At 38.2% G+C, this 72,089-nt stretch overlaps 8 protein-coding genes across 9 annotated transcripts; 5 read left to right on the plus strand and 3 right to left on the minus strand.

The window, feature by feature from the left end:
• The first annotated feature begins 6,803 nt into the window (after nt 1–6,803).
• LOC109151053 lies at nt 6,804–10,031 on the plus strand. 2 transcript variants are annotated; one of them, XM_019298959.1, is made up of 3 exons: nt 6,804–7,106; nt 8,116–8,302; nt 9,861–10,031. In XM_019298959.1, the coding sequence occupies exons 1-2, from the start codon at nt 6,906–6,908 to the stop codon at nt 8,296–8,298; spliced, it is 384 nt and encodes a 127-aa protein (XP_019154504.1). In that variant the 5' UTR covers nt 6,804–6,905; the 3' UTR covers nt 8,299–8,302; nt 9,861–10,031. The 2 variants fall into 2 exon arrangements, with proteins under 2 accessions (XP_019154504.1, XP_019154503.1); XM_019298958.1 differs by having other exon boundaries at nt 8,116–8,298.
• A 2,382-nt stretch (nt 10,032–12,413) lies between these two features.
• LOC109151188 lies at nt 12,414–13,088 on the minus strand. Its single transcript, XM_019299105.1, has one exon. The coding sequence runs from the start codon at nt 13,086–13,088 to the stop codon at nt 12,414–12,416; it is 675 nt and encodes a 224-aa protein (XP_019154650.1).
• Nucleotides 13,089–26,677: 13,589 nt separating this feature from the next.
• LOC109151189 (acanthoscurrin-2-like) lies at nt 26,678–27,163 on the plus strand. The gene has a single exon (XM_019299106.1). The coding sequence runs from the start codon at nt 26,678–26,680 to the stop codon at nt 27,161–27,163; it is 486 nt and encodes a 161-aa protein (XP_019154651.1).
• A 17-nt stretch (nt 27,164–27,180) lies between these two features.
• On the plus strand, nt 27,181–28,176 carry LOC109151190. The gene has a single exon (XM_019299108.1). It carries the CDS (start codon nt 27,181–27,183, stop codon nt 28,174–28,176), a length of 996 nt encoding a protein of 331 aa, XP_019154653.1.
• Nucleotides 28,177–28,274: 98 nt separating this feature from the next.
• LOC109151191 lies at nt 28,275–32,106 on the plus strand. The gene is made up of 6 exons (XM_019299109.1): nt 28,275–29,159; nt 29,319–29,981; nt 30,258–30,311; nt 30,780–30,873; nt 31,509–31,951; nt 32,098–32,106. Exons 1-6 carry the CDS (start codon nt 28,275–28,277, stop codon nt 32,104–32,106), a joined length of 2,148 nt encoding a protein of 715 aa, XP_019154654.1.
• Nucleotides 32,107–35,293: 3,187 nt separating this feature from the next.
• LOC109151192 lies at nt 35,294–36,136 on the minus strand. The gene has a single exon (XM_019299110.1). It carries the CDS (start codon nt 36,134–36,136, stop codon nt 35,294–35,296), a length of 843 nt encoding a protein of 280 aa, XP_019154655.1.
• Nucleotides 36,137–40,137: 4,001 nt separating this feature from the next.
• Nucleotides 40,138–41,199, plus strand: LOC109151193. The gene is made up of 2 exons (XM_019299111.1): nt 40,138–40,260; nt 40,363–41,199. The coding sequence occupies exons 1-2, from the start codon at nt 40,138–40,140 to the stop codon at nt 41,197–41,199; spliced, it is 960 nt and encodes a 319-aa protein (XP_019154656.1).
• Nucleotides 41,200–48,241: 7,042 nt separating this feature from the next.
• On the minus strand, nt 48,242–49,162 carry LOC109151194. Its single transcript, XM_019299112.1, has 3 exons — nt 48,956–49,162; nt 48,797–48,871; nt 48,242–48,673 (listed from the first exon to the last, which is right to left on the minus strand). Exons 1-3 carry the CDS (start codon nt 49,160–49,162, stop codon nt 48,242–48,244), a joined length of 714 nt encoding a protein of 237 aa, XP_019154657.1.
• Nucleotides 49,163–72,089: the final 22,927 nt, after the last annotated feature.

The following is a 72,089-nucleotide window of genomic DNA, read 5'->3' on the forward strand; positions in this document are numbered from 1 at the left end:
GAATCCTCGAGCCCGTACACGGCCTATCCTTTTCTACTGATAGAACCTTTTCAAATGAGTGACATTCCATATGCGATCTATGGGCTTGCCTTCCATAGTCTCCAACTTATAGGTTCCGGCTTGGACCACCGCTGCAATACGGTATGGCCCCTCCCACTTAGCCGCAAACTTGCCCCCTTCGGTGGGCTGACTGGCCTGTCGATCGCATAACACGAGGTCGCCAACCTGGAAGGTTCGCGGCCGAGTCCTCCGGTCACGATATCTTTTCACCGCCTGCTGGTACTCAACCATCCGTGCACTCGCGGCTTCTCTCCTTCCTTCTAGGAAATTTTTCTCGATCCGCAGATTCTCTTCGTTCGCTGCATCCGAGTAGGTGCGAACCCGGTGGGTGGGCTCGACTACTTCGACTGGAACCTTGGCCTCGAAGCCGTATGCGAGCGAGAACGGGCTCTCCCCCGTCGCTCGCCGCTGGGTAGTGCGATAAACCCATAGGACTCGGTCAAGCTCGTCCGCCCAACTTCCTCGGATGTCTTCGAGCTTCTTCCGGATCCCATCGACCAACGTTCGATTCACATTCTCGACCTGCCCATTGGCTTGTGGGTACGCCACCGATACCTTGGTATGCTTGATATCGTGTCGGCGGCAGAAGTCGGCGAAGGCCTGGCAGTCAAACTGTCGCCCGTTGTCGCTGACGATGTGCTCGGGCAGGCCGAAGCGACATATCACCCTTTTCCACAAAAAACGTCGACATTGGTACTCAGTGATGGTAGCCAATGGTTCTGCCTCGTCCCATTTGGTGAAATAGTCGATAGCCACAACGCAAAACTTCAGACCTCCCGGGGCGACGGGCAATGGCCCCAACAAGTCTATTCCCCACTTGGCGAAAGGGATGGCAGTGGTGACCGGTGTATAAAAGGTGGCCGGCCGGGTGTCTTTCCTGGCGAATGCTTGACAAACGCCGCACCTGGACATCCATTCGATGCAGTCTCGCATCATGGTCGGCCAATAATACCCTTGAACGACTAACTTCCGAGCGAGCGTGTGGGCGCCCTGGTGCGCGACACAAATGCCTCTATGAGCTTCGTCCATTATTTTCTCGGCCTCGGGTCTAAGCAGGCACTTTAGTAAGGGTCCTCCGAACGACTGTTTGTATAGCTGTCCGTCGATGATCTGGAAGGAAGGGGCTTTCCGCCGAACTCTCGCGGTGACTCCCGGGTCTTCCGGTAACTCGCCTTTTTCTATGAATCGCCGGATGTCCTCTATCCAGAACATTTCGGGATTTTTCCCTCGATCCCATTCCTCGATATCTACTCGCTGGACTTCCAGTGGTGCCTCTTCAACACTCGGTCGATTTAGCTCCTCCTTCTGGCAAATTTTTATCAGGTGGTCCGGTACCCCTTCCAGGGCAATTTTGGACAATAGGTCAGCTTCCATGTTGTCCGCTCGGGGTATGTACTCTATCTCGTAAGCCCCGAACCCTTTTAACATCTCGACCGCACGCTCTTTATATAGTACCATCCTTGCATTCTTAGTTTCACACGTACCCGAGATCTGTCCGACTACCAGTCTGGAGTCAGTCTTGATTCGCAGCCGCTCGACTCCTAGGGCCTTGGCGAGTCGGAGACCGTTTAATACCGCTTCGTATTCGGCCTCATTATTTGATGTCGAGAACAAGTATCTCAGAGCGTAATATAGTCGGAATCCTTCCGGAGTGACGAGCATGACACCGCCTCCACAGTGCTGTCGACTCGATGCTCCATCCGCGTGCATTTCCCACCACTCGCCTGGGCAGCTCTCCGAGGCGTGTTCCTTTTCTTCCTCACTTGCCGTGCATTCGACCAGGAACTCGGCCAAGGCTTGACCCTTAATGGAAGGCCGGGGTTGGTACTCAATCCCATACTGAGTTAACTCTACGGCCCATTTTACAAGTCGACCGGAGGACAAGGGGTTTCTTAGCACGCTTCCGAGCGGCTGGTCTGTCAAAACTCGAACGGTATGGGCTTGGAAATAGGGTGCCAGCTTGCGCACGGTGACTACCAACGCATACACAACCTTTTCCAGAACGGTGTACCGCGTCTCAGCGGCCTTCAACGAGCGACTTACGTAATAAACCGGGTGCTGGACTCGGTCCTCCTCTCGGACCAACACCGAACTCACTGCTTTGGCTGAGGCGGCGAGGTACAAGAATAAGGGCTCGCCCACCTGGGGGGTAGACAGCACTGGGGGCGTTGAGAGGTACTGTTTCAACTCCTCGAACGATTGTTGGCATTCGGCAGTCCAAGCGAATCCCTCCTTCTTCTTCATGGCTTCGAAGAAAGGCACGGTCTTATCCGCCGCTTTGCTCAAGAAGCGGCTAAGGGCGGCCAATCGGCCAGTCAACCGTTGTAGGTCCCTGACGGTTGTAGGAGGCTGCATGTCGATGATGGCCTGTACCTTCTCCGGATTAGGCTCGATGCCTCGTTTGGTGACCATGTAGCCCAATAATTTGCCACCTTGGACGGCGAACGCGCACTTTTTGGGGTTCAGCCGAAGGTTGTATTTCATCATTACCTTGAAGCAGTCGGCCAGGTCCTTCGCATGCTTGTCCTCTTCCCGGCTCTTGACGAGCATATCGTCGACATACGCAGCCATCGATTTCCCAAGCAGGTGTTGGAACAACCGGGCGACCATTCGGGTGTACGTAGCCCCGGCATTTTTAAGTCCGAAGGGCATGACTCGGTAACAGTAAACTCCGTCCGGTGTCAGGAAGGCGGTTTTTTCCTCATCCGCCGGGTGCATAAATATTTGGTGGTACCCTCTGAAGGCGTCCATGAAACTCAATAGCGCCGACCCGGCCGTTTCGTCGACTAACTGGTCGATCCGAGGTAGGGGAAACGGGTCTTTCGGACAAGCCTTATTAAGATCGGTGTAATCCACGCACATTCGCCACGTCGGGGGCTTGGGTACGAGGACCACATTTGCCAACCACTCCGGGTACTTAACCTCGCGGACGTGCCCGGCCGCTAGTAGCGTGCCGACTTCCTTCTTCACAAATTCCCTCCGGTCGTTGGCCAGGTATCGTTTCTTCTGTACGACCGGTCGGTGCTCCGGATCCACGGCGAGTCTGTGCGATATGATTGATCGGTCGACACCAGGCATGTCCTCGGGGCCCCAGGCGAAAACCGTCCGGTGCTCTCGGAGCACCTTTACAATTTCTTTTTTCAATGTCTCAGAGAGGCCGACTCCAATTCGGACCCGTCGGTCCGGTTGCGTAGAGTCGATCTCGACTTCCTCCAACTGGACAGCAGGCTCTGGGCGAGGTAGTATCGTCTTCTTCGGGGGCCTCTCAGTGATCTCATGGATCTGCATCTCGCGTTTGCCCATCCCTCTGCATGCCTGCAGATAGCAGTCGCGGGTGACCTTTCGGTCACAGCGCACCGTACCTACTCCATTTGGTGTGCGGAATTTCAGGCAGAGATGCTCAATTGAGATCAAAGCCCCTAAATCCTCAAGACCCGGTCGGCCGAGTATAGCGTTATGCGAGCAGGCCAGGTTTACCACAATAAATTTCATGCTGAGTCTCTGTACGTCCGGGTACGTGCCAATCTCAACTGGAAGTGTGATTGACCCCTCCGCCTCCACCGAGTCCCCTGTGAAGCCGGCGAGGGGAGTTTTGACGGGGTTCAGCTGTTCTCGAGTCAGCCCCATTTTGGTGAAGGTTTCTAGATATAGCACGTTGACGCTGCTCCCGGTGTCCACCAGGATTCGCCGAACGACGATGCCGTTGACGTCCATGGCTATAACCAACGCATCTCGATGCGGTATTTCTCCGGCTGGTAAGTCTCTGTCGGTGAACACGATGGGCTCTCGACACACCTTTTTAGAGTTCTCCTCACGCCCGTACACTGTCCCAACGTACAACTGCCGGGCCCAAGCTTTTCTGGTGTTCGCTGAATCACCACCTTCCGGCCCGCCGACTATCATGTTGATAACCGGTTTCTGGCGCCACTGAGCCTCCTCCTCTTCGGGAACCGGCTGCTTGCCTCGACTGCTTTCGGCAACGGCGACGGGTTCCTCATCCCTTCGACTGCCCGGCCTCCGCCTCTATTGGTTAGGAGGCGGGGTTCCTTGCTGGATGATACCCTCCATGATCTTCTTCAGGTAGAAGCACTCCTCCGTACTGTGAGTATAAGATTTATGATAACGACAATACTTAGAGTTCTTACCCACCTCTTCGTTTGTCGCGCGATCGTCGGTCGGCAGAGGCGGAGGCGGAGGCGGGGCAACCGCTTGTACCTCGTGGACCGGACGATCGGGAATCGGCCGATAAGCGTGGACCACTGATCGGTCGTACGGCCGTCTAACTTCGGGTCGCCGAGCCACGTCCGGGTGCCTTTCTTTGGCTTCCGCTCGCGTCCTCTTTCCGCTGGCGGATCCGCCGACTTCGCGCTGTCGCTTGTACTTCATAGCCTGCTCCGTATTGGCCCTCTTGTTGGCCATATGAATGGCTTCTGCGTAGGTGGCCGGACGATTGTCCCTCAAGTCTCGGTACAGCTGGCCGGACCGCAGCGACTCGATGAAGAAGGTGAGCGCTGTCTGGTCCTCGACCTCCTCTATGGACTGGATTTCTCTCTGCCAGCGGGCCAAATAGGTTTTCAAAGATTCGCCTTCGTCTTGACGGATGTCACCCAAGTGAGTTAGGTCATTTTGTGGCTTGATATTAGCGGCGTAATGGCTCATGAAGCGGTCTGCCAGCTCTTCAAAGTTGTGAATCGACCCTGAGGGCTGCGCCACCAGCCACCTTTGTGCTGACCCCTTCAACGTGGGTAAGAAAGCGCGACACATGACCGGATCTCGTACCCCCAAAACCTGCATCTTAGCCTGATAGCTCAGCAAATGCTCACGGGGATCGCCGATTCCATCGAACGTGGCTTGCTCCGGGAACTTGAAGTCACTCGGTATCTTAAAAGCCATAACCTCGTCCGAAAAGGGTAAGGCGGTCAGCAACGTACGTCCTGGGGACTTGGCTTTCCCCTCCATCCGTTCTTTCAGATTTCGCACCTCCTGTACTAAGTTTGCCACTTCGACTCTCTCCCGGGTGCGATTTCCCGTGGATTCCGTGCTCTCACCGACTTCAGACTCAGCCGGTACGACGGGGTTGCGGGGGGTTGCTCCACGCGACGAGTCTCAGTCCTGGCTCTTTTGGTTCGGCTCTTCTCTCGTGCAGCTTGTTGATCACGGGCGGCTAGTGGGGCACGACTGGGCTCCTTCCGGCCTAATCGTTCTCTTGCTGACCGACGCCCAACGCTGGGACCCAGCCGGGAATGAACGGATTGTACCGGTTGGCTTTCAGCCCGTCGGCTCAATTGCCGGTTGTCGGGCCTCTGAGGCGGTTGCAACTCGCGTTGCGGCTGGCGGGTGACGGACTGTTCTCTCACTCCTAGGCTTGCTTCGGCGCAGGCACGTCCGATTGCGCGTAACTGCTCCGGGGTGAGCAGCACCTGAGTCAATTGCCGGTTTATCTGCGGCGTCGGTGGCGGTGTCGTCTCGTTTTCCTGGCTCCGAGCGCTTCTCCGATTCAGCTGGCTTCTCAGGTCGGCCTCCCGTCCGTTGTCATGACGGCTCGACTGTTCCTCGCTTCCTGCCATGTCTGGAGTTTTCCTAATTCGACTGAGGTTCTAACTGTCGTTCCTCGGACTCGCCTCACTCAAGAGGCTACGTGACTCTTCGTTTCGATCCCCACGGACGGCGCCAGTGATGGTTTTAGGGTTTTCGGGCCCAAGGAGGTCCAACACAACCTTTGGTCGGTGGATACACCTCTCGATAAAATGTACGTCTAACTCAGAGGTAATGCTAGTGCTTCGGAATTTCTTTGTTATTTCCCCCCTCTCTCGGGTGTCCGAAAATGTCTACATTTTACAAGAATGGAGGAGCCTTTATATAGTGGCTCCTCCTCTGCCGACTTGAAGGCTCTTAATGGCCGACTTCAAGGCTAATCAAGATATGGAGTCGTTGGACGCCATTACTCGGTCGACCAACGACTCTCCTAGGCTTGTAACAGCCCGACCGGGTCCTGCCTTTAATGCTTCAACGGCTCTCTTTTAAAGGAACCCCTTTAATGCCCTCAACGGCTCCTCGAGCCGGGTCTTTTCCTGGGCTTGGGCCTCGGCCGACTCCTGGACTCGGCCCGATTGCTCTTTGGGCTCCTCCCGATGCTGACCCACTTCTATTTTCTTTGGGCCTCTATCTCTTGGGCCGGGGTCCTTACCCCATCAATGTTAATGTTAATAAATCTTTGACATGACTTCAAATAGGATTCAAATATAATTTAACTTTTGTAGTGTTTTTTTATGCAGGTAAAGTAAGAAAGGTAAAGAAAAGGGCTTTTTATTCAGCCATGCAAATGGGCATTCTTTTCATGCAGAAAGCGTAGTTATATATAATCTTTCTCCATACCTTTGTTGGAGATAAATCAACTATGTACATGAATCTTTACATAATTCTTTAATTATTTGTGTACATTTACAAATTTTCAAACCAAAATGTCCAAGTTGATAAGATCAAGTTATACTTCAACCACTACTTTGTAAATAAAATGTTAATTTGCAAAGTTCATATTCTTTTTTGGTTTGGTATTGTAATATTCAATAATAACCTGTTGTGATGTTATATGTGTAATTTATTATCATATATTCAATCGATCTGTTTATTACAATAACATATTAGATTATTAAAGTATGATGTTTAGACCGTGCATTACACGGGTACCATACTAGTATAATCACACGGGTACCATACTAGTATATTAAAAGAACATTCCACTCGCTAAACATGCGGTTATAGGCTTATAGCCTCTTCTTTATTCAGACCTGCCGTTTACTCCCATAGTCCTCCTATACAGCACTCTAGAACGGCAAAACACAGAGATGTCGATTCTATGGGAGAAGAGCCAGACATGGAGGTGGTTAGTTATGAAGACCAGGGATTCCAAGTCCTTCTTCTTCACATTCGCCACCGTGTGCGGCGTCATTCCGGGCCTTATTGGATACACCGTCATGCAGCTTACCAACTCCCGCAATCCTGATCTCGAAGCCCAGCTCCGCCGCGATGCTCGCCCCGAAAGCCTCGTACGTCTGCCTCTCTACCCGCTAAGACAAATCCCTTTTCCGTCATCCCCAATTTCTATACCTATAACTCTGATTAATCAAACGAATGAAACCCTAGGATATTGCTAGTAGTAATAAATCCCGTTTGATTCTTGAAGTTCCTTTCATTTCTCCGTATAACTGATCCGCTGCTTACTTGGAAAATTTTTAGGGATTTCGTTTGATGCCCTTCTGTAATTTGAGAAACACCGTAGTTTTCCAACTTTAGGATTTGATTAGTGTAGTGGGTTCGGGTCTAGTCTGGGAAGGTTCAACCAAAACATGTGTTTGAGAAGGAAATGTGAAATCAGTTTAAAACAATAGCTGCTGCTGTTCTAGGATGACTGGATGAGTGTCAGGTCTGCTGAAACTGTAAAGATGATATTTTTAATTCACAGAGAGGCATTATATCTGACTATTCTATGACTACTGGTTTACTCATTCGTGCTCTAGAACAATGTGTTTTCCTTTCGTTCGTATAACTTGTTTATAGAACACTTAATTTGCAAACCAGCAGAACTGCTGGTTCTTAGCTTAAATGACATAATTAGTTGGACTGTTGAACTTGTAGCAAATTTTATTTTTGTGTAATAATCAGACAGGATGAAGGACCAAGTCATGATTACACTTTCTGAACCAACCGATTGTGTTTGGTTTTAAAAACAACTTGTTTAGATGCTGTAGATTGTGCATTATAGTATATTTGTATATATCTGTATATGTGATGTGATATCATTGTCATGCTGAATGTGTTAGCTTGTATTTTTGTCTGGTGGAGTTAGTCACCAATTCATAAGTGCTTGTTTGGCCCATAACGTATTGGAGAAATGAGAAAAATGCTTTTAAAGTTGAGTAAGAGGCAAAAAACTTCTTTTCAATAAGCTTTAGAGAGTTGAGGCTTCTCAGAAAAGCTTCTTTTGCATTTGTATTTTTGTCAGCTAATTGCATTTTATTGTATACAATTTCTAATCAAATTTCTTTTCCTCTTTAGATGATGGGAAAAGTTAATAAAGAAAGGCTAGCAGAGTATCTTGGGGAGCTGCAAAGGAAGGAGAATACAAATGACAGATATGTTGCTGCTTTAAAAGGCGAGACATTGACCAGAAACCCCTATGTGAGAATTCAACCAGTTCCTACGGCTACCACTGAGGACAAAGTTAACAAGGGGAAGTAAGTAGGTTAGTATTTTCTGTTTAATTTGTACTCTCTCAATAGAGGAGTTCTTGCCTTGTTACTCTGGGGATGCCTACTTTATTCTGTACACTGTATAAAAAGGCTTTGTGAACTTGATAAAATGCCAAGTTATGCACAATTTGTTGAAATTTATTATTTTCCTGAGCTTTTGTAATGGGTCTGAAATGTTTACTGTCTTTCATGATGAATTTGTTGGATGTAGTGTTTTGAAGTTTTTAAAGCATCTTCTTGATTACATGCCCTTATTATATGCCAGAAGAGATCAATTGAAGTTAATTTAATATGAGGATACCATACACATTTAAAATAAACAAAACTGGAGACTAAGTTAAATAGTTTTACTTTTTAAGAAAATAAATAAGTTTGTTTACTTGTCATTTAACCATACATCCACTGAATCTGTGACCTCCATTGTTTGTGTTTCCACTACATATCCTACATCCATGTAAAAGCATTGATTTTTGATACTATCAATCCATCAGCTTTTATTAGCTACCATAATCTCCATTGTCTCAGCACTGTTTCCTCTACCTTATCTCTAATGGAAGCACAATAACTGAATCTGTTTGACGCTACTAATCAAAACAATAAATACCTGTGTCACAGAAAGGTTATCCAGTTTCACTTTCTGAGAATCCATTATCCTTGCAATCTAATTCACTAATTGACTAATGTTTTAAAACATTTCTTCTAATTTTGAGTTGTGATTCTTGATATTAGCAAACCTAATGCATAGTTTCTTAATATCTAATTTGCACTTCCAAAAGTTGAATTTAGAAGCATCAAAAGTTTAGTCAAAATGATCATTAAAACAGTAAATGGGGCAATTAAAGTAGGATGGAGGGAGTAGTATTCATTTGTGACTCCTCAAATTTGGTTGTCAATGTAGTTTCTCTATCTGTTTAGTTGGTTAGACCTTGCAAATTATTTTGTTTGCCGGTTGGGTTAATTTCCTAGTGCCTATTCAAATTGCCCTTAGTCTAGAAAGAAGAATGGAAGAAGCAACCAAAAAAGTGAAATAGAAAGAAATTGGGGATTTGGTGTTTAATTTCCTTTGCACATGTGATTCACATTCAAAATACTGTCTTATAGAGACATTGCATATCTTTCACATCAGTACATCAAAATACTGTCTTATAGAGACATTGCTTAGTATATTTTTTATTGGGTGGAAAAATGTTGTAGCTAGTGAGCAGGAAAAAGATAAAAGTATTTGCCATTCTCAGCCTAAAGGACTTTTAAAAAAAATCATGCAGAAATTTATCCACATTTAACTGTGTATTCATTTCCTAAGTAAAAATTTATTTAGGCATATATATTGAAGACGATCAAGTAGATCCTTTGTGTCTCTTACGTCTCTCTATATGTGAAACTGTTGGTGAAACAACACTTTTGTTAAACATTCAAGTATGAAATTAATGGGCAATTGAAATTCCATATATTCAGTTGATCGCTGTAAATTCCTGGTGAGTGGGTGCGAACGTGCAATACTGTGTTTGTGTCTAATGTTGTCCTTTCCTGTTTCCTCCTTGCATTTTGCAGATCAATTTGATGTCATCATTCTTGAAGTTCCAAAAGGAGATAAGTAGTTATATGCATTATATATTGTTGTTTCAAGGAATTATGACTTCTGTTTTTATATAGTATTCAAAAAACAAGTTTATAGAAAGGCTGGTTTGGTTTTATTATTAGTAATGTGGTGTGTTTAACTGTCTCTGATATGAATGGATGATGCAGTGACTCAAACCTTGTCTATGGCCTTGTTTGGTAAAATAGTTAGCCTATAGGTTAATTTTGGCCTATTTGACCACTACTAGTTGTTTGACTTGGTTTAAAAATCAATAAAAGAGTTTGGTTAATTAGCTTGTTGTACTTCAAAATATTAAAATTTAAAAAGCTACTCAAAGCAACTTTTTCAATTAGCTTTTTGAGAAAATATTAAACAGCTATCCAGTAACAACTAATTTACCAAACACCTTTTTATAATCAGCTAATATTATCAACTAGTTATACCATCTAATTAACCCAATCAGCTAACAGCTATTTACCAAACAAAGCCTATTATAATTTATAAGTTCCAATCATCATATGGACCCAATTAATTCCTAGGTCTCCATCCCGCAAGTCCAGTCGAATTTGGGCCCAGAGCCCATTCCCCTATCATAAACCAAAACATAATTCAATAATTTTCCACTGGAAACTAATATTTTTTCTACACAAAATGTAATACTTATCAATCAAAAACTAATACGGAGTACTTTTTAAGGAAAAGTCATACATTTCATTAAAAACATATTCCCCATGTTCTACTTGCTATTCATTGGTCAAATCAACTCTTTATTCTTTCCTTATTTGTATTAGCATTTTCTTAAATTTTTTAAATTTGTTTTTTTTTTTTTTGTGCGTCTCTAATAGTACTTTTAATGTAGTTCCTAAATATATAAATTTTACATACTAATTCTAAATTTAATATTATAAAAAATTAAATTGTAAATAATTTCAGTCAAACTTCGTTAATCGAACTCAACACATAAAATGTGACGGAGGGAGTAATATTTTTCAAGAAAAAACAATACTTTTTGTGAATTAGGGAAAAGTATAAGGAGAAACTTATACCATTCTAGTTCAGGTAGGAGTAGTGCAATAGGTAGGTTTCAATATATAGATAGAATATCAAGTATATTGTGTAGAAACCTCTTCAACCATTGTACTTTAATATGTACTTATTGTGAATTAAGTTTTTCTTCTAATACGAGAACGGCCGAGATTCTTGAACTGTGTTAAAAGTTAGTACTTTAATTTAAAGCAAATTTGTAATAATTTATATGAAAATATAATACTTTTGAACAAATATGTAATACCTTTTAAATGAGAGATAATACTTTTCAGTAAATATGTAACACTTTTAAGTGTATTATTTTGGTATGAAATCTTTAGTTTAAAATCAACATTGTTTTAATGATACACTTCAATTTTGTATAGTATAAAAGACTATTTGTATTAAGGAAAAACAACGCTTTTGGCCTCTGAATTGTTTTACTTTTAGAAATTTAGTCCCTGTAAATTAATTTGAACAAACTTAGTCCTTCAATTATTTATAGTGTGATACATTTAGTCGATCCCTAAAATTACCAGTTTGGTTATTAAGTCCTTTTTCATGTTGTGAATTATTCTACACATTAAATCTTTTTTCTCTCCCATCATCTACAACGCGTAAATTCTCATTAATGCAAACACCTGGATTCCCCACGAAATTTGATAGAAAAAAAATTGTAATCAAACACAAGACAAGCGAACTTTCACCATTCCTTTTTGTGCAAGGCGCCTAATTACCTTCTCTAGCGATTGTTGGGCAAGGACTCTGAGTCATAAGACTAATTTGACGTATAATAAAAATACCAACCAAATACTTGTTAGGCGACAATGTTTTAATACGATATATATTGCTTTAATAATCTCAAATTATCTAATTAAACGTCAGTAAAATCTTATTTAAGTGTATAGCTAGAACATTGGTGTTTTGAAAAAAAAAAAAAAACCCAAAATCTAAGTGACTATAAAGTTAAATTTATGAAAGTTGCACATTATAAATCGTGTAATAAATAAATATGATTTAAGATTTTGGTAGATTTTACTTATAACAATAATATTGATATTTTTGATTTATAGAAAAGTTGATAATCCTTATTTAAAAGAAGACCAGCCTTAAAGTAAATCTCATCTTCACTCCTAAGATTTGAACAGTAAAGAACAATAATTGTAATATTAAATTAATTTAGTGTAATAATATTTCTTGTTAGGGTAACATTTGTGTTAAACTCTCTCACAGATAAAATCTTTAACCTCCATAATACGGATAGAATCTTTGATTAATTAATGAGCAAAATATTTAATTAATGGGTAGAATCTTTAACTTCATTAATAGTCAGTTCTTGCCTTCTTGTTATCGTCCTAAATGGTAATCACAGAATGGAATCTGAATCCTGGTGTTGGTAAAAGCAAAATTTTAAAAGCTGTCCATAAATTTTCTATTTTTCATCAAAAAACAAAATCGTTTTAGTATATTACAAACTCTAATGAATAGTGGAATCCTGTTTAACAACCAGAATCCGACGCCGCGGCGGCGGCGGCGGCGGTCTTGCGACGGCAGAGAGGGCAGGAAGGGCTTCTCTCGAGCCAAGATGAGAGGCAGTCGTCGTGAAAGGAGCAATGGCTGCACGGCATAACACCCACCACATCTATCCCCGCCGTTAACACCTCCAAGCAAATAACGCAACATCTATCCCTCTCATCGCACGCTATTCTCTTCCTCTTTAACGACTTCACCTCCAAACCGCCACCGGAGGAGGCGGCGCCGGAATCTCGATCATCCTCGTACGTTTCTTGAGCGTCGTCGTCGGAACCTCGTATAACCGACCGTATCTCAACCCGAAGATTGCACTTAAACTGCACCGCTTTCTTGACCACCTCGTCGGCGATGTCAAGCACGGTTTCGGCGTCAATCGGCCAGTAACACAGCCCTTCGGAGACGATGAAACTCCGACAGTCGTCTCCCGATTCCTCCGCCAACACGTCTTCGCTCAGGCATATGGTTCGCGACTCTATCTCGTACAATTCCTCGTCGTCGATGTGGTGAGAGAAGCGGACATAAACGTTAGACCTAGACGGTCCAGAAGAGGCGGCGGCGCAAGGAAACGGATCATTATCTTCTCCGCCGTAAGGATACGGCCGCACGGTGAAGCTTGTGAGATAATCCGAATAATCGTCCATTGATAGCGGCTATGAAATTTGTCTTTGTCTGAAGATCGATCGATCGCCGCTCCGACGAAATTTCCGTAAGATTATAGTTGCGGATCGGATGATTCAAATCCTAGAACGCGAAAGAGACGTTAGTTGTTTCCTAAATCCTTAGTTGATTCGAACTAGCTATAAATATTCCAAGTTTCTTGGCCCTCAAGTCAACGGAAAGAGTATTTGCTCCAAACCCTAGAACGCGAAAGAGACGTTAGTTGTTTCCTAATTCGAACTAGCTATAAGTTTAATTTCCAAATTTCTGGGCCCTCAAGCCAACGGAAATCTTAATTATTATAATTTTTTATTTAATACATGGATTGCTCGTTAACATTCATGTACTCAATGTCATTAATCACTTTTTCTTTTTACAGATTTTATGGCTATACTAAATTTATCTTTTATCTTCTTTATAAATATAACTAGTAATTGTCTCGTGCGAGGCACGAACTATTATTAGTATCATAAATTTACTAATTAAATTTTTGACATTCTCTAAATTAGCAAAGAAAGTAATGGTTGTGAAAACAGAAAAACGCAGAGTTCTTAAGCTCAAAATTAGTTTGATTAAAAATGTAAGTATAACTATACAATGCAATATTTAATATTTTTAAAAGTTTAATTATGCTATTATTATGTTGGTTTTAAAGCTTATTGTTACTTGTATTATTATTTGAATTCAATTTTTTTTTTTTTGAAAAGAATTTGAATTTGAAATAACTACTTTAATTATATAACTAACGTATTTAAATAAAACTTATAAATAAAATAACAGGCGATATTTGTCAAAAATCTCCACCAAATACTTATTCATTTGAAAAGGATTATTTATGTAAGAACTATATTTATTTTATATCTAATTTCTCCTCTTTATATATGTGGAGTCAAATTAATTATAATTGAGGTTTAAATGAATATATACACAAATTATATTAAATATAAAACTTTGCCAATATATAGTTATACTTACATTTTTAATCAAAAGAACTCAAGTACATTTTTCAGTTTCCGCACTATTACTTTCTTTGCTAATTCAGATGATGTAAAAAATTTAATTAGTAAATTTGTTAAATTAATAATAGTTTGTGCATCACACGGGACAATTACTAGTTTAATAAAAAGATAGAATCTATGCAACATGTCAAGCTAAATTAAATACCATATAACTTTCCAAACTCTAAGATAGAATTGCATAGTTTTTTTTTTTTTTTTTTTTTTTTTCAATGCTACTAACTTTGTTACTCCCCTGTCCCATTTCATGTGTCTGGTTCGGTTAACGAGGCTTCACTGAAGTTATTTTTAATCTAATTTTTTATAATATTAAATTTAGTATTAGTATACAAAAGAGTGAATTCCATTTTTTGTCATACTGTTATAGGGGTCATTCCAATTTTAGTCCACCATAATTATTTTTGTCACATTGCGTCCACTATTATTAAAAGTGTTCCAATTTTAGTCCACGAAAAATCTTAAAGTGGACTAAAATTGGAACACTTTTAATAATAGTGGACGCAATGTGGCAAAAATAATTATGGTGGACTAAAATTGGAAAAACTCCTATAACAATAGGATCAAAAATGGAATTCACTCTATACAAAATTTATATATTTAGAAACTAAACTAAAAGTACTACTGAACACAAAAAATTAAATTTTAAAAATACTAAAGAAAATAAACAAAGAAGAAAGAGTTTGTTTGACCAATGCATAATAAGTATGACAGATAAAATGAACAGATCGAGGGAGTACAATGTAGTATCTTTTTAAAGATTTTATGGCTATACTAATTGTTTTTTTTTTGAAAACCACAGTATAACAATATATATATTCAAATTAAAGCATCCACTTTGCTTAGGGAATTAAAAGACGGTATTTGGTAAATAGTTGTTAGCTGATTAGGTTAGTAAGTTTGACTAATTGATAGCTTTAACTGATTGTAGAAAGATGTTTGATAAATTAGCTGTTACCTGATAGCTGATTACATGCAAAATGACTTTCTCAAAAAGTTGATCGAAAAAGTTACTTTGAATTTTAGCGTTTTGGAGCAATAAACTGTTATAAAAAATTAATTAATCAAACACTTATATTGGATGTTTAATCAAGTCAAACAACTAATAGTAATCAAATAAACTAAAACTGATTGATAAGCTATGTTCTAAGACGCCAATTCATCATATTTTTCAAAGAAGATTATTAAGCTGCCTTGGCAACCAAAGGAATCTACATCCAAGGATGAAGACTAGTTTTCTTTCATCCTTGCATGAAGAGTGGCTTGCAAGGACGAAGATGAACCAAATGCATCTTCCACCAAGGACGAAGACATGTTTCTTCATTCCTTGCACGAAAACTAGTAGTTTTCTTTGTCTTGGATGAAGATATGGTTTGTCAAATATTCTCAAGGTGGTTGATTAGCGATCATACAACTATACAAGAGTTCAAATCCAGTAGCTGAGCTATAGTGGGGGCAGCTGCTCCCATTCTTCACTCCCACCTCATATATAATCTTTGAAGATAATCTTTTATATGTATATGTATATATAGTATAGCCCGCATGGGTAGCTCAATTGGTCATAGAGGTGAAACTTTGGAAGAATGACCAAGGATCAAGTCTCACCAGTGATAGTGTGGGAGTAACCTCTCTCAAAGTGAGGGGGGCTCCTTGTGCGTAGTGAGCACCGGTCTAGCCTTTATGGTTCATGTTCAGTTGAGTCACCATGATTTTACATCCTCCCAAATGCTCCGTCGGACCGGGGTGTGGGGGGCCCTTAGGGTTGGGGTTCGGCCTTTTGGAATAATGTATATATAGTATAGTTTTAGCATAAATATAAAATAATAGATAAATGCTAACAAACGATGGGTTAAATTAGTTGCCAAAACATGTTCTTATCTCTAAATGAAGTTTTAAATTAGTTGAATCCTATCCTATGATTTCAACACAAATTTTTACGGCTTTTCTTACTAATAGTGGCAACAAGCCTTCAACACAGTTTTTTATTATGCCTTGTCACTATTATTAAAATATTAAATATTAATAATGAGCCTATTGCTTTTAATACATGTACACATTTTCTTTATGATTTTTTAAATATTAATTAATGGTGAGATATGCACACACATATACAAATCAGGATCGGTTCTGAGCATATCTAACATGAGCGACCGTACAAGGCCCCCTAATTTTTGGGGGCCCCATATTTTAAAAATAAAACTATAGGTATATATAGTAATAATAGTGAGCATGTCTAACATGAGCGACCGCACAAGGCCCCCCAATTTTTAGGGGCCCATATTTTAAAAATAAAACTATAGGTATATATAGTAATAATAGTATTTATTTTATAAAAAGAAAATTGAGCCCAAATTGCTTTGAAAACATAAAAAAAGTATCTATATATATAAGGACAATTAGGTCAGACTATAAGGACATTATCAAAACTGCAATTCGGCAATTAAATTTCCTAATCCGAAATATCAATTAACAAATTCTCAAATGTCAATTAGGCAATAGCATGTTCAGAGTATAAGGAATTAAAGACATTTTATACTCCTTGTGGTAAATCGTAGAGCATCTCAAGGTGTACAAAAAAGACTCTTAGATGTAAATCGTAGAACATTTTATACTCCTTGTGGTAGTCATAGTCTTAACTTGACTTTATGTGACGTTGCAAACAGTTGTGGGAAAGCAAGAGATTTCTTTGGAGTAGTGCAACATATTTACACAATATTTGCTAATTCCACAAAGAGGTGGCATATCTTGAAAAGTAATGTAATAAATCTAACTCTTAAGCCATTGTCATCAACTCGATGGGAAAGTCGCGTGGAAAGTGTCAAAGCAATTAGATATCAAGTCAGTGATATTCGAGAAGCCCTACTTCAAGTGGCAGATACAGACAGTGATTCTAAAATTCAAAGTGAGGCAAGATCTTTAGCTACAAATGAGCTTAGTAACTTTGAATTTTTGCTAACGACAGTCATTTGGTTTGAAATCTTATATGCGTTTAATTTAGTTAGCAAGCAATTACAAACAAAAGATATGCGTCTTGATGTTGCTATTAATCAAATTAAAGGGTTAGTTTCTTTCTTCAAGAATTATAGAGAAAATGATTTTTCTAGTGCCATAAGAAAATTGCCAATGAATTAGAAATTGAGCTAGTGTTTTCTCAAAAGCGAAAAATTCGTAGAAAAAGACAATTGGATGAGAGTGTTGATGACACTTCATTATCACCTGAAGAATCTTTTAGGGTTCATTATTTTTTATACATTGTAGATCAAGCTATTATCTCATTGACCCAGAGGTTTGAGCAATATGAAGTATATGAAAGAACTTTTGACTTTTTGTTTAGTTCTGACAAGTTACAATCGATGACTGATATCAATTTGAAGGCTTGTTGCACTTGTTTAGAAGCAGCTCTTAAAAGAGATGATCACTGTGGTGATATTGATAGAAATGAATTGTATTTGGAGCTAAAATTGCTTAGAGAGATTTTATAAAAAGAAGAGATAGGTGCACTGAGTATATTGAATTCATTGAAACAGATGGGTTGTTTTCCAAATGCTACTATTGCATATCGAATATTATTGACTATCCTAATTACTGTTGCCTCTGCAGAAAGGAGTTTTTCGAAGTTGAAATTGTTGAAATCTTACTTACGATAAAGTATGTTGCAAGAGAGACTCAGCGGATTAGCTTTAATCTCCATTGAAAATGAGCTTTTGGAAGAAGTTGATATCAAAAGTTTGGTAGATGATTTTGCGTCTAAATGTGCACGCGTGTCACTTTTTAAATAAAATTTTAGATGTATTTTTTATGCAATGTTTATATGTTGATACAACTTTTTGAACAGCGTAACTATTATTTATATATAGAAATTACTTATGAAAAAAGGGCCCAAATTATGATATTGCACAGGGCCCCAATTTTTATTTGAACGGCCCTGATACAGATATATCCACAATGAAAGCACAAAGAACGATACATGATAGCTAGATCCATGATGGAATTTGATTTAATAGCCTTGAACAAGTGTAATGAAAAGGCTGAATAATCATTGTGATAGTCAAGTTGCAATTGAAAGGGTATAGAGTAACACGTATAATGGCACAAAGTGGCCTTCTCATATGGGAGGTCATGTGTTCAATCTCCATAGAGGTGGTATTGACTTTTTGTGTTTCAGTAAGTTGAGAAAATAGCAGAGTCAGTAGTACTAAAAAAAAGAAAAAAAATTAATGAAATTGACGAGCAACCTTGTCTTTCGGCAAATTATTGGGTGGACCATGGTCCACACAATTGTATGGACCATGAATATCAGATACATTTTTAATATATTAAAAATACATTATTTTTGTCCTGAAGGTACATTATTTTTGTACTGAAGATACATTATATAAAATAATGTACCCTTAGTATATTAAAAATATACTTTAAAAAATGTATCTTACGTACATAAATAATGTACCCTTAATATATTAAAAATGTACTTTTTATTTATAGTCCACACAATTGTATAAACCAGGGTCCATGCAATAATGATTGTTTTCTTTCTCAATGTCCTTTATTGTTAGCTAGTGTTGTGGACTTTATTCTACAAATGTTCAGGCTAATTGGCCCAAATTCCATACCCAATTGGACAATTGTCCTGCCTCGCAAATTATGTTGTGCAACCTTGGTGCACACGGTTGCAAAAACGACGTCGTTTTGACTAAAAATGTACGTCCTATTTTAAAAAAAATTTAGGTTCGATTCCCGGTAATAGTATTTTTTTTTTTTTTTTGCATAATTTGAATTATATATCCACAAGTTCATAACTATATATCCACAAATTCATAACTATATATCCACAATGAATGAATAACACAAAATCCAGAATGAATGAACTAAATATCCACAATGAATGAACTAAATATCCATAATGAATGAACTAAACATCCACAATGAATGAACTAAACATCCACAATGAATGAACTAAATATCTATAAATTCATAACAATATATCCACAAATTCATAACTATATATCCACAATAATTCATAACTATATATCCACAATAATGCTGTTGAGTGGAATCGAAACTGTTTTTTTTTTTTTTTTTTTTTTTTAACGGGACGCGCGTTTTTAGTCAAAACGACGTCATTTTGCAACCATGTGCACCATGCATGGTGCACACGGTTGCACAGCATAACTATTGGTCCTGCCTAGTGCTTTGGCAAATTTTAGTGTGGAACATGGTGAATGTAGCACTGTGGTTCATGAAGTAAGTATCATTTTAATTACATTTTAGTTTCACTAGATAATATTATTATGTGCATTCAAAAAAAAAAAAGATAATATTATTATGTTTTTTAGTTTCATTTTTCACACACACTAGTTTCATTATAGCAATATCAAAATATTATTTTAATTCTATTATTGTTTCATTTGACAATATACATTATTGTATGAGCTCTATTTTGTAGTTTTATTTTCTACACACACTAATTTCATTATAGTAATATTAAAGTACTATTTTAATTACAGTCTAGGTTAATTTAACAATATATATTATTATATGACTTTGAATTTTAGTTTCATTTTCTATAAACACTAGTTTTATTATAACTTCACTAAAGTATCGTCTTAATTATACTATAGTTTCATTTGACAATATACGATGCTGAATGAACTCTGTTTTTTTAGTTTCATTTTTCACACACACTAGTTTCATTATAACAACACTGGAGTATCATTTTAATTATACTATAATTTCATTTGACAACCATGGTCCACTTAGCAGTAGATCATGGTCTACTGTATAACAACTAGCATGGGCAAATTTTATTGTGGACCATGGTCCATCTAGTAATGTGATCCATAAAGTAAGTATCATTCTAATTATACATTAGTTTCATTTGACAATATTTTTATGCTTTCAAGTTACATTTTTCACACTCACTAGTTTCATTATAGCAATACCAAAATATCATTTTAATTCTACTCTACATTTTCATTTGACAATATACATTATTGTATGAGCTCTATTTTGTTGTTTCATTTTTCACACACACTAGTTTAATTATAATATTGTTAAAGTATTGTTTTAATTACACTCCACATTCATTTGACAATATATTTTATTGTAGGATTCTGAATTTTAGTTTCATTTTTCACACACACTAGTTTCATTTTAACAACGAACATTAAAGTATCATTTTAATTAATTATACTACAGTTTCATTTGACAATACGTTGTTGAATGGACTCGAATTTTTAGTTTCATTTTTCACAGATACTAGTTTCATTTTAGCAACACTAAACAGGGCATTTGGTTGGAAGGAAGGAATAAGGGGGAAAGAAATTGTAATTCGATGGGAAAAGAATAAGGTGAGAATAAAGTTGGAATTACAATTACATTGTTTGATAGGGAAGAATAATGGAAATGAGAGAAGTGATATAAAGACTAAAATACCCTTGTGTAATAATATTAATAATAACATTCAAGGACAAATATATATGTCATTTCCTTCTTTTTCCCTTTTCATTGTATGGATGAATTCATTGAATTGCAATTCATAGGCCCCAATTAATTGTAATTCAATGAATTGAAGGAATTGCAATTCCATCCAATCAAACAATGTATTTTATCATTTCATTGAATTGCAATTCAATGTCAATGCAATTTATGCAAGCCAAATACCCTTAAAGTATCATTTTAATTTTATTACAGTTTTATTTGACAAACATGATCCACATAACATTATGGATCATGGTCCACTGTATAATGAAAAGGGACGTTTGCTTGCTCCCCATTGTCATGGCAAATTATGCCCTGGACCCGTGTCCAAAACGATGTCGTTTTTCAAAAAAAAAATGCGTCATTTAGTTAAAAAAAAAAAATCGCGCGCGTTTTGCCGTTAACGGCGTTATTTTTTTTTTGGATTATGAATGTACAGTTATGCCGTTATGAATGTACAGTTATGCAATTATGAAATTATGAACACAGAGCTCTAACATTATGAACTTACAATTATGAACATATATAGTGATAAAATTATGATCATGGAGCTTTAAAATTGTGAATATAATATAGAGCTTCGAAGATTATGAATGTACAATTATGGAGTTATGAATGTACAGTAATAGAGTTATGAATCTACAGTTATGGAGTTATGAATCTACAGTTATGAGATTATGAATCTACAGTTATGGAATTATGAATGTACAATTATTGATCGAATTATGAACAAAGAGCTCTAACATTATGAACTTACAATTATGAACATATAGTGATAAAATTATGAACATAGAGCTCTAAAATTGTGAACATAGAGCTTCGAAAATTATGAATGTACAATTATGGAGTTATGAATGTACAGTTATGGAGTTATGAATGTACAGTTATGGAGTTATGAATGTATAATTATAGAGTTATGAACGTACAGTTATGGAGTTATGAATGTACAGTTATTAACATATAGTAATAAAATTATGAACATATACTCCTATAACGAAGCGGTCTGAAATTTATAAAAAAAAAAAAAAAAAAAAAGATAACAGTGCCTAACGGCAGTGTTACCTGTGTCCAGCAAGGGTCCAACGCATAACGATTGCATTGTCATCGTCTTTGCACTTTATGATCCCGAATTTTATGTTCATTATCACTTTTGACCCTTTACTTTGTCTTTTTTTTTTTTTTTTTTTTAGTAGTCTTTGTGTCTTGAGACCTTATACTTTTTGCCTTGTCGAACTTTGACCCCCAAATGTTCATCCTTCTTCACTTTATACCACATCTCTTCCGTCTATGCATTCTCACTTCCTTAACTTTGATTCTTAGCTAATTCGTACCGTTAACTCTCATACCTTCTTACATAGGTCTCCAAACCTTGTCCATCAATTCCAATTATCATATGGACCCAATTAATTCCTAGGTCTCTATTCCGCAAGTCTAGTCGAGTTTGGGCACAGTCGCACAGAGTTCATTCCCCTATCATAAACCAAAACATAATTTAATATTTTTTCACCAAAAACTAATATATATATTTTTTTTTTACACAAAATGTAATACTTATCTATCAAAAACTAATACTTTCTAAGAAAAAGTCATACATTTCATTAAAATTATACTCCCTCAGTCCCAATTAATAATCTATCATACTTACTATTAATTGATCAAACTGACTCTTTATTCTTTGTTTATTTCTATTAGCATTTTTTTATAATTTTTAAATTTGATTTTTTTTTTTGTGTTTAATAATAGTTTTAATGCAGTTTCTAAATATATAAATTTTACATACTAATTCTAAACTTAATATTATGAAAAATTTAATTATAAATAATTTCAGTCAAAGCTTCGTTAACCGAACCTGCCATAAAATTGGACGGAGGAAGTAATATTTTTCAAGAAAAAAACAATGGTTTTTGATTAAAAATTGTTGGCCCAAGACATTGTTGTCCAATATTATTGGCAAAACAAAAAAAAAAAAAAAGAAAGAAAATCATGAAACATAATCCCAAATCTACATGGAAACAAAGAGAACATGAATCAATCAAGGAAAGGGAAAAGATAAATGAAGCAGAATTAAACTCATATCCCAATACTACAAAGATCAAGGGTTCAAGCATTATAAAAGGACCTCTCCCGGCCCTCAGCACATTTGACAAGCCAACATGCACCAAAATTCCTCTCACGTTGGTTGGTTTCAATATATAGATAGAATATAAAGTATATTGTGTACAAACATCTTTAACTATTGTACTTTAATCTGTGCTCATTGTAAATTAGATTTTTCTCCTAATGCGATAACTATCTCGCTGACTATGGTATTCCTGAACTACGTTAAAAGCTAGTACTTTAAAGCAAATTTGTAATAATTTATATGAAAATATAATACTTTTCAACAAATATGTAATACTTTTTAAAGGAGAGATAATACTTTTCAGTAAATATGTAACACTTTTAAATGTATTATTTTTAGTGTGAAATCTTTAGTTTAAAATCAACATTCTTTTAATGATACACTTCAATTTCTATCTACTATATCTACTATATATATACTAATAAGAGCCCAAGAGAGTTAGGCCTATAATGGGTAGAAAAAATGGCGGTCACAGATTTTAATTAAATGAATGGCTCAGATTGATTAAAAGATTGATAAGATTTAAATTTTACACTAAAATTTCCTAAAATACCCACACACCGTTACTAATTCCGTTAAAATTTTAAGAATTGTCGTTAGTTCACCGTTAACTTACTCATTGATTTCAATAAAAAAAAAAAAAAAGGTCTTAGGTTCGAACCTCATCCCAATTAAAGTTGGCATAATTAGTACTCTATTTTACTCTTATTAAATTATATATATAAAAATATTCATTATCAATAAATTAAATAAGAGAAATAATTGTATTAGTTATATTGTCTTTATTTTTCTACAATATAAAAATTCTTTATATTCAAATTTATTAATTGATTATATTCGCTACATTGTCCTTACAATGTCTTAATTCAGTGGAAAAAAAATTATTCATTATCAATAAATTAATTAAGAGAAATATTTTCATTAGTTATATTGTCTTTATTTTTCTCAAATGTAAAAATTTTTACATTCAAATTCATCAATTGATTATATTCACTACATTGTCTATTATCTTTTTTTGTGCACTATTTTTCTAATTAAATATCAAAGTTATAATACAAAATAATGTTATATGTTTATTTACCAAGTATTTTATTAATACCATGAAAAAATTAAAAAAAATATAATTAATAAAGCCAACCATATTAACTACTTTGAGAGATTTTGTGACAAAGAGAGTATTCAAATCACACAACAAATTGAAGTGAGAACTACCTTGCAATGTCCTTGTTTGACAATCAGCAGTTAGCGGATTATATTAGCGGATTTGACCAACGAATTTATTTATCTACTATACTAATAAGAGCCCAAGAGAGTTAGGCCTATAATGGGTAGAAAAAATGGCGGTCACAGATTTTAATTAAATGAATGGCTCAGATTGATTAAAAGATTGATAAGATTTAAATTTTACACTAAAATTTCCTAAAATACCCACACACCGTTACTAATTCCGTTAAAATTTTAAGAATTGTCGTTAGTTCACCGTTAACTTACTCATTGATTTCAATAATAAAAAAAAAAAAGGTCTTAGGTTCGAACCTCATCCCAATTAAAGTTGGCATAATTAGTACTCTATTTTACTCTTATTAAATTATATATATAAAAATATTCATTATCAATAAATTAAATAAGAGAAATAATTGTATTAGTTATATTGTCTTTATTTTTCTACAATATAAAAATTCTTTATATTCAAATTTATTAATTGATTATATTCGCTACATTGTCCTTACAATGTCTTAATTCAGTGAAAAAAAAATTATTCATTATCAATAAATTAATTAAGAGAAATATTTTCATTAGTTATATTGTCTTTATTTTTCTCAAATGTAAAAATTTTTACATTCAAATTCATCAATTGATTATATTCACTACATTGTCTATTATCTTTTTTGTGCACTATTTTTCTAATTAAATATCAAAGTTATAATACAAAATAATGTTATATGTTTATTTACCAAGTATTTTATTAATACCATGAAAAAATTAAAAAAAATATAATTAATAAAGCCAACCATATTAACTACTTTGAGAGATTTTGTGACAAAGAGAGTATTCAAATCACACAACAAATTGAAGTGAGAACTACCTTGCAATGTCCTTGTTTGACAATCAGCAGTTAGCGGATTATATTAGCGGATTTGACCAACGAATTTATTTAATTATTAACATTGGGTAGAAAAAATGACCGCCAAATTATTAAATCAAATGAATGGTTCAAATTGTTCAGGTTTTAATTTTTTTTAAAGTTTTTCTAATTTATCCTTAATTATATGATTATCCATTTAACTTTTCCGTTAAATATCGTTAATTCACCGTTAGTCTAATTATAATATTAACGTCTAATATAGAATTATAATTACACCATTAATCTAATTCTAATATTAAAGTCTTTATAGAACTTAACCACAAATCCTAATGTCGAAATCTCCTCAAACAATATTAGTATATATTTAATATTTTATGCCCTAATTTTTATTTGTTCTCCCCTATGTCCCGTATTTGGTTTCAACCATACCTATACAATTATTTTATTGACAATTATAATCAATCTTGACTATATTATCTTGCATTTGTAAACTTAGAATTACCTATTTAACCCGCACGGGCTTAGCTCAATGGTTTAGTGGGCAGTATTTGGGAGAAGAGACCAAGGTTTGAACCTCGGCGGCGGCAGTGCGGGAATTATGTCCAAAGTGGGCAGATTCCTTATTCGCACCGGCATTTGGTCCTATCTGCTGAACCATTGAGTCACCGTGATTTACAACTTCCCACAATGCTCTGTCGGGTCGGAGTGTGGGGGGCCCTTGGGGTTGGGGACTCAACCTTTGGGAGAAGAATTACCTATTTAAATACGCAAATTCAACCTTCAATTATCTATGCATGAACAATTTCAATATAATCTTGCCTTAATATACTTTAAAGTACTTATTTAAAAAAAAAAAAACATTGGGCATTATCCCAATCGCGCAATGCGCGTAAAAAACTAGTATATACTAATAAGAGCCCAAGAGAGTTAGGCTTATAATGGATAGAAAAAATGGCGGTCACAGATTTTAATCAATTGAATGGCTCAGATTGATTGAAAGATTGATCATATTTAAATTTTACACTAAAATTTCCTAAAATACCCACACATCGTTACTAATTCCGTTAAAATTTTAAGAATTGCTGTTAGTTCACCGTTAACTTACTCATTGATTTCAATAGAAAAAGGTCTTAGGTTCGAATCTCATCCCAATCAAAGTTGGCATTATTAGTAATCTATTTTACTCTTATTAAATTATATAAATAATAATTTAGTAGTTATAACAAAAAATAATACATATGCATTTCTTTAATTTATAATTATGTGTCCACAATGCCTTTATTCAAAAAAAAATTATTCATTATCAATAAATTAACTAAGAGAAATAATTTTATTAGTTATATTGTCTTTATTTTTCTTCAATATAAAAATTTTTTATATTCAAATTTATTAATTGATTATATTCGCTACATTATCCTTACAATGTCTTTATTCAGTGAAAAAAAATTATTAATTATCAATAAATTAATTAAAAGAAATATTTTCATTAGTTATATTGTCTTTATTTTTCTCAAATGTAAAAATTTTTACATTCAAATTCATCAATTGATTATATTCACTACATTATCTATTATCTTTTTTGTGCACTATTTTTCTAATTAAATATCAAAGTTATAATACAAAATAATGCTATATATTTATTTACCAATTATTTTATTAATACCATGAAAAAATTAAAAAAATATAATTAATAAAGCCAACCATATTAACTACTTGAGAGATTTTGTGACAAAGAGAGTATTCAAATCACACAACAAATTGAAGTGAGAACTACCTCGCAATGTCCTTGTTTGACAATCAGCAGTTAGGGGTTAGCGTTAGCGGATTTGACCAGCGAATTTATTTAATTATTAACGTAATGCGACGCTGGCCGAGATGGAGGAATTGCGTGAAAGAGAGTTGCCGAATGGGGTTGATTTGCGCCGAACGAAGGAAGTTAGGCAGGATGTTAGGCGAGATGCAAGTTGGAGGCAAGAAGGGAGGGATTACGGTGCGAATGAAAGGCAGGAAGTTGGGGGGGAACGTGGCAGTAGCTTGAGGCGTGGGGGAGGTGTGTTGGCAGGTGGTCTAGGCGGTGTACATGGGGGTGGCGTGGGTAGTTTAGATGGAGATGGTGTAGGCAGTATGGGTGGAGGAGGGAATAGAGGAAGCATGGAGGAACGTGGCAGTAATATGAGGTGTGGGGGAGGTGTGTTGGCAGGTGGTCTAGGCGGTGTGCATGTGGGTGGCGTGGGTAGTTTAGATGGAGATGGTGTAGGCAGTGCGGGTGGAGGAGGGAATAGAGGAAGCATGGATCGGCATGGGAGGGGGGATGGGGGAATTGCACGGCATCAAGGGGTAGTGGGGGTGTGGTGGAGTTGACGGATAGATGGGCGGAGATGGCGTTGATGGAGGAGGAAGGGGCGGTGTTTATGCCGGAAGGTGGGGATGCGGTGGTAGAGGGTGATGGGGAGGAGGAGGAGGAGACTTGGAGGATTGTCGGGCGGTTTTTGACGCAGAAGATGATCAAGCTAGATTTTATGAGGCAGGTTCTGGCGTCTGTTTGGCAACCGGTACGTGGAGTACAGGTAACGGAGATTCAAAGGGGTTTGTTCTTATTTGTGTTTTTCCATAAGACGGATATGGAATACATGCTGAATGGGGGACCCTGGGCTTTTGAGAATAATGCTCTTGTGTGTCGGGAGGTGTTGGATGGGGTAAATCCTGTGGATGTGGAGCTGGATATGATTGACATGTGGGTGCAGTTGCATGATATGCCAAAGGGGTACACGTCGCATGCAATCTTGGAGCAGGCAGGAAATTTTTTGGGCTCTTTTGTTAAACATGATGACCGGTTTGAGGGGGCACCATGGCTAACGTTTCACCGTATTCGGGTGTCAATTTCGGTTGATAGGCCGCTTAGAAGGAGGATGAGGTCGATGAAGAGAGATGGGACTACAGCATGGGTAAATTTTAGATATGAACGGCTGCATAAGTTTTGCTACTTTTGTGGCTGTATGGGTCACTTGCATACTTTCTGCATACACGCTAGGGAGGCTGGAATTCCAGTCGAAAGGTACCTGTACGGTCCGGATTTGCGAGCTGGTGGATCCCGGAGCGCTCTTAGAGCGGTTGGGGATAGCTGGCTTGTTCCGGTAGGCGGGAAACCACGACCACTGGGAGTCAAGCCACGTGTAGTGGATGGGGGACAGGGAAGTGGGGCTGTCACACCCACGAGTATGTCTGAGGATGAGGTGGTGGTGGCTACGGCAAAGCGTCGTAGACATGGAACCATGGGGGGAGAGGGAAGTGGAAACGATGAGGTAACAACCGCAGCTGTTTCAAAAAACTTGTCCATGGCGGGAGCTGGTGTCCAACCCCGCCCATCATCATGAGTACTCTGAGCTGGAACTGTCGTGGCTTGGGCAATCCACGCACAGTTCGACAGATTGTGGGCCTTGCGTCCAGTAAGAAGCCTGATTTTGTGTTTTTGATGGAGACCAAGGTACCACGGATACATGCAGAACGGATCCGGGTTACGCTTGGCTATGAAGGTTTGTTTTATGTTGATAACGATGGTTTGAGTGGAGGAATGGCGCTTTTGTGGAAGAAGAATAATACGGTGAGATTTTTAAGCTATTCGCAGAGTCATATTGATGTGGAGGTTAGCTTGTTTAATAAGTTATGGCGCATGACATGCATTTATGGTATCCCCGAGCGTGGTAGGCGGGAGGAGACATGGGATTTACTTGGTACTCTCAAGACTAGATCCTTATTGCCCTGGGTGGTGATAGGGGATTTTAATAATCTATTATATCAGCATGAGAAGAAGGGGGGAAATCCGTATCCTAATAGTCTGTTACGGGGTTTCGGAGATGCTCTGGATGACTGTGGTTTGATGCAAATGCCAATGAGGGGCCATCAGTATACGTGGCAGAAGGGGAAGGGGACGCCGAATTGGATAGAGGAGAGATTGGATAAGGCTTTAATAACGAATGATTGGGGTCTGCTCAATGAGAATGCAATGCTGGAAAATATTCGAACTCGGGCATCGGATCATTCGATCCTATTCCTCAGTATTAATGCCATTTGCATGCCAAGGAGAAGGGGACCGCGGAAGTTCAGATTTGAAATGGCTTGGCTATTGGATGAGGGGTGCAAAGGAGTAGTCGAAACGGCCTGGCAAGAGGGGAGAACGGAGGGATTGCTGCACTGCCAGCAGTTGTGTGGAGAAAAGTTGATGCGGTGGGGTGGAGATCAGTTCCATAAATTTGGAAAGCGAATTAACCACCTGCAGCGGAGGCAAGATGCCATAAGGAATAGACGAGATTTGGTAGCTCTCGCTGAGTACCAACAGATTGAGAATACCATGAAACGAGTAGAGGCCCAGGAGGATGTGTTTTGGAGGCAGCGGGCCAAGCAACACTGGCTACGCGGGGCTGATGCGAATACAAAATTTTATCACAGGTATGCTTCTGCACGCCGGAAAAAGAATTTTATTTCTACTATTAAATGTGATGCTGGTAACTGGGTGGAGGGGGATGATATGCATGTTGTTATACAGAATTACTTTGAAAATATTTTTGCCTCAAATGAACTGAGTTGTAATGATCCACTTTTTGGAGTCCTAACCCCACGAGTAACGTTCGAGCAGAATGTGATGCTAGACCGCCCTTTTGAAACTAATGAGGTTAAAGAGGCTCTTTTTTCAATGTATCCGGATAAGGCACCGGGGCCGGATGGGTTGAACCCGGGTTTCTACCAGCAGTTTTGGGGGATAGTGGGAGGAGATGTATCTGGTTTTGTAATTAATGCCTTGAATTCCTGTGTATTCCCTGAAGGATTGAATGATACTAACATTGTCTTGATACCGAAGAAGGAGATGCCTGAGACAGTAGCAGATTTAAGGCCGATCGCACTGAGTAATGTCATTTACAGAATTATGGCCAAAATGATAGCAAATAGGATGAAAACATTGATGGGAGGATTGATCTCAGAATCCCAGAGTGCTTTTATCCCGGGAAGGCTAATCACGGATAATATCCTGGTGGCAGCGGAGGTGGGGCATTATCTGAATAGAAAGCAATGTGGTATAGTGGGATGGAGTGCATTAAAGCTAGATATGTCAAAGGCCTATGATAGAATGGAGTGGAACTTTCTGGAAAGGATGCTGACTGTTATGGGTTTTAGTGAGAAGTGGGTAAAGCTCATCATGATGTGTGTAACGACTGTTAATTATACTGTAATGATTAATGGTATAGAAGGGGGGCACGTAAAACCAACCAGGGGACTCAGGCAGGGAGACCCGCTCTCTCCGTATTTATTTATTATTTGTGCAGAGGCTCTCTCGATGATATTACAGTATGAACAGTTGGCAGGGTCAATACATGGGTGCAGAGTAGCAAGGGGGGCACCGCCTGTATCACACCTATTTTTTGCGGATGATAGTCTCCTATTTTTTAAAGCAAATACCCAGGAGGCAGGAGTTATAAGGCAGTGCCTTGCAAGGTATGAGAAATTGTCAGGCCAGGTAGTGAATTATAATAAATCAAATATATGTTTTAGTAGAAATACCCAGGAGGCTGACAGGGCACAGGTGGCGAATTGTCTGGGGGTGGTACAAGCACCAAATTTTGGAAAATATCTGGGCCTACCATCTTTTGTAGGGAGAAACAAGAGAGATGTTTTTTCGTATGTGAAGGAAAAAATCAGGCAGCGAATTGGTTCGTGGAGTAAAAAGCTACTCTCTCAGGCTGGTAAGGAAGTATTATTGAAAAGTGTAGCACAATCTATGCCTACCTTTTCGATGAGTGTTTTTTTGTTACCTGAGACAGTTTGTCAGTCAATTGAGCGAACTATGAATAAATATTGGTGGGGCAGTGGAAGAGAAAGGGGAATACATTGGAAGGCATGTGACAGGTTGTGCATACCAAAAAAGTATGGCGGTATGGGTTTTAAAGAGCTGAGGGCTTTTAATATAGCAATGCTAGGTAAACAGGCATGGCGATTTTTAACAGACCCAGAAACACTTGTAGCCAAAATCTACAAGGCAAGGTATTATCCCACAACCAGTTTTACAGATGCAACTATTGGTAATTGCCCGAGTTATTGTTGGAGAAGTATAATGGCGGCCCATGCAATGGTAGTCTCAGGGGTGCGAAGGAGGATTGGGAATGGACAGACAACCCTAATATGGGGACACCCGTGGTTACGAGACAATCCTAGCCCATTGATTCAAACAGAAATGCCGCAACAATTGAGAGAGGCGCGAGTTGCAGGACTAATTGATTTACAGATTCATACCTGGATCCGCACATTCTGTCTGATTTATTTATTCCTGAAGATGTGGAACGAATAAATATGATCCCTGTTAGTCCTGAGTATGAGGACTCATGGTATTGGATGAGTGACCCAAAGGGGACATATACAGTAAAGAATGCCTATAGGCATATTGTGGGAGATTATGAGAATAATCCAGCGAATTTTGATAAGTGGATCGCAATGTGGAAATTAAAAGTACCCCCGAAATGGAAAACGTTTTTGTGGAGAGCCATATGTGATATTTTGCCAACAACCCTTAACTTGATATTTAAAAGGGTGGAGGTGGACCCAACTTGCCCTATGTGTGGTTTAGATCATGAAGATGTGTTACATGCTTTAGTGCTTTGTGAATATTCTAGACTTGTTTGGAATATAACACAATTACCTATTATTAATATGGTTGCAGACTCGTTTACAACATGGCTAAAAGGGGTTATGACAGTCTTGACGGAGGAGCAGGTCCGGTTAATGGTAGCAATATTATATTATATTTGGAGAACCCGGAATTCAGCTGTCTGGAAGGGATCAATGATGCGGCCTGCCCGGTTGGTCAGAGCAGCCACCGTAGCACTGCAGGCGTATGGCACTGCTCATGTTGGCCGAACCAACCCGACACCGGCGACGGACCACGTGAATGGTTCAGGAGGGGGTGGTCTACGATGTTATGTGGACGCGGGTTTCCGGCACGACACGGGCGAGGCTACTTACGGCATGGTAATTATAGCGCCAGATGGCTCGTTTGTGGCAGCGAGGAATGGCAAGTTACCAGTTTGTTTTTCACCACTTATGGCGGAGGCTCAGGCATACAAGGAGGCTTTGTCCTGGCTACTTGAACGGGACACCACATCAGTAAGTTTACTCACGGATTGCATGGAATTGGCAGCGATATTCAGGCACCATCATACGCCGATCCATTCGTACGTTGGGGTCACAGTTGACCAGTGCAGGACGTTTATGTCGTTATTTAATCATATTACTTTGGATTATATTTCTAGGCAGGTTAATTTACATGCGCATACTTTAGCTACGTTAGCATTTACTCAGGATCAAACTATGTACTGGGATGCTATCCCACCTGACACTATTTCGGCTTTGATTCATTAATACAATCGCAAGATTGACCTTCAAAAAAAAAATATGATTATCCATTTAATTTTTCCGTTAATTCACCGTTAGTCTAATTCTAATATTAAAGTCTAATATAGAATTATAACTACACCATTAATCTAATTCTAATATTAAAGTCTTAATAGAACTTAACCACAAATCCTAATGTCGGAATCTCCTCAAACAATATTAGTATATATTTAATATTTTATGCCCTAATTTTTATTTGTTCTCCCTTATGTTCCGTATTTGATTTCAATCATACCTATACAATTATTTTATTGACAATTATAATCAATCTTGACTATATTATCTTGCATTTGTAAACTTAGAATTACCTATTTAACCCGTACCGGCTTAGCTCAATGGTTTAGTGGGTAGTATTTGGGAGAAGAGACCAAGGTTTGAACCTCGGCGGCGGCAGTGCGGGAATTATGTCCAAAGTGGGCAGAGTCCTTGTGCGTATCAGCATTTACAAACTCCCACAATGCTCTGTCGGGTCGGAGTGTGGGGGGCCCTTGGGTTGGAGACTCAACCTTTGGGAGAAGAATTATCTATTTAAATACGCAAATTCAACCTTCAATTATCTATGCATGAACAATTTCAATATAATCCTGCCTTAATATACTTTAAAGTACTTATTTAAAAAAAAAAATTTGGCATTATCCCAATCGCGCAATGCGCGTAAAAAACTAGTTGTATAGTATAAAAGACTATTTTGTTGTAATTGTGGTGCCCGTTGGCCCGTTAGCTCCTAACCGGTGTATTGTAAGCAATATAATCTATGAACTAAAACAGGAAATGTAAAAGAGTAGAGAGAAGTGATAGTAAGAATGACCAGAATTAGAAGAAATCAGTGTGCCCTTTCATTCAAGCATTGTACAGTATATATACACAAGAATGGGTAGCTGTTACAAATCTATTCATTAAGATTGACTGTTACAAATTAGGCCATTAAGCCCTATAATAATGTCCATCAATCATGTTTTATAACACTCCCCCTTGGACATTATTTTGTCATAATCATGCCTCGTTAAAAACTTCACTAGGAAAACCACGTGGGAAAAAAACCTAGTTGAAGAAAAGAGTACATGATATATAAAATCATATATTGTATGATTGATTTATTAAAAACCTTAACTTAAGAAAACCCTGTGGGAAAAAACTTAGTTAAGGGAAAAAGAATACAACTATAAGCCTTCAAGGCATAATCTTCAGGATTTTGGGGTTTGTCTACTTAAACATTTATTTTGTAACTTTTCTTATTGGCATCATACCCATGCTTCGTTAAAAACCACACTAGAAAAACTTAATGAGAAATACCTAGTGAGGAAAAGAGTACATGGTATGTATATGTTGCAAAAGGTACAATTGTTAGTCTTTTAAGACCCAATCTATGGGATTAATTTGAGTTGAATGTGCTTTCAGTCTCCCCCTGAAGATAATAATCTTCAAAGTTTAAATATTCTAAATAAAATATTTGTTTTGATAGGGAATATGATACACCCTTCGAGATTGTTACTAGAACTAACATTATGTATAATGATCTAGTGACTCTTCTGGAGCTCACATGGATTGAATATTGATGCTATGTATTTTGTTTAATATTCTTAACTATACCCATTTAATATTTGTATAACATAAGCTTTTAGATAATTAATGTGGGTAAAACAAAACATAACCAGTTTAGGATTTGTCATCAAGAATATCAATTAAAATAACCAATATCCAAGTAGCCAAAAAAAATCCTACTTAGTTACTCATATATAAACAAACTTTGTATCTCAAAGATACATGTTGCGGTTTTCATTTTTCTCATTTTTGAGAACTTTTAATTCTGCATATCCTATTTTATCATTCTGCCAGTTATGTAGCGGAACTTTAATGACATTCATTTTGGGAGAGTATATTCATTTAGCTACGAACTCTCTTTTATATTTACACCACCTCATTATCCTTGTTTCTCTTTCATACACATACCCATTTTGTAACCTACAGGGTTAATGGTGTATACGTTATAAAGAGCATTTATCAGCGAGTTGAGCTATATATATGCCTTTAATGGCTCTTTTTATACATTAGTTAATTAGGGCACTTCTAGTGCCTAACTCTGGATCCAGATATAATATGAGCAATTAAAGGTAATTGTGTTGTCGACAACTTTAATATTTTCATAAGTTTCTCCCACATATAAAAGCTTTTATAGTATTTCTAAGTCAACTAGATTATAGCCATTTCCCAAAGATATTTGCATCTAGTTGTTCCGCATCTCAGTATTGTGATTATTTTGGTGCACCTATAAACTTACTGAGCTTTCTCGTCTTCTGGACGTACATAACTTCTTAAGATTTTTCGAGAGTGACAAAAATTCTTTACTAGATCTAGTTCTTTTGGATTCTTATTTTTCACTCTTTGGCAGATAGTTGCAATTATTTTATGAACTAATACGTGATTTTGAAAGATGAAGATCATTTCATTCTGTGTAATTTCTCGGCATTCTGACTCATATCTCCCCCTAATGCCGCGAACCGATCTTCATAAAGTATGAAGTCAGTGATCCTCTGACTTTAGATTTTCAGACAACTGACAGAGGCATACAACCAATGTGTATTTGATAGCCTCTAGAGATATGCCATGGTGGTGTGACAGTAAAATAAACTGCATACTGCAGATTTTGGGAAATGTACGATTTTGAAATCACGTATATCAAGTATAAGGGAGAATAAGGATATGCAGTGTGCCGGAGGTTTAGAATTAAAGCATGGAATATTTTATTTCCCCAACAAGTATCCGGCAAACAATAGAGTATCTTATTTTTGAAATTCATAGATAAAGAATTATCCGAAATTCATAGATAAAGGATTATTCAAAAACAATAGAGTATCTTATTTTTGAAAGATATATGCTCGCATGCATAAAAGAACGAAAATGATGTATGAAAAGAATGAGACACTCATACTTGGTCTCCATAATCCTTAAGCTCCTCGCCTAATAAGTCATCACTCAAATTGAGTAAGGTGTTTGCTTCAGGCAATGCAGCTTGAGAGGATTCATTTGTCTTCCGGTCATTATTTCGTTGTATCATCATCTGGTAGGCTTCGACCAAATGTTTTGAAGTGCGACACGTGCGGGACCAGTGTCCTTTGCATCCACATTTATAGCACGTATTTTGCTGTCCTTGACGAGTTTGATCTTCGGGTTGCTTATTCTGGTCCGAGAATCTCCGTTATTAGCTCCGCTCTTGCCACCTCGCTTCGGGCCCCTACCGCGGCCTCTTCCTCGCCCTCGACCCCGTCCCCTCCGATTGTTGCTTGATTGGGCAACATGGTGCACTTCAGGTGCAGGTGCAGCACCGGTTGGGCGTGCATTGTGGTTACGCATCAACAATTGGTTGTGCTTTTCAGCGACCAGTAACGCAGAAATCAGCTTTGAATGCTTAGAATAGTTTTTGGCCCTGTACTGCTGCTGGAGTACAAGATCATTAGCATGAAATGTGGACAAGGTTTTTTCTATCAAGTCTGTATCTAAGAGTTCCTGCTCACAGAGCTTGAGCTGAGATACGACCTTGTGTAAAGCTGAGTTATATTCAGTTACTGATTTAAAATCCTGGAATCGGAGGTTTAACCAATCGAATTGTGCTTGTGGCAAGATTAGTGATGTCTGCTGGTCAAAACGATCTTTAAGGGATTTCCAAAGGGCATGTGGGTCTTTTTCAGTGAGGTACTCATTCTTGAGATCATGGTTGAGGTGGTGGCGGAGGAAAATTAGGGCCTTAGCTTTCTGAGCGTCATCGCTCGGGGAATTTTCAATGATTGTGTCTTGTAGTTCTGTTGATGTGAGATAAATCTCAACATCAAGGGCCCATGTCAAATAATTGCTTCCATCTAGGGAAAGCTCGGTGAATTCACGTTTCACGATGGCAGCCATAATCTATTGTTTTCAAAAGAAAATTATTAGTTCTGGCTAAACTTGATGGCGTAAATCCAAAGCCTAATTTTATAATTCACATAATAATAAAATTATATATTATGCAAGACAGAATATGCATAGAAATTCATCATATTATCCAAATAAATTGCAAAAAAAATAGCAATTTAATATATAAACATATTCAACCATAATATTCAGATAATAGGCCCAAAACAATTTATACATTTATACGTATATCAGAAAAGATTAATAAATAATCATAAGCCCCAAAAAAAACATAATGTTTTGAAATGGGCCCAAAATACACTTTTCTGTTAAAAAAAATACGGGCCAAAAAATACCCAAAATGGGTTTGACTAATTAAAACAAAAATTAGAACCCTATATCAGATCAAAACTGCATTGGATTTTCATATTTTGCATCTGATGTCAATCGATCGATTTTTATAACTTTCATCTCCATCTTACGAGATGGATCGATTTTTATAACTTTCATCTCCATCTTACGAGATGGATCGATTTTTATAACTTTCATCTCCATCTTACGAGATGGAGATCTGCCCTCTGGCTTGCCAAGAACCCTCGCCGGAGGTTCTGGATGTTCGCGGATCTCGCCAAACGCGCCCGAGCGGAATGCGATTGCAAGAAAAGGATGCGAACACCTCTGTATGTGCAGAAGGTTTCCTTGCACTTTATTGATGCGGCTAGTCAGATTGATCGGCCAAGCATTACCGATTAGATGAGCCGCGAGAAAAAAAATAACAAAACAAAAACAAGAGCGGTCACAATGTCTGGGATGTTGAACCAGAGCCGCTGCCGCCCTCTGCCAGAGAGTCGTGCTATCGCGAGCCGCCACCGCCCTCTGCCGGAGAGCCGTACTGTCGCGACTGCTACCGTCGCCGCCCACCACCGGGCTTAGATCAACGACCAAAACAGTTTTTTTTTTTTTTTTTTTTTTTTTTTTTTTTTTTTTTTTTTCGAAAAAAAAAAAGAGTATACATACATTCGACTTTTTCGAAAAAAATATGTATTTCTTTATTTCGAAGTAAATCATTTTTCGAAAAGAAAATTTTGTATACATTGAGAATGCTGTTATTCTGTAGATTCTGAAAAGTATATGTATACAAAAAAACATAATGTTTATCTGTATATGAAAAAAAATATATGTATTCGAACATTCATATGAATTCGGATGTATATAAAAAAAAATGCTTAGACATATTCCACATAAACAGAAACTCATAGTATAAATATGCAATTTGAGACATCTAGAAATAATGCTTAGAAAAATCATAAAAGTACCGTTCACCGGGACCGGGATTGAGCGTGCTGATAACGTGTTGTAATTGTGGTGTCCGTTGGCCCGTTAGCTCCTAACCGGTGTATTGTAAGCAATATAATCTATGAACTAAAACAGGAAATGTAAAAGAGTAGAGAGAAGTGATAGTAAGAATGACCAGAATTAGAAGAAATCAGTGTGCCCTTTCATTCAAGCATTGTACAGTATATATACACAAGAATGGGTAGCTGTTACAAATCTATTCATTAAGATTGACTGTTACAAATTAGGCCATTAAGCCCTATAATAATGTCCATCAATCATGTTTTATAACATATTTGTATTAATTTATTTTTTACTTTTATTTTATTGAAGATTTTAAGTGTGTTTTTGGTCCAATTGGACACACTAAATCTTCAGGCACTTCTTTAAAGTAAATTAAAATTCTGAAATAAATTTTAAAATGGAAGCTGGATTCAGGTTAGAAGGTTTGGCGCATAAGCATCGCAATTTATATCCTACACCATGGCGCGCGTTGCACTGTGCGCTCAGATGCAAAACAACGTCGTTTTAATCTTCTTTTTTTTTTTTGAAATTTTCCGCCCCAGTGAATGGCAGTTATTTTTTTCTCTAAAAAAAACCCCTGTTCAAAAAATGTACATAATGTTATACTAGAATACACATAATTGTATACATGAATGTACATAATTATATAACAAAATATACATACTCTTTTTAAAAGATAATACACATAATCTAACATAATACATAATAAACATAAACTTTTAACATAATACACATCAACTCTTAACATAATACACACAAATTTTCTGATTCGGATGTACATAATTGTATAAAAAAATGTACATAATTGTATAAAAAATATACATAACTGTATGAACAAATACACATAATTGTATGAACAAATACACATAATTGTGTGAACAAATACACATAATCTCAGCAACTTCCTACCGCGCCTCCCAAAACGACCCCAAAACGACGTCGTTTTGAGAGGCGCGCGGCGCACAGTGCTATGTGCGCCGTGGTATAGGGTGTAACGATTGCATAAGCATTCTTTGTGTCCAGGAGTAGATTCCTCCCGGGAGTCATATATATTTTATATTTTTAATTAAAATTTAAAATTTTAAACACAAATTTAATATTTTAAACGGTTTAACTTTTTTTAAGATTTGTCTCACAAATCAAGATCTATGAGATGGTCTCAAATAAGTCTCTGTTTAATTTTTAAATGCGTAAATTCCATCCATCATCATTAAAACAATTACTATAAAAATTAAATCGTAAGCAAGCCGAAATAATATAATATTTGATGGAATAAATGGATATGGATGGACTTGAATTACTTAACCCAAATACCCAATAATAAAGGAAATAATAAATAAATGACTAATGATATGAAAAGACAATAACAACACGTTTGGTTCACGGAATGAATTTTGAGGTAATAGGAACGCTATTCCATAAGAAATGGAATAGGCAAGGAATAGACTTTATGAATTATATTACCGTGTTTGGTTGGTTTAAGGAATAGAAATGAAATATGTTTTAAAATACATAAATGCCCTTATAAAAATATGTGGTGGTGTCGATGGTGGCGGTGTTGCTGATGGTGGTAGTGGCGGCGGCGACGACGGTGGTGGTGGTAGCAGCAGTGGTGTCGGTGCTGGTGCTGGTGGTGGCGGCGGTGGTGGTGGTAGCGGCGGGTGGTGGTGGTGGTGGTGCTGGTGGTGGCGGTACTGGTGCTGGTGGTATTGGTGGGGTGGTGGTGCTGGTGGCGGTGGTGGTAGCGGCGGCGGCGGCGGTGGTGGTAGCGACGGTGGTGGCGATGCTGGTGGTGTTGGTGGGGTGGTGGTGCTGGTGGCGGTGGTGGTGGCGACGGCAGCGGTGGTGGTGGCGGTTGTGGTAGCGGCGGCAGTGGTGGCGGCGGTAGCGACGGCAGTGGTGGTGGTGGTAGCGACGGTGGTGGCGATGCTGGTGGCGGTGGTAGTGGCGGTGGCAGCGGTGGCGGTGGTGGTAGTGGCGGTGGTGGCGGTGGTGTTGGTGGGGTGGTGGTGCTGGTGGCGGCGGCAATGCTGGTAGCGATGGTGGTGGTGGTAGTGGCGACGGTGGTGGTGGCGATGGTGATGGTGGCGGCGGCGACGGTGGTGGTGGTGGGGTGCTGGTGGCTGTAGGGGTGGTGGGGTGGTGGTGACGGGGGGTAAAATAGGAAGTAGAAATTTTAGGCTATTCCTGAGAACTCAGTAATAGCCTAATACTAGGGGGGGCCCTGGTAATAGCTATTACCTTATCTGGGGAAATAGGGTATCACTGGGAATATTATTCCCAGTAATAGAAACGGTTACCAAACAAAGGAATAGACCTATTACTAGGAATGCTATGCCATTCCCGGCCTATTCCGTGAACTAAACGAGCCATAAATGTGTGTCACGGAGACAAAGATTATTGTATTAATGTTTCTGAAATGCCATTACAAGAGAATGTGTGATTAGATGATAATGATGATGGTGTCTTAACAAGACAACTTCAATGGTATAATACCAATGAGTCTCTTAACTGTCCCCCTAAAAAGGAGGGATTAGTTGCAAATACTTGAATCACGCCCGGTCTCGTGGCCGGCCCCCACTTGGTGTCGGTGGCCGAGGCCTGGGGCTAAGGCCTAGGTTGAGGCCTAAGTCGAGCACGAGGCTTATTAGAACATGTGGGAGAAGGGTAGCTGGCAGGAGGTTAGAAGGGCACCTCGGTTTGTTATTTCTGTTATAACGGCTTTTGTCGCTTGTTTCTATCGAGGTATATCTACCCCTCGCATGCTTCTTGTACAGGTTGACAAAACAGACTTCCAATAACGACTTTCCAGTTCACAATCTGCTTCCTCTCTTCCATCTCTCTCTTCGCTAAATCGAACTTTCGTCATGGTATCATAGCCATGGCGTACAAGCTACGCCGTGGTGGTTACCGGCGCCGGAGAGGCGAGTCAGCCGGGAACTCAAGCACCGTCGATGAATCAGCCACCGATCCACACTGTTCCGCATGTAGTCTCGCAGAGAGGCCAAGTTGAAGATATCGAGAACCCCCTGCATCTCAACGTCAACGAGAGTCCAAACAACATCCTTGTTAGTCCACCGCTCACAGGTAGTGCTAACTACGGCTCGTGGAGTATCGCCATACAAGTCGCTCTAGAAGTGAAAAACAAGTGGTCGCTTGTTGATGGGAGCACAGAAGCACCAGACAGATCGCAGATCCATTATCCGGCGTGGAGGAGGTGTAATCTGATGGTCAAGTCCTGGATTCTGAAGGCAGTTCATCCCTCAATCGCTCAGAGCGTGTTATACATGGATGTCGCGAAGGATGTATGGAATGATCTACGGAGGAGGTTCTCCCAACGTGATGCGCACCGCATTTCCTATTTGCAAACTGAGATCTACGGATTGAAGCAGGGGAATCTCTCAGTGAACGAGTATTATACGGAGTGTAGATCACTTTGGGAAGAGATGAATAAGATGCGGCCTCTTCCGATCTGTAAGTGCATTCCAAAATGTTCCTGCGATTTAGTTGATCAAGTCAGAAAAGATCGAGAAATCGATCAAATCATACAATTTCTACAAGGCCTAAACAACGACTATAACTCTCTCAAATCTAGCGTTCTAGTTCTTGATCCGTTGCCTGACCTGTACAAAGTGTTCGTTATGGCTGAGAAACTGGAGAGACACCTCAATGACACGAATCCTAATCTGGAAATTGTCCATGCTAATGCTGTCTAGAACAGCCAGAATATGGAAGAAGTTGTCGCTGCGGCGAATTTCCATAATAACAGAAAGAATCCGAACTCTGGAGGGGGAAACAAGAATGCCAAGTGTACCTATTGTGGCATGACCGGGCACACCATTGAACGTTGCTACAAGAAACACGGCTACCCACTGGGGTGGGTGCCGGGTTACAAATCTAAGGGAAAACAATCGACAATGGCAGCTGCTGCAAGTTCTGATGCTCAGATGAACATGGATCATGATCAAATGCAGAAACTGATATCTCTCTTGCAGGCACAAATCGCACAAAGTCACACCTCTATGACAGCAGCTGTATCCCTAGCTCCCAACTTCAATACTGAGACACAAAACCAAGGCAAGTCTCATATAACTTCTCATATAAATTCTGTCAATCTATCCGCTTCTACTTGGATACTCGATTCGGGAGCAACTGACCATATAGTTTGCTCTCGTGATTTTTTTGATGATTATCATGCTATTGAGGGAGCTACTGTTAATCTACCTAATGGAGGAGAGGTTTCTGTTCGACACAAGGGAAATATCAAACTGACAGATGATCTTTGGCTACGGGATGCCTTACACATCCCAGACTTCAAGTTTAATATTGTATCCGTCAGTAAATTACTCCAAAATTCTTCTCACACCTTGGTTTTTGATTTTGATCAGTGTCTGCTTCGGAGTCTTGGGAAGACCATTGGTTTTGCTAAAGAAGAAAGGGGTCTATACCTGCTGATTCAACCTCCTAGAATCAATGTTTGTAATCGTTTTGTTTTGCAGTGTAATAGTGCTGAGTTGTGGCACAAACGTTTGGGGCATTTCCCTATTAATAAGATGCATCTAATAAAGAACATTTCTGCTTCTCATCAAAACAGTTTACCATGTGATGTGTGTCATTATGCTAAGCAGAAACGTTCTTCATTCCCTCAAAGCAATACTACCACAGAAGAGTGTTTTGATCTAATTCATGTGGATATATGGGGGCCATTTATGGTGAAATCTTTGGGAGGTGAAAGGTACTTTCTCACTATCGTAGATGACTATTCAAGATACACCTGGGTTCATCTCATGAAGAGCAAATCTGAAACACGCACAGTGATAAAGACCTTCCATAGGCAGATTCAAACACAATATGGCAGAGCTATAAAAGTCCTTCGAAGTGACAATGGCTTGGAGTTTAATATGACAGAATTTTTTGCTGAGACTGGTATGATTCATCAAACTTCATGCATCAACACACCACAACAAAACGCGGTGGTTGAACGAAAACACCAACATATCATGAACATTGCTAGAGCTCATCGATTCCTAACTGGTCTTCCTCTTGAATTTTGGGGGTTGTGTGTTCTCTACGCTGTATTCATTATCAATAGGCTGCCATCCCCTGTAACTGAGTGGTTGAGCCCTCATCAAAGATTGCACAAAAAGGAGCCCAATCTTGACAATGTAAGGGTCTTTGGGTGTTTGAGCTATGCAGCCATCCTCTCTCATTCTCGGCACAAGATGGCGCCTCGTAGCAGACGTTGCATCTTCATTGGGATGCCTGCCAACGTCAAGGGTTACTTATTGTATGATGTCCAAACCAAGTCCACACTCATATCAAGGGATGTGATTTTTTATGAGGATCACTTCCCCATGATTGATCAGTCTCTCCACAGCCAAAGGAATGATAATCCTTCACTACCGAATGTGCCAATTGATGAGGAATTCCTAGAGTACAATCATGGCCACATGTTCAGTGACAACAATGAGCCCCCACATAATGTGTTCAGAAGCAGCAATGATGAGGCCCTTCCTAACAGCACAGGAAGAAGTGAAAGCCATTATAAACCAGTAGTGGATGATCGAATTGAAGTGGAGCTCTCCCTAGATGATCATACTGGAGTTGAGTCAAATTTGGAGGACCACACTGGCAATAGCAGAAATTCATCACACACACTTCCTGGTGAAGGATCAAATATGGAAGAAGGTGTCAATGATCTCACTACACTGCCTAGAAGATCAAACAGGCAGCGCAATATTCCAACCAAGCTGCAAGACTATTTCTGTGATGCTGCTATAAACAATAGGACTTCTCCCCACTCCATATCGAAGGTAATATCTTATGTCAATCTCACTCCCTCACATAAGATATTCTCTTTGGCAGTTTCGTCCATCAAGGAACCCCAAACGTACAGCCAAGCTATACAACACGAATGCTGGAAAAAAGCCATGAACGCTGAAATTGCTGCTCTCCAAGACAATCAGACATGGGAATTATGTGACCTACCCCCGGGAAAAACACCCATTGGGTGTAAATGGATATTCAAGGTTAAACTTAAAGCCGACGGCACTATGGAGAGACACAAAGCGAGGCTTGTGGCAAAAGGATATACCCAACAATTTGGTGTGGATTACCTTGAAACATTTTCTCCGGTGGCAAGATTGACTACCATCCGAACTTTCCTTGCTCTAGCAGTTTCCAAGGCTTGGCATATCCATCAAATGGATGTGAATAATGCGTTCTTGCACGGTGATCTCCATGAAGAAGTATATATGGTATTGCTTCCCGGATTCCAGAATGAAAAACCCAACCAAGTGTGTAAACTGCTACGGTCTCTCTACGGCCTCAAGCAGGCAAGTCGCCAATGGAATGAGAAATTGCGTACTGCATTAGTGCATAGTGGCTTCCATCAATCCAAGTCTGAGCCATCCTTGTTTACCAGAGGCACTACTGATAGTTTCATAGCTCTGTTAGTATATGTCGACGATATAATTGTGGCCAGTGCAGACATCAACATCATAAACTCTGTTAAACGGTTTCTAGATGAAACGTTTAAAATCAAAGACTTGGGGCCTCTTGGGTACTTTCTGGGCATTGAAGCACGCAGGACTGATGACGGCATGAACATATGTCAACGAAAATATGCTCTGGATATACTGGAAGAAGCTGGATTCCTTGAGTGTAAACCAGTGAGCACTCCCATGGTGCAATCTCTGAAACTAAGCCGAGAAGATGACACCCCTTTGGCTGACCCTACGAGCTGGAAGGATGTTGTATCTCACAGCCACCAGACCCGATATTGCCTATTCTATCCAACAACTAAGCCAATTTGTCGACTCTCCCACAGACAAGCACCTGTTGGCGGCACATCGCGTTCTGAGATACATCAAGCAATCTCCTGGACAGGGCTTATTTTATCCCTCCAACACACAGTTGCAGCTGCAAGTTTTCTCAGATTCTGACTGGGCAGCATGCAGTGAAACAAGGAGATCGATCACTGGCTATTGTCTATTTCTTGGACAGGCTCTTGTCTCATGGAAATCAAAGAAACAAATGACAGTTTCAAGGTCCTCTTCGGAGGCCGAATACAGGGCATTAGCTGCAACGGTATGCGAGATACAATGGTTGGCTCACCTTCTACGTGATTTACATGTTGAAATGAAGAAGCCTGCGACTCTATTTTGTGACAACACCTCAGCCATAGCCATTGCTGAGAACCCCGTTTTTCACGAACGCACAAAACATATCGACATTGACTGCCATATAGTTCGAGAAAAGTTAAATCAAGGCCTCATCAAATTGCTGTCAGTCACTTCTGCAAATCAGGTCGCGGATGGCTTCACAAAACCCCTTGCCACGCATTTGTTCAAGCTATATGTGTCTAAGCTGGGCGTTCAAAATTTATACGCTCCAGCTTACCGGGGGGGGGGGGGGGGTATTAGAACATGTGGGAGAAGGGCAACTGGCAGGAGGTTAGAAGGGCACCTCGGTTTGTTATTTCTGTTATAACGGCTTTTGCCGCTTGTTTCCATCGAGGTATATCTACCCCTCGCATGCTTCTTGTACAAGTTGACAAAACAGACTTCCAATAACGACTTTCCAGTTCACAATATGCTTCCTCTCTTCCATCTCTCTCTTCGCTAAATCGAACTTTCGTCAAGGCTTGGCCTAAGCGACCTGGGGTCAAGCGCGGGGCTTCACCCGGGAGTCCGAGTCCAACCAGACCCGTCTTGTTCCGCTCTACAAAATCAAATTATTCTGGATCTATCTACAATATATTCATATATCCAGATCCATCTCGAATATATCTATCAATATTCATTAATTGAATCATAAAAATATGACAGGCTATGTCATAGGTCATGCCATCTTTAACCAATTCACATGATGTAGTTGTATATTTCTACTTTTAAGGGAGATCAATCTCTAAAGTCTTGTCTTCGAAGAAAACACACATTATCCTTTGATTTTTTTCCCTTTTTTAATATTATTTTTTGTCATATATCACCGCCCCTTTGGAATTATCGGGAGTGGAGAGTAGGTTCGTTGGTTGTTGACTGGCTTGGAACTATGGGGAATACGTAACTTGTTTGGTCAAGAAAAAAAGTGTATTTAATTTATTGCTTTATGTAAAAAGCGACTTTACAAAGATTAGGTAGTTGTAAAGAAGAGATAATTCACTTTTTATTTTAGATTAAAATGATATTTTATTATAAATTAGTTTGATGAGTGAGTTTTTTCTCACAAAAATGTATAATACTAATTATAGATAAATTAGTTATTACTCATAAAAAAATGTAATATTTATTATGAAAAATGTAATACTTTAAAATCAAAATATAATATTTAAAAGTAAAAAAATTACTTTTGTGAGAAACTATAATACTTATCAGTAAACACTGTAATACTTATAAAATATCTAATTCATCTCACGAATAAGAATTTATGAGGCGGTCTCATCATATGCGATTTTGACTAGCTTAACATATTTGAAATGTTTTTATATGAAGAAATGTGCCAAGCAACTTATGCTCTGGCACCTCTATGGCTCTCTTTAAGGGAAGGTCACAAAATCGAACTCCTCAATAGTTTGAAAAAATATATAACAGATACTACCTCTACTAATAGAGTTAATAGTATTAAAAAAAAAAAAATTCTTCTGAAACATTTTGGGTCAAATACTATTAATTTAACTAATTTTTGTCATTCAATTTTTCAAATATTTTGTGTCAAAATTTGTTGATTTGAAAACAACAAAAATTAAAGTGGCCAAAATCGATGAATTGACAATCTAAAACAAAAAAAAAAAAAAATGAAATGTTACTGTAGCAAAAAAGATAATAATAAAAAAGACATTAATTCTTATAAATAATTAATTATTTATATTGTCAAATGAACCTGTAGTAAAATTAAAATGATATTTTAATATTATTATAATAAATTTGTTATGTATATAAAATGAAACTGGATAATGTAATTAAAATGATACTTTAGCGTTACTATACTAAAACTAGTGTGTGTGAAAAATGAAACTAAAACAGTGCTCGTACAATGGTCCACGTTGCTACATGGATCATGGTCCCCAGTAAAATTTGCCAATTATTATTTGGACTGTTTTCTGTAAAACCGTCTCACTGGTCTCAATTCGTGAGACATGTCAAATCTAATAAAAATGGGTCATAATAGAATTGCACATATAATCAATACTTTAAACCTTATATATAATACTTTATATGATAAATGTAGTACTTTATATTAAAATTGTAATAGACAATTTGTAGTAAATAAATAAAATAATAACATAAGAAATTGCAGATATCATTAATACTTTAAGCCTTATATATAATAATTTATAGCATAAATGTAATACAAATTTTACAACGAATACAGTAATAACATAACAAAATTGCATATATCATCAATACTTTAATTTAAACTATATATATATATATATATATATATATATATATATATATATATATATATATATATATATAATACTTTATAGTATAAATGTAGTACTTTATACGAAAATTATAATATACAATTTACATGAAATAAAGTGACATTACATAGTAGAATTGCATATATAATCAATACTTTAACATGACATTTGGTTTATGGAATCCATTGGGAATGAGATATATATCATTCCGTGAAATATAATTCGCTGTTTTGTTCTATTTTTACAACAAGGAATATAATTCCACGAAACGGGTCATTCCATTTGCAATGGGAATAGCCATTCTCAATGCTCCCCTTGGTTTAAGCTATTCATAACCCATTCAGAATAACTATTTTTTATTATTCCAACAATACTCTTATAAATCCTTTAAATAAATACATATATTTTCAACCTTCCTTCAACCTCCTACGGTTAATTTGTCAACATCCCATCATCACTAAGGTAAGATAATATGTTATATATATATATATATATATATATATATATATATATATATATATATATATGTGTGTGTGTGTGTGTGTGTGTGTGTGTGTGTGTGTGTGTGTGACTACAAAAAAACACCGAAATAGCGACGGACAAATTCCGTCACTAAGTAGTGAAAATCCGTCGCTAAAGTGGTTAGCGATGGATTAGTGACGGAACTCGTCCGACACAAAATACCCCGTCGCTAGAATTTAGCGACCGAAATTTATTCCGTCGCTATACCTAGCGACGGAACTGTCCGTCGCAACCTGGAGATATTCCGTCGCTAATGTTCTTCCGACGACGGATTCGGAGTCAAAATTTGCGACCGTATAATGACGGACTAGTCTGTCGCTAGATTTAGCGACGACATTTCCGTAGCTAAAAGTATTAATTATCCATCGTTAATGTCTACTTACAATAATCCGGCGACGAGATTTGCCACGGCCTAGCTACGGATTGTTCCGTCGCTAAATATAGCGACGGAAATGTCCGTCGCTAGCTTTCGTCCTATCAGCACTATTTTTATTATTATTATTTTGAATTGAATTTCATTTAGCTACAACTTATTATTTCCGTCACTATTTCGTTACCTTTCTACCATATTTGTCCGTCGCTAAATTCTAAAAATTAATAAAACTAATGTACCTGCTAATTAATATAAAAAACTTGCATTAAAACTATAATATAGTACTTGAATAATGTAATTATAAAATATATTATATTAAAATATTTAAAGTCAATAACAATAACAAGTCAATAACAATAACATAAGTATAGCAATATATAATGTACTAATGTGACATCATTAGAACTAATACCAAATATTATAATAAACATATAATCTAATCATCTCCTAAGTTTTCATCATTTGAATTAGCTGAATGTTGAGGTTGAGTACTTGGAGTGGATAGCATGCCGTTGCGACGCAACTCATCCATCAAACTTGCAATCTGAGCTTGCATTTGAGTTCTTTCAGCTTGTAATTTAGCTTCCATCTCACCTTGTAGTTTAGCTTCCATCTCAACTCGCATGGTCTCTAACTGTTGATTCACCATCTCCTTCATTGACTCTTGTTGAAGTTGTGAAGTAGCAGATGATGAACTACAGTTATTCTCAGTGATAAATGCAAATGACTTAGTCCCTAAGCCATAAATACGCTGTTTTTTTACCCCACCAACAACATCCACATACAGTTGTGACATGTTTATAACTGGTGGCTCATTTGACCCTTCCGCCTCTAGGATTGCAGCATCACGCCGTGCTTGTATTTCGTCCTACAATTAAAAATATATCCCAAATAAGAGAACTATATAAAGGCATATAAGAATTGTGTCTATTTGATAATATACGGTTATTAGGTTATACTTGCAGCAATTTTTTTTTTACCTCTCATCAACGAATGTACCATCCTTCTTTTTGTGCGTATGCTCAAAGCACTCATACGGATCAGGGTCCTTTTGAAGCGTAGCTCGCTATTAAACAAGCACAAACAATAATATGATACTTAAATCCGTAAAATATGTACAAATAATAATTTTTAATGTTAAATGTATTACCAATGCGTGAAAGTGCTCAATACTTGATCTAGATCCTCCGGTATGTCGGGAACATCCCGTACCAGGCCCGGCTACGTCACTCATCCTATTTTTGCGTGCTTGCTCAGATTTAGCTTTCACTTCAGGCCTATCCCAATATGCCTCCCAAATGCGCCATGTATCTTCATGTACACATTCTGGCTTCCAAGCTGATGTCCGCTTCTTCATTTTGGAGACCAAATCTGAATAGCGTGTGGCTGCTTGTGTAAAAAACGCTTTACGAAATAAACAATCATGCATATTTTCATAAGCCTCCGGTACCCACAGGCGGTTTAGCCAGAGAAAACATAAGTGCCGGTACCCACAAGCGGTTTAGCCGGCAAATAAACAACAAAAGAAAATTTTTTTAGTTCACTGCTATTAATTCAAATCAGTTGATTAGATTACTATGTTAGAGATTAAAACTTTTTGGCCTTGGTTTTTACCCTCCAGGCAACTCCTTGTTCTACCTTAAGTACTAAAAAAGATTCAAGATAGCAGCAGCAATATAGTTTCCTCCTAAAAATTTGCAACTCTCCCTCTCTTTTCTTCTTTTCTTGGGGAAAAGAGAATGGTATGTAACACACAAATCAATCCGCGAGTATAAAATTTTGTGTCTTTAAACAAATTCTAATTCTAATTTTTTACTTCCTACTATGTTTCTACTCCATAGAAATACATTTATCATTTTCCAAATCAAAATTAATATTCTGCGTATTTGTTAATTCAATTAACATTATTTTACTTCCTACTGCGTATTTACCAAACAAGGCTAATCATTCATTATTTTAAGCAAAACATTATTTGTTTATGAAATCTTATAATTCAATTGCATCCATCAATTGAATTTATGTATCTATTTCTGTATCTATTTCTGTAAAGAAGGGCAAACAATTATTTATGTATCTATTTATATATGTATCTATTTGACTCTAGAATTAATCAAACAATGTGTTCGGAGAGTAGATGAGGAAATTACCTTCGCAGTTGGAGAGCTTTCGCCGATTCGCCGATTCGCCGTGGAGCTTTCGTCGGAGAGTAGAGATGCGGTGGAGCCTTCGTCGGAGAGCAGAGACGCCGGCTGTGGGCTGTTGCTGGTGGGAGGGCTGCGATATGCGAGAGAGAAGAATAAGGGCTTAGGGCTGCGCTATTCCAAACCCTTAGGACTTAGGAGAAGAATGAGTAATTAATTAGGTGTGGTTTATGAACTCTAGCTACGGATTAACATTCTCTCATTATTTTTTATTAAAAGTAAGAGCTGCGACATTAATTAAATTATCATTCTTGTTCCTAGCGACGGATATCGATTCCGTCGCTATGAAACATTTAATAAAAAAAAATTTACTAAAATTAATGACGGATTTAATAGTCTGTCGCTATTGAACTCATATGAAAACACCTTGTGGACAACTTAGCGACGGACCGATATATCCGTAGCTATTCAACGCATACGAACGAAGCCGTTTAGTCATCTTAGCGACGGATTTCACCGTCCATCGTTACATAGCTACGGATCAATATTTCCGTCGCTATGTACTCTAAAGCCGTACTAATTCTAGCGACGGATATGAGTATCCGTCGCTAGACTTGAATCTCGAATACATGAAACTTAGAAAATAGCGACAGATGTTTAAGTCGGTCGCTAGTATGTAGCTAGAACAATTTCGAAATTAACCCACGAAAAATCCGTCGCCAATCCGTCACTAAGTTTTGCGCCAAAAATTCCCGCTAATAGTAGCTACGAATTTAACGACAACACTCATCCGTCGTAATATCCGTCACTAATCCGTCGCAAAAATCCAATTTAACAAGAAAACTAAATTCCGTCACTAAATAGTCGCTATTCTGTCGTTAAATTAGCTACGGAATGCGTCCGTCTCTAGATCCGTCGCTATTTCGGTGTTTTTTTGTAGTGTGTGTGGGGGGGGGGGGGGGGTGTAGTGTGTGTATGTGTGTGTGTGAGAGCGCACGCATATATGCGTTGGAGAAATTCTTGAGAGTTGATTCACTTTTCCTTTTGTGCTTTGCTTGACCTCACAATTCTCTCTTGGTCCAAAACTTTAATAATGATTTTCCGATTGTTGTTTTCTACATTTCATATGGGTGGATATTATACATTGAGAATGAGTGATGCAACATCAGTTTTGGGATTGTGGAATGGAGACTATACTAGAAAATTAACTTGATTGTAAAATTAGAAGGCTTCGAACTGATAGCGGTTTAGAATATGAATCAATTTTTTTAAATTTGTGTGTTAAAAAGAATGAATAATACATGAAGTAACTGATCCGTAAAGAAATGATGAATGTTATGCTTATTAGTTCTAGTTCTCTTGATAATAGAGTGCTACCTAATGGTTTTGAAAAAATCCTTAATGAACTATGGAAAGATTATACCCCATGTTTAAATTATTTCTAAGTGCGGGAGCATTTAGCTAAAGTGGGCTTACCGCCTTATAAGATGATTAATATTGGTCCAAACACTTTAGATGTTGTGTATGTTGGATATGTTCAAAATAGTATTGTTTACCGATTTATGTGCTTAGATAACAATATGTGAATATAGATATGCTCAATTTTTTGAGCACATTTTTCTTGTGAAGTCTGCTACCACTTGCTCAAGTGTGCCTTCACATGATCTTGCATCTTCATCTAGACTTCTATTTGAACCAATGATAGAACCACCTAAGAGAAGTAAGAGGTGTATAACATAAACGAGTTTTTGCTAAAATTTTATTACCTATCTAACAAAACTAGATGATCTTGATAAGATTAATGATAAGGTTGTGTGTGTTCACATTTTAGCAGAAGAGCCAAAAAGTTTTAAAGATGCCATGAACTTTGTTGACTCTAATTTTTAGAAAGAAGCTATAGACAGTGAATTAGAATAAATTAAGTCATAATCATACATGGGAACTAGTAGACTTGCTTAAGGTTTTAAACCAATAGGTTGTAAATGGGTTTTTAAAAGAAAGATGGAAACAGACGAAACAATTGAAAGGTTTAAATCTCGGTTGGTAGCCAAAGGTTATACACAAAAGCTTGGAGAAGATTTTTTCTATAGTTACTCCCCAGTTACTAAAATAACCACAATTTGTGTCTAGCTTGTTTGCTCTAGCATCTATGCTTAGGTTATTGGTACACCAAATGGACGTAAAATCTACGTTCTTAAATGGTGATTTAGATGAGGAGATATATATGGAGGAACCCCCAAGACCTGTAACTCCTGGACCATAACATAAGGTATGTAGACTTAAAAAGTCCTTATACGGCTTAAAACAAACACCAAAACAATAGCATGGAAAATTTCATAACACAATATTAAGTCTATGTTATATTGTTAATCGTCCGGATGCTTGTGTTTAGACCAAATCTATAGGTTCTATCTTGCGATAATATGTCTATATGTTGATGATATGCTTATTTTCAGTGTGAATATCAGTGCTATAAATGAGACTAAAAGACTATTATCTACCAAATTTGATATGAAAGATTTGGGGGAAGCCGATGTGATTCTAGATTTCTAGGGGTAAACGTTAGTAAAATTGAACATGCATACCTTTTTTCACAAAGTCATAATACTAAGAAGTTTTGAAAAAAAAAATTCAACAATTATGATGTGACACCGTCTAAAACCCATCATATGATTCTAGTGTAAAATTGAGAAAAAAAATCAAGGGACATATGTGTCCCAAGAAGAATATGCAAAAATAATTAGTCTTATGTTTTTTTATTTTTATGAATTACACTAAACTTGATATAGCCTATGTAGTGAACAGGCTCAGCAGTATATCCATAATCCAAATGGAGAGCACTAGAGTGCTCTTAGACGGGTCCTGAGGCATCTTAAAGGTACAAATGATTGTGGTATTCACTTTGGAGGATTTCCATCTATATATGTTGGAAGGCTCTTGTGATGCTAATTGGGTATCTAATAGTGATGAAATTTTCTCCACAAGTGGATATTTCTTCACTATGTGCGGAGCTGCTATATCATGGAAATCAACAAAACAATCATGCATAGCTAGATCTACTATTTAATCAGAAATCATAGCTCAAGATCTAGCAGGACAAGAAGTAGAATAGCTAAGAAGCCTACTGGCAGATGTGCCATTGTGGGGGTGTCCAACATACACCATCAATTCCTATACATTGTGATTCACAAGTTGCGATATGTGTCGAAAAAATAATGTCTATAATGGAAAGGGAAGGCACATTTGAGTCAAACATGAGTATGTAAGGCAATTAATTGCAAATGGCATGATCACAATGAAAATTGAGATCTGAAAGAAATATAACAAATCCCTTAACAAAAGAACTTAACAGAAAATTAGTTCTTGAGTCCTTAAGGGAAATGGGGTTGAAACCCTCAAGGTGAGGAATCTATGGTAAACAACACTTTGCTGGTGAAGATGAGACATGGAAAGATTCACATCCAGTATTTCAGATCTATGAATAACTACTAAATAATGTGAGGCTGAACATAAAATGTTCTTAATAACTTATCGCCTAGAAGAGGCGCTCTATGTAGGGATAAACATGAGAAAGTCAACTATTTGGGTGTGAAGGTAATCTTGACCTTCTTTGAAAGACATGTAGTCTTTCTAAGAGCATCCATGAGCAAACATAAGGTAAAATTAGTCAAAAGAGGTTTTGACTTTCACAGAATGTACATTTTTTTAAGAAGTAGTATGTGTCATAAAGTTCAAAACTTGTATGTTATGTGAGTTCAAGAGGCACCTTGTAAATACTAAAGTCAAATGTGGAAATGGGCAGAACCTTTTTCTGATGAGGTTAGGAGTAGGAGCAAGAACACTTGGTCTGAAGAGCAAGATGTTCATCTCTTAAAAGCACGGTGCTCATCTCTTAAGAGCACGATGCTCATCTCTTAAGAGCACGATGCTCATCTCTGAAGAGCACGATGCTCATTTCGAAAGAGCAGGAGAAAGAGCAAGATGCTCATTTCGGAAGAGCAGGAGAAAGAGCAAGATGAAGTTGCAGGAGATGGTTTGCTATAAATAGGCAACTCCTCTTCATCCAATCTCATCCCATTCCATCAGGAATTCTCCCATTAGCATAGCAAAATATAGAGAGTAGAATAGAGAGTTATATTTGTAATTCCTATTTGTAATATCCTTTTGCCAATACAGAAAATCCTTCTTCAAATTGCCTTTATTTTGTGTATGATTTATTTTAAATCTTACACTAGAAATATTCTCATTATTCCCGGTCCGAATTGCCGCTGGTATTTTGGTGTTGTGAACCGTATCGATCCTATCAAGTGGTATCAGAGCCCCAGGTTGGTTCATCGATATATCTGTATTGTATCGTTTATGTTAGAACTCATACTGGTAAAGTGATTGTACATGTCTAGGAAAAGATCTCGTTAAGACTTGGTATTTAAGCAGTCCATTTGTGACTCACCTCTCTTCTCCAGAAATATTTTCCTGGTGTACTGTTCACAGGACCGGTAGTTTTCTATTATACGATACTATTTAGATATATTGTTCAGGATCAAGAACACCACTTACAATGACGGCAAAGTACGAGATTGAAAAGTTCAATGGGAACAGTTTCTCGTTGTGGAAAATGAGAATGAAAGCAGTTCTCAGGAAAGATAACTGCGTTGCAGCAATTGAAGAAAGGCCAGCCGATTTCACTGACGATGCCAAGTGGACAGAAATGGATAGCAACGCTATTGCCAATCTGCACTTAGCACTTGCTGATGAAGTTTTGTCAAGTGTGGCGGAAAAAGGTACGGCAAAAGAGATATGGGATACTCTCGTAAATTTGTATGAGGCCAAATCACTGCACAACAAAATCTTCTTGAAGAGGAAGCTATACACTCTCAGGATGATGGAGACATCCTCAGTAACTGAGCACATCAACACTCTCAACACTCTATTTTCACAACTCTCGGCGTTGAGTTATAAAATAGATGTGAATGAACGTGCTGAAATTTTACTCCAAAGTCTACCGGATTCATACGATCAACTCATTATCAATCTAGTCAACAACAAGGAGGTACTTGTCTTCGATGACATTGCAGCTGCGGTTCTTCAAGAAGAAAGTCGGCGCAAAAACAAAGAAGATAAAGTTGGAACCTCACAACAGTCTCAGGCGTTGACAGTGACAAGAGGAAGATCAACGGAGCCTGGCTCCAGTGGGAGTCACAACCGAGGTAGATCAAAGTCAAGGGGTAAGAAGAATGTCAAGTGCTTTCACTGTGGCAAAAAGGGGCACTTCAAGAGTGAGTGTTGGCAGCTCAAGAAGGATGGGGCCAAAGGCAAAAATTCCGAGACATCAAATGCTCAGGGATGTGTTGTGAGTACATCGGATGGAGGCGATGTTTTAATTGGAGAAGCAGCAACAATTGTTGAAGGCATGAAAAGTCTAGCTGATGTCTGGCTAATGGACTCGGGAGCAACATGGCATATGACCTCACGGAAAGAATGGTTTCATGAATATGAACCTGTCTCTGGAGGATCTGTGTTCATGGGAGACGACCATGCCTTAGAGATTGCTGGCTTAGGTACTATCAAACTAAAAATGTTTGATGGTACGGTTCGCACTATCCAAGAGGTACGACACATGAAAGGCCTGAAGAAAAATCTATTGTCTTTAGGACAATTAGATAGCCGTGAATGTAAAATTCACATTCAGGATGGGATCATCAAAGTAATCAAGGGCGCGCTTGTTGTGATGAAAGCGGAAAAGATAGCGGCCAATCTATACATGCTTAAAGGAGAAACACAACTACAAGGAGAAGCAGCTGTTGCATCAGACAATCTTATAGAGGAATCAACGATGATGTGGCATAAAAAACTTGGCCACATGTCGGAACGAGGTCTAAAGATTCTTGCTAATCAACATCTTCTTCCGGGGCTAAAAAAGGTTTCATTACCTTTTTGTGAGCATTGTGTTACAAGTAAGCAGCATAGATTGAAGTTTGAGAGCTCTAAAGTAAGGAGCAAGGCTATCTTGGAGCTGATCCACTCCGATGTTTGGCAAACACCGGTTATATCCCTGGGAGGTGCAAAGTATTTTGTATCATTCATAGACGATTATTCGAGGAGATGTTGGGTGTATCCAATCAAGCGGAAGGCGGATGTATTTGAAGTTTTCAAATTTTTCAAAGCGCGTGTGGAACTTGAATCCGAGAAACGGATCAAGTGTTTGAGGTCGGATAATGGAGGGGAATATACAAGTGATGAGTTTGATAAATTTTGTCTACAAGAAGGTATCAAACGGCAGTTCACGGTGGCGTATACTCCACAACAAAATGGAGTGGCAGAGCGGATGAACAGAACCTTGTTAGAAAAAACAAGAGCAATGTTGAGGACTGCAAATTTGGTAAATTCATTTTGGGCTGAAGCAGTCAAGACCGCCTGTTATGTGATCAATCGGTCTCCATCAACCGCAATTGATCTGAAAACGCCAATGGAAATGTGGACGGGTAAGCCATCTAGTTATTCTCACTTACATACATTTGGGAGTCCGGCATATGTGATATACAACGCCCAAGAAACATCAAAACTTGATCCAAAATCAAGGAAATGTGTTTTCTTGGGGTATGCTGATGGAGTGAAGGGGTATCGCCTGTGGGATCCCACTGCCCACAAGGTTATCATCAGCAGGGATGTTCTATTTGTAGAAGGGAAGGTACAAGAAGGTGAAAGCACTGGGAAGGAGAAACCAGTGACAAATACAGTACAAGTTGAGGGAAGGAAGGAAGAAGAAATTCCAGTTTCCCCTGAAGCAACAATAGAGCATGATGATCAAGATCAAGCTGAGTCTTCAACTTCTGAAGTTCGACGATCAACTCGGGAGAGGAGAGAACCAGCTTGGCACTCAGATTATTCTATAGAGGGAAATGTTGCATACTGTCTACTAACAGAAGATGGTGAGCCATTAACTTATCATGAGGCTATAAAAGGTCCAGATGCATCTCTGTGGATGACAGCAATGCAAGAAGAAATCGAAGCTCTCCATAAGAATAAAACATGGGAACTTGTCCCGTTACCACGAGGAAGGAAGGCTATTGGAAACAAATGGGTCTATAAGATCAAACGAGATAGCAACAACCAAGTGGAACGGTATCGTGCTCGATTAGTTGTGAAAGGATTTGCTCAGAAGGAATGAGTTGATTTCAACGAGATATTTTCTCCTGTTGTACGACTTACAATGATTCGAGCAGTCCTAGCAATGTGTGCTGTGTTTGACTTGTATCTTGAGCAGTTGGATGTGAAAACTGCGTTTCTACATGGAGAACTTGAAGAAGAGATTTATATTGATCCAACCAGAAGGTTTTGAAGAAGAAGGGAACTTGGTTTGCAGGTTGACCAAATCTCTTTACGGTCTCAAACAGGCGCCGAGATGTTGGTATAAGAGATTTGATTCATTCATTCTGAGCCTTGGATACAACAGGTTTAATTCCGATCCTTGCGCATATTGCAAGAGATTTGATGATAATCAGTTTATCATCTTGCTGTTGTATGTTGACGAAATGTTGGTAGTAGGCCCCAACAATGATCGTATCACGGAGATGAAGGCTCAACTGGCTAGGGAATTTGAAATGAAGGACTTGGGACCAGCAAACAAGATTCTAGGGATGAAAATTCACCGAGACAGAAATAATAGGAAGATTTGGCTTTCTCAGCAGAATTATCTGAAGAAAATCTTGCGCCGCTTCAACATGCAAGATTGTAAGCCAATTTCTACCCCTCTTTCTATTAATTTCAAGTTATCCTCAAGTATGAGTCCTAGCAACGAAGCAGAGAGGATGGAGATGTCTCGAGTACCGTATGCATCAGCAGTGGCAGTTTAATGTTTGCTATGATCTGCACTAGACCAGACATTGCACAAGCAGTGGGAGCGGTCAGTCGATACATGGCAAATCCTGGTAGAGAGCATTGGAGTGCTGTGAAGAGGATCCTTAGATATATCAAGGGTACCTCAGATATTGCATTGTGTTATGGAGGATCAGACTTCATCATTAGAGGCTATGTTGATTCAGATTATGCAGGTAATCTTGATTGTAGCAAATCCACCACGGGTTATGTGTTTACTCTTGCTGGCGGAGCAGTAAGCTGGGTCTCGAAGTTGCAGTCTGTTGTAGCAACATCGACGACGGAAGCAGAATATATAGCTGCTACTCAAGCTAGTAAAGAGGCAATATGGTTGCAAATGCTATTGGAGGAGCTCGGGCACAAAATAGAGAAAATGACTTTATTTTGTGACAGTCAGAGCGCTTTGTACTTGACAAAGAATCCAGCATTTCATTCCAAGACGAAACACATACGGGTCCAATTTCACTTTGTTCGTGAAAAGGTGGAAGAAGGGAGTGTGGATATACAGAAAATCCATACTAAAGATAACCTGGCAGATATGTTAACAAAGCCGATTACCAACGATAAATTCGTATGGTGTAGATCCTCAATTGGCCTAACAAGTATGCAAGCAGCACGGAATTGGCAAAAAGGATTTAAGTGGGAGATTTGTAAATACTAAAGTCAAATGTGGAAATGGGCAGAACCTTTTTCTGATGAGGTTAGGAGTAGGAGCAAGAACACTTGGTCTGAAGAGCAAGATGTTCATCTCTTAAGAGCACGGTGCTCATCTCTTAAGAGCACGATGCTCATCTCTTAAGAGCACGATGCTCATCTCTGAAGAGCACGATGCTCATTTCGGAAGAGCAGGAGAAAGAGCAAGATGCTCATTTCGGAAGAGCAGGAGAAAGAGCAAGATGAAGTTGCAGGAGATGGTTTGCTATAAATAGGCAACTCCTCTTCATCCAATCTCATCCCATTCCATCAGGAATTCTCCCATTAGCATAGCAAAATATAGAGAGTAGAATAGAGAGTTATATTTGTAATTCCTATTTGTAATATCCTTTTGCCAATACAGAAAATCCTTCTTCAAATTGCCTTTATTTTGTGTATGATTTATTTTAAATCTTACACTAGAAATATTCTCATTATTCCCGGTCCGAATTGCCGCTGGTATTTTGGTGTTGTGAACCGTATCGATCCTATCACACCTCACTCTCTGAGAGGCAGTTACTCAATGTCACTGTGTTAATTCAAGCCTTTCAACACTAACACTAATAGTACCATTTCTTGTGAACTGCTTATACAAATCTTCTTGCCATCCAGATTTTGTGGGAGATTGTTGGAGAAATTCTTGAGAGTTGGTCCAGTTTCCTTTTCCTATTTTGCTTGTCCGCACAACTCTCTCTTGGTCCAAAACATTAACAATGCTTTTGGGGTTGTTTTTTACATTTCAAATGAGTGGATATTATACATTGAGAATGAGTGATGCAACAATAGTTGTGGGTCTTCATGGCTAAGGAATGGAGCGTGCACTAGTATATAAAGTTCATTCATTAGAAATCGTCAATTTCTCATTTTCTTACATAGTTTCTTCACTTCCTCCTTCCAAACATGGTTCCTTGTCTAAGCAAAAATCAAAATCAGGTTCTAGTTAGGCTATATTCTTCGGGTCACATATCAAAGTATTACAGTTTTCCATATAAGTAGAGCCGTCAAAATGGGCTTAGCCCGCCGGGTAAGCCCGCCCCGCCCCGCGAAAAAGGCGGGGCGGGCTTAGATATTTTACTCCCGTATTTTGGCGGGCTTTTTTACCCGCCCCGCCTAACCCGCGGGCTTTGGCTTTGCGGGCCGGCGGGGGCCCGCCAATCCCGCCAAATGTAAAATATATATATATATATATATATATATATATATATATATATATATATATATATATATATATATATATATATATATATATATATATATATAATCAAGTTAAAAAAATTAGTACATTGTATAAATGATTCGTTATTAATTTATAGATTAATACATTATGTATTTGATTATTTGTTAGTTATTATTGTGTTTAAAAAGTACAAATGCATTAATATATGTTTAAACTATCCAAATTATTTTTGTGTACACTTATTACATTTTTTATATTAATATAATTTTTATTTAATATTAAAACTTTCAATGTATGGCGGGCCCCCGCCAAGGCCCGCGGGCTTAAGGCGGGGCGGGGCGGGGCAACCTCCCCTAGGCCCGTATTTTGGCGGGCTTTGGCGGGCCTTGGCAGGCCCCGTCCCGCCGGCCTGTTTCGACAGCTCTACATATAAGTTAAGGGTGTGTTTGGAAACCTGGAAAATGAGTTCTGGAAATCATTTTCCAAGTTTTCACTGTTTGGATGTGCCTGGAAAATCAAGTCAACGGAAATCATTTTCCGTTGACTTTGGAAAATAGGCTTGTTTTGGAGGAAAATGACTTCCCCTTTTTTTGGGGGGAAGTCATTTTCCAACTTTTACACCAACATCACACCATCACCAACATCATCAACACCATACCACCACCACCACGGCTGCTACCACCGTCGCCACCACCACCACCACTACCGGCGCCGTCGTCGCCGCCGCCACCACCATACCACTGCAACCACCGTTGCCGCCGCCACCACCACCACCGTACCACCGCTACCGCCACCACCACCATACCACCGCAGCCACCACCACCAGCATCACACCACCGCCGCCACCACCACGACCATACCACCGCCGCCACCACCACCATACCACCGCAACCACCGTCGCCACCATCACCACCACCATACCACCGCTGCCGCCACCACCACCACTACCACCGCCGGCGCAGCCACCACCACCATATCACCGCAACCACCGTCGCCGCCACCACCACCACCACCATACCACCGCTGCCGCCACCACCACCATACTACCACCACCACCACACCACCAATATCACACCACCGCCGCCACCACCACAACCATACCACCGCAACCACCGTCGCCGCCGCCACCACCACCACCATAGCACTGCAACCACCGTCACCACACCACCACCACCACCACAGCACTGCAACCACCGTCACCACACCACCACCACCACCACCACCATAGCACTACAACCACCGTCACCACACCACCACCACCACCACAGCACTGCAACCACCGTCACCACACCACCACCACCACCACTGCCACCAGTTATTATTATTATTATTATTATTATTATTATTATTATTATTATTATTATTATTATTATTATTATTATTATTATTATTATTATTATTATTATTATTATTATTATTATTGTATAACAAATAACACCACTACCACCACCATAATATTTTTGATATATTATTAGTTTTTTTTTATTATATTTAAAATTATTATTATTATTATATATTATTATACATGTTGTAATATTCTAAATAAAATAATTAAAATGTTTAATTATACAATTCTACTCATTTTCCAGAAAATGAACCAAACACACAAAAACAGTTTTCCAGAATGCAACCAAACACTGGAAAGGAAAATGTTTTCCGGAAAATGACTCATTTTCCAGAAAACATTTTCCAGAAGTCATTTTCCTGTTTTCCAAACGGACCCTAAGTAATAAAACATTTTATTCATGATGTAGTATTACATTTCATCTTGATTCAACCCGTCTCACAGACAAGGATATATGAGACGGTCTCACATAAGTTTTTGCCTACTCTATTTTATATCTAATAATAATAATAATAATAATAATAATAATAATAATAATAATAATAATAATAATAATAATAATAATAATGTCTAATATTGTAATTTCTGGTGTTTCAATTCATTATTAGTATTAGTTAACATATACTCCATAACATTTGTAAGTACCAACAAAATTTAGCATCTATCATAATTAAATTTACTACATATAACTGAAATAGTTAGAATTAATGTAAATATCTGCAATGAGATCAAAACTTAAGCTGTGAGTTGAAAATTTTGTTTAGTATAAATATTGGAGAACAGTTTGCCAACGAGCGGGGATAGCTCAGTTGGGAAAGCATTAGACTGAAGATTTGAAGGTCACGTGTTCGTTCCACGTTCACCGCAAATAAAAAGTTTTATTAAACTTTGATTCCCTGAAGGTTAAAATTGCCGATGTTTGAAAAATTAATAATGTTCGCTTTTTAAAATTTTTATTTTTCCCACTTTAATATTACGCCCTATGGCATCAAAATTTAATAAATAAACAGACACCATGACTTGTAATTAAGATTATTATATCTCTTGATTTGCAAAAGATATTATTTTTAGAAAAAATGAATTCCAACATTTATAAATGCAAATACACTTTAATTTATATCAATACATGATAAATGTCATATTTCCGACATTTCTCCTTGCATTTGTTGTGTTATTGCTTGTCATTCATTTATTTTGGCCAATCTTATTGCTTATTGAGTTATAACTATGCATAAGTCCCTTTGATGTGTTTCCGTGTAAAAAATGGTGTAGATTTGAGCTTAATGAGAAGAATTTTGAAGTGATAATCTAGCTAGCTACATGGAAGGATGTTAGGAGTTGTGGAGGCTATGAAAGTGGAGAAATAATAATTTTGAAGTGTCATGACCACGCTCGGGATTCAACCGAGCGAGAGGAATGAAGAAATCATGGTTTTGGAGCAATGTCTAATGACTATGGCCATTGTGGCAAGTTTAACAAGCAACTCATTCGGACGATTGGTAATGACTATTGTTCCACTGTACGTTTATAAGGGTATTAAGCGTGAAGAGTTGTTGGCATGCAGTGGATTCGTAGCAGATATGATGGAGGTGTCGACGCATCGTCGATGGTGGTGACGGGCGATAGCGATCATGTTTTTATGAGTTTTTGTTCAATGTTGATAGAGATGACGTTTTGATTTAATTAAACGTTTTCCTAACTTTTAAGAAAAATTAGTCTTAGAACGAAGCATCAAAATTTAATACACAATTTACACTTGTTATACCATGAATTAAGATCCACCTTGCAAGATGACCGGACCCTTATTCTAAATTATGTACTTTTAGTATTGAAATTATGAAATCATCACAAATTGTAAATTGTAAACATTTAGCATGTAAATTGTGTATATTTGGACCCGAGTCCACAGAATAGTTTGCCCACAATTTAATTCTAGACTATACTAATTTTTTCTTAATTTAGTTTTAAATGACCTTTTGAGCTTAATTGGATTCTGAACATTAATGATTTTATCTAATTAAGTCTTCTGCCTCTGTTTGCTGTTAGAATCTAGGACTAAATCGAGAAAAATCACTATAGTCAATGACTGAATTGAATAAAATCACTATAGTAGATAATTAAATTAGATAAAATCACTATAATAGATGACTAAATTAGATATTAATAAACGAGAAATTATCAAACTATCATAACAGAGAACTCAATTAGATAATACCATTGAAGTCTAGGACCCAATTAAGTACAAAAAGTCATTTAGGACTACAAGAAAAATCATTATATTTGATAACTAAATTATGTATTAACTCAAATATTAATTATTTAAGGTCCTATAACCCCATAATACCATATTTTGGGCCCCATTCCTGGGACGGTCGATAACCAACCATTTTACCATGAACCACTGACATTTGATACATTTTTATTACACTAACAGAGCGTTTGGTTGGAGGGATTTTAAATTCTCTTCCCACTTAATTCTCACCTAATTTCAAAGGCCATTAAATTCCGTAGTTTGGTTGGAGGGAATTGCAATTCCCCCATTTTCATAGAATTAAAATCCCATGTCCCCCCATGGTATTTTAATTCCTGGGAAAAAAAGATAGTGATGAGTCAACATTACCCCTTCCTTTTTTAACTTAAAATTAATGTCTAACAACAATAATGGACATTTTTGACTTTATACTACTTATTCCCTTTCAATTCCCATGTATACCAAACATTGGAATTGAAATTCCCAGTAATTCTATTCATGTCAACCAAACACTGGAATTTAAATTCCCACTTTATTCCCAGTAATTCAACTCCCATGGAATTACAATTCCTTTCCCACATAATTCCCTCCCTCCAACCAAACGCTCTGTAAATGTATATTTTTAATATACTAAAGGAATACGGGTCAAATAGACCATCAAACTATACACAAAAATGTAATTAGGTCATTGAACTCAAAAAACATGTAATTGGATCCGTGAACAATGCAAAATGATGTAATTGAACCCAAAAGTGACGTGCTTATTTGAAGTGGAGGTTATTTTACTAAAATAATAATTTTTTATTTTATTAAATAATTGTAAATAACAAAATTTAAAAAAAAAAAAAAAAAAAAAAAACGCCTCGCCTCCAGGCCGCCGGAGATGTTCCATGCTCGTCCCTTCTTCTCCGACATGGAGACGAAGGATGAGATCCTTCGCTTCGTCTCCAGGCCGGAGATGAAGTGACGTCTTCATCTCCAGGCTGTCGGAGACGAAGATCCATCTTCGTCTACGGCCTGGAGATGAGGCATTTTTTTTTAATTTTGTTATTTACAATTATTTAATAAAATAACAAATAAAAAATTATTATTTTAATAAAATAATCTCCTCGTCAGGTAAATACGTCACTTTTGGGTTCAATTGCATCATTTTGCATTGTTCAGAGACCTAATTGCATGTTTTTTGAGTTCATTGGACTAATTACATTTTCGTGTGTAATTCGATGGCTAATTTGACCCTTATTCCTATACTAAATGTTCAGTTTTTAAATGAATAATTGTCAAATAGGTCATTGAATAATTACACACGAAATTACAATTGCATCATTGAACTTAAAAAAATTGTAATTGGATTTTGAACAATGCAAAATCTTGGGCAAATTATTATGTGAAAATAACGTCGTTTTGATGTTTTTAAAAAAAATCTTATTCCGTGCGCATGTTAGAATAATGAATATTTTGGGGGAAGATAACGTATTTTATGAGTTAGAATATTGTACTTAATGTGTTAGATTAATGTATTTTATGTGTTAGAATAATGTACTTTATGTGTTTTTGGATTATGATCCATAGAGCTGTGTGGACCGCGATCCACGCAATAATGATTGAAAATCATGCAATTGAACCAAAAGTGACATGTTTATCGGTTGATGACTATTATTGCAGTTACAGAATTAATTTTTTTTTTTAATAATTTAGTTGTACACAAATAATGTACATCCAATATATTAAAAATGTATATTTACTCATAGTTCACAATATAATTTGCCGTGGAGAACATCGTGAAGCTGAGAACGACTGAAGATGACGATGAAGCTGATTAAGACAATGGCATTCAGGAATGGATGAGGACAAGGATTAAGCAGTTAGTTGAAAAAGGAATGAAAACAACCAATTATTTTGTAGCAATGAAATGGCTGGCTAATTGGCTATATTAGAAGCATCTCTCTCACTCTCATCTTTTGCCTTTAATTTTATCCACAAGAATCTCTCCTTTCCATCTTCACCAAGAAGGTTGCATTGGTTTATAATCGACACGAACTTAACTCACTAGTTCAGTAGGTAGTATTTAAGAGAAGATACCAAAGTTCAAAATTCTCCGCGATAATGTGGGGATTATATATGCCTAATAAAGCGAAAAAATCCCGTGTGCAAATTGGTCATAAAGTGAGCAGATTTTTTGTGTGTATCGATATTTGATCTTAGCTTGTCAATTGAATCGCTAAATTATCGTGATTTATATATTTTTAAATACTCTATTGAGTCGGAATTGAAAATTCAACTTTTTTGAAAAAAAAGAAAGGTGGCTTATCAGATTCACAAATAAAATCACAATCCAATGTCACGAGTGTATTGGGTTTCAGAAGCTGCAACAGTACATAAAAGTAATGGGAAAACAAAAGACAATAAAAAAAGCACATGTTTCAAAATGGACCGATCCAACGATGATACCCACAAGTGGTGTTCTTTTCTGTTCACTTGTCCCAATTGCTTGATTCACATGATAATTTTGGGAAAAGCTCCCAACTTGAGATTTATATAAGACTCCCAATATTCCTGCACATCTTTACTTTTTTGTTGGACTCGTGAGTTCCTTGTTTTCTTATCCACATCCTACACAAATTTTCTCTCAACTATATTACTTCAAACTTTAATGACCTGTTTGGTTCACGGAATAGGCTGGGAATGGCATAGCATTCCCGGTAATAGGCCTATTCCGTTGTTTGGTAACCATTTCTATTACCAGGAATAATATTCCTGGTAATAGCCTATTACCTCAAATAAGGTAATAGCTATTACTAGGGCCCCCTTGGTATTAGCCTATTACTGAACGCTCAGGAATAGATTTTAGAATCTATTTCCTTTTTTACCCCTTCTTTAACCTAATTTTTTTATCATATATATATCATATTTCACCACCGCCGCCGCCGCCACCACCATCACCGCCGCCGCCACCACCACCATCGTCCCGCCGCCACCACCACCATCACCGCCGTCGCCACCACCACCACCGCCACCATCACCGCCGCCACCACCACCACCACCACCACCACCACCACCACCATCACCGCCGCCACCACCACCACCACCATCACCGCCGCCACCACCACCACCATCTCCGTCGCCGCCATCACCACCACCATCGCCACAACCGTCACCGCCCCCACCACTGCCACCGCCGCCACCACCAATACCACCACCGCCACCGCCGCCACCACCGCCACCGCCACCGCCGCCACCACCGCCTCCATCACCACCACCACCATCGCCGCTGCCGCCGCCACCACCACCGCCACCAGAACCGCCACCCAGCACCACCACCACCACCGCCACAACCGTCGCTGCCCCCACCACCACTACCACAACCGTCACCGTTAACACCACCATCGTCGCCCCCACCACTGCCACCGCCACCACCACCACTACCACCCCAGCACCACCACCACCGCCACCACCACCGTCACCATCGCCACCATCACATATTTTTATAAGGGTATTTATGTCCTTTAAAACATATTTCATTTCTATTCCTTAAATCAACCAAACACTGTAATATAATCCCTAAAGTCTATTCCTTCCGCGAACCAAACAATAGAATACAATTCCTATTCTATTCCTTGCCTATTCCATTCCTTATGGAATAGCATTCCTATTACCTCAAAATTCATTCCGTGAACCAAACGTGTTGTAAAGGATTGCCCTATTTCACAACAGTTAATGTTATTGACCCGGTTCACCTTCTAAAGTGGACTCGAATCTAAAATACACAATTTAAATACTGAATGTTCACAATTTGAACTGTGAACATTTACAGCACGTTTGGTTCACGGAATGAATTTTGAGGTAATAGGAATGCTATTCCATAAAGAATGGAATAGGCAAGGAATAGAATAGGAATTGTATTCTATTGTTTGGTTCGCGGAAGGAATAGACTTTAGGAATTATATTACAGTGTTTGGTTGATTTAAGGAATAGAAATGAAATATGTTTTAAAAGACATAAATACCCTTATAAAAATATGTGATGGTGGCGATGGTGACGGTGGTGGTGGCGGTGGTGGTGGTGCTGGGGTGGTAGTGGTGGTGGTGGCGGTGGCAGTGGTGGGGGCGACGATGGTGGTGTTAACGGTGACGGTTGTGGCAGTGGTGGTGGGGGCAGCGACGGTTGTGGCAGTGGTGGTGGTGGTGGTGGCGGTGGTGCTGCTGGGTGGTGGTTCTGGTGGCGGTGGTGGTAGTGGTGGCGGCGGCGGCGGCGATGGTGGTGGCGATGGTGGTGGTGGTGATGGAGGTGGTGGCGGTGGCGGTGGTGGTATTGGTGGTGGCGGCGGTGGCAGTGGTGGTGGCGGCGGTGGTGATGGGGGCGGTGACGGTTGTGGCGATGGTGGCGGTGGTGGCGGCGGCGGCAGCGGCGGTAATGGTGGTGGTGGTGGCGGCGGTGATGGTGGTGGTGGTGGTGGCGGGACGATGGTGGTGGTGGCGGCGGCGGTGATGGTGGTGGCGGCGGCGGCGGTGGTGAAATAGGATATATATATGATAAAAAAAAAAATTAGGTTAAAGAAGGGTAAAAAATGAAATAGATTCTAAAATCTATTCCTGAGCGTTCAGTAATAGGCTAATACCAGGGGGGACCCTAGTAATAGCTATTACCTTATTTGAGGTAATAGGCATTATTCCTGGTAATAGAAATGGTTACCAAACAACGGAATAGGCCTATTACCGGGAATGCTATGCCATTCCCGGCCTATTCCGTGAACCAAACGGGCCATTAGTGTGTAAAATTGTAAACATTCTATATGTAAATTGTGAAAATTCAGTATGTAAAATTATGAAACATTCATTATGTAAATTGTGTATTTTTAGACTCAAATCTACCTTGCAATGTGGACCGGGTTCATGGAATAATTTGCCCCTATTTCACTTCTCATCTTACTATACTTTTTTTTTTTTCGTTTGGAAAAAGTTGCTCATTAAGTTCAAATTTATGTCTTTCTTTCAAAAAAAAAAAAAAAGGTTCATTTTATGATTTTTAGTAATTAGCAATTCAATTTTTTTTTTATTTTTTTTTTTATTTTTATGAGTACTACTCACTAAGCACATTATTACAGATTTACACGCACCATATTTTTCTTTTTTCTTATTCTAAAATTATGCATTAAACTTTAGTTTTGATCTGAGGCTATATTCTCAATAAGTTTATCACATGACGTAGGTCAGGAGTTGCGATCAAAATATCTGTTTAGGAGCGGAAACAAATCTTACTGGAATATTGGTGGAAGTATGATTGAAGCTGAGAATAATTATGCATGCATGTTTGTCAGTTTGTGTCATATGTATATTCTCAACGAATTTACATAAATATCAGTGCTCTATTATACAGTCGACATCTTCTTTTTGCAATTTTTTTAATTACAAAAGTAACAATAAAAAAAGAAAAAAAAAAGAAAAAGAAAGAGGAATTTGGTCTAGAGAATGAAAATAAAAGGAATATGAATATAATTACAGAATGAATAAAATAAAGATTGAATAAAAAAAGAATGTTATTTTCTTGGTTGGTTGGTTTACAGAATTATATAAAGATTATATTCAGGTGTTTGATTAGTTAATAAATAGAGAATGAATATATATATATATATATATATATATATATATATATATATATATATATATATATATATATATATATATATAGACACACACACATAGGGAAGGGATCAAGTGTATTTGTGGCTTCCTGTGCGATTATGCGGTGGATTAATGTGCCTGAGGTTTATACTTAATGTGCGTGAGTGTTGTGCTTAATGTACCTGAGATTTGTACTTAATGTGCGTAATGTTAATATACGTGAGTTTTGTACTTAATGTGTCTGAGTATTGTGCTTAATATGCGTGAGATTTGTGTTTAATGTGCGTGAGTAGTTCAGAATTACGAGCTCAGAAGGAAGCAGAACAGAAAACTCACGCACATTAACGCCAAAACTTGTTACTTCTTCCTTCAATTTGGCCATGGATTCTGGATTATCAGCTACCTTCAGTGCAGTTGAATGTTTATATAGATGACGCACGCACAGCAAAATTTGCACACCAGCTAAGTGTGGATTTCTGTTGTATTATTTCCATAATTCTTAATCACCATAGCCCGCCTCTGTATCATTATCATCAGGGAGGGGGCAATGGCTACTGGGGATGGGGAAGAAGCTGACATCCATATTTTCTGCTGCATTTTACACATTCACCCACATTAAGTACAAATCTCAGGCATATTAAGCACAATACTTACGCACGTTGAGTACAAATCTCACGCACATTAATCAACCGCATAACCACACGGGAAGCATTCAACCGCACGGGAACCTTTCACTATATATATATATATATATATATATATATATATATATATATATATATATATATATATATATATAAGGGTTCAGGTGTGGGTGATGCTTCCCATGCGGTTGTGCGGTTGGGCGCACCTTAAATATTAACATGGTGCACCTTAAGTACACAAATCACCATGCTCCTTAAGCACATAAACAAAACACCTTAAGAACACAAATCACTCACATTAAGTACATAAACCACGCACCTTAAGCACAGAACAAAGCACATTTAAGCATAAAACTCACGCACTTAAGATTTTAAAATGGTTCACATTAACCACAAACTCACGCACATTAAGCACAAAACTCACGCACATTAAGCACAAATCTCGCGCACCTTAAGCACAAATCTCGCGCACCTTAAGCACAAAACTCACGCACTTTAAGTTTTACCAACTACTCACATTAAGCACAAAACTCACGCACCTTAAGCACGAATCTCACGCACCTTAAGCACAAAACTCACGCACTTTAAGTTTTAACAACTACTCAGATTAAGTACAAAACTCACGCACCTTAAGCACAAATTCATGCACATTAAGCACAAAACCCACGCACTTTAAGCACAAATCTCACGCACCTTAAGCACAAAACTTATGCACCTTAAATTTGACTTAGATGCAAAAATTACCAAATTGCCACCGTGTTTATTTTAAAAATTTTGATAATCCTAGACCTTGATCTAAGCAAGATCAATGGCTAAGATTAAACCCCACACCCGCACCTGAGGCGCCCACCCGCACCAGAACCGACTTTTATATATATATATATATATATATATATATATATATATATATATATATATATATATATATATATATATATATATATATATATATATATATATATATATATATATATATATATATATATATTCAAATGTGGCGTAACTCTTCCATGCAATCGTGCGGACATATCAGAACTGTAGTATTAGTTCAGATTAGACGGATGGAAACTAATAAAGATGAGAAAAATACTGGGTAATTTTGTAATTTTGTCGACATGTATGTTCTGGTGGTGTCTCATGTGGTTAATCTGCCTACCTTGCCAGTAATAAATGGTGACGAGGAGCATGTCTCGGGCTGGGGGTGTAGTTCCGGATGCTTTATTTGCTGAGGTGTGTCCTACGGAGCCTACCTGTTATACGCAGGCTATCTGGTATCAAGAATGGGGGGAGGCTATTGTTTTATGTAGATGATATCCTGATCATAGGGAGTGTCTCTTCATTGGTATCCACACTCATAGCTAAACTATATGCTACTTCAAGATTCGAGACTTAAGAGCTCATGGCTTCTTTCGAGGTATTGAGACCGTGTGTACAGATGGGGTGTGCTGCTCTCTTAGAAGCGGTATATGTTTGATATTTTGAAGCGTGCTGGCATGGCTGATTGTAGGTCGTTGGCAACTCCTATTCCTGTGTATTGTCTTATTGATGAGGCGGATGAACCGTTTACAGATCCCACGAAGTATAAGAGTTTAGCAGGGGCCTTGCAGTACCTCACTATAACCCGTCATGGTCTCTCTTTTACTGTTAATCTGTTGTGTCAGCACATGAATGCTCCGACTGTGGCTCATTGGGCTTAGCTTAAGATGGTGCTATGATATGTTAAAGGGACTTTACACTTTGTTATACGATTGATTAAGTCATCTAATACTGATATTCATATTTTTTTCCGATTTTGATTGGGCTGGTTGCCCTACTGATCGAAAATCTACTAGTCGTTTCGCGGTGTTTCTAGGTTCGAATCTTTTTTCGTGGTTGTGTAAGAAGCAACGTACAATGGCTAGGTCTTCAACGGAGGCTGGATACAAGGCTCTTGCGGATGTATGCGCAGAGGTCACGTGGATTGTGTCTTTATTGCGTGAGCTAAGTGTTCCTTTTGTGTCGGTTCCAAAGTTGTGGTGTGATAATCTTGGTGCCACATATATGTGTGTCAATCCTGTTTTTTCGTGCACGTACGAAACATTTTGAGATTGATTATCACTTTGTTCGTGACAAAGTGGCTGCAGGTGACCTTCAAGTGAATTTTATTTCAACCAAAGATTAGTTGGCAAATATTTTTACCAAACCTCTTGCTACTCCGTGATTTACAAGCTGCAGGTCATTAGTCCAACCTGAACTTGAGGGGGAGTATTAGGACTCTTATTGTATTCTAGTTCTAGCTTGGTTATAACTCTACAGTTGGTATATATTTACTCTATGTAATTCTGTATATCATGGAATCATAATACAAATCCTAATCGGGGCTCCTCAGTATATATCCACGTCATCCGGTTTAGAACTCATGCACAAAATGGCCACCTCCGACTCCATTTCAATGATGATCCTATTAAAGTTTCCTTCTTTCGAGAGACGAAGTCCCTCCCTTAGCCCCCAAACTCGGTTTGAAAGTTTCTTTCTCTCAATGAGTCAACTTTTAAGAA

Source organism: Ipomoea nil, unplaced genomic scaffold (assembly GCF_001879475.1).
Source record: "Ipomoea nil cultivar Tokyo-kokei standard unplaced genomic scaffold, Asagao_1.1 scaffold2283, whole genome shotgun sequence".
Classification (NCBI taxonomy): Eukaryota; Viridiplantae; Streptophyta; class Magnoliopsida; order Solanales; family Convolvulaceae; genus Ipomoea; species Ipomoea nil.

What these genes read in the sequence shown, in the direction of transcription:
- LOC109151053 (XM_019298959.1), top strand. Translation starts at nt 6,906, where the DNA reads ATGTCGATTCTATGGGAGAAGAGCCAGACATGGAGGTGGTTAGTTATG. An exon ending in ATGCTCGCCCCGAAAGCCTC is followed by an intron (nt 7,107 to 8,115) that starts GTACGTCTGCCT and finishes TTTCCTCTTTAG; the next exon opens with ATGATGGGAAAAGTTAATAA.
- LOC109151188 (XM_019299105.1), bottom strand. Translation starts at nt 13,088, where the DNA reads ATGGACGATTATTCGGATTATCTCACAAGCTTCACCGTGCGGCCGTAT.
- LOC109151189 (XM_019299106.1), top strand. Translation starts at nt 26,678, where the DNA reads ATGGAGGAATTGCGTGAAAGAGAGTTGCCGAATGGGGTTGATTTGCGC.
- LOC109151190 (XM_019299108.1), top strand. Translation starts at nt 27,181, where the DNA reads ATGGCGTTGATGGAGGAGGAAGGGGCGGTGTTTATGCCGGAAGGTGGG.
- LOC109151191 (XM_019299109.1), top strand. Translation starts at nt 28,275, where the DNA reads ATGGAGACCAAGGTACCACGGATACATGCAGAACGGATCCGGGTTACG. An exon ending in TTGAGAATACCATGAAACGA is followed by an intron (nt 29,160 to 29,318) that starts GTAGAGGCCCAG and finishes AACTGGGTGGAG; the next exon opens with GGGGATGATATGCATGTTGT. An exon ending in TGGGTTTTAGTGAGAAGTGG is followed by an intron (nt 29,982 to 30,257) that starts GTAAAGCTCATC and finishes GCAAATACCCAG; the next exon opens with GAGGCAGGAGTTATAAGGCA.
- LOC109151192 (XM_019299110.1), bottom strand. Translation starts at nt 36,136, where the DNA reads ATGGCTGCCATCGTGAAACGTGAATTCACCGAGCTTTCCCTAGATGGA.
- LOC109151193 (XM_019299111.1), top strand. Translation starts at nt 40,138, where the DNA reads ATGTGGGAGAAGGGTAGCTGGCAGGAGGTTAGAAGGGCACCTCGGTTT. An exon ending in CTCGCATGCTTCTTGTACAG is followed by an intron (nt 40,261 to 40,362) that starts GTTGACAAAACA and finishes ATGGTATCATAG; the next exon opens with CCATGGCGTACAAGCTACGC.
- LOC109151194 (XM_019299112.1), bottom strand. Translation starts at nt 49,162, where the DNA reads ATGAAGAAGCGGACATCAGCTTGGAAGCCAGAATGTGTACATGAAGAT. An exon ending in TTGAGCACTTTCACGCATTG is followed by an intron (nt 48,872 to 48,955) that starts GTAATACATTTA and finishes CTTGTTTAATAG; the next exon opens with CGAGCTACGCTTCAAAAGGA. An exon ending in AAAAGAAGGATGGTACATTC is followed by an intron (nt 48,674 to 48,796) that starts GTTGATGAGAGG and finishes TTTTAATTGTAG; the next exon opens with GACGAAATACAAGCACGGCG.